The 72089-nt window shown below is 45.0% G+C and overlaps 3 protein-coding genes and 1 pseudogene across 3 annotated transcripts; all 4 read left to right on the top strand.

Annotated features, from left to right (window-relative positions):
• Positions 1-12251: 12251 nt before the first annotated feature.
• On the top strand, positions 12252-19145 carry LOC123426890 (endoplasmic reticulum-Golgi intermediate compartment protein 3-like). The gene is made up of 13 exons (XM_045110792.1): positions 12252-12601; positions 15187-15260; positions 15505-15588; positions 15745-15825; positions 15975-16055; positions 16837-16929; positions 17042-17221; positions 17353-17420; positions 17531-17582; positions 17755-17808; positions 17910-18002; positions 18222-18288; positions 18592-19145. Exons 1-13 carry the CDS (start codon positions 12460-12462, stop codon positions 18681-18683), a joined length of 1161 nt encoding a protein of 386 aa, XP_044966727.1. The 5' UTR covers positions 12252-12459; the 3' UTR covers positions 18684-19145.
• Positions 19146-20039: 894 nt separating this feature from the next.
• LOC123426889 (lipoyl synthase, mitochondrial) lies at positions 20040-25595 on the top strand. Its single transcript, XM_045110790.1, has 4 exons — positions 20040-20618; positions 23181-23392; positions 24205-24584; positions 25158-25595. Exons 1-4 carry the CDS (start codon positions 20080-20082, stop codon positions 25281-25283), a joined length of 1257 nt encoding a protein of 418 aa, XP_044966725.1. The 5' UTR covers positions 20040-20079; the 3' UTR covers positions 25284-25595.
• A 26220-nt stretch (positions 25596-51815) lies between these two features.
• On the top strand, positions 51816-52673 carry LOC123430362. The gene has a single exon (XM_045114226.1). It carries the CDS (start codon positions 51941-51943, stop codon positions 52547-52549), a length of 609 nt encoding a protein of 202 aa, XP_044970161.1. The 5' UTR covers positions 51816-51940; the 3' UTR covers positions 52550-52673.
• A 7568-nt stretch (positions 52674-60241) lies between these two features.
• LOC123430361 lies at positions 60242-61135 on the top strand (annotated as a pseudogene).
• Positions 61136-72089: the final 10954 nt, after the last annotated feature.

Here is a 72089-nt window from a genome sequence, read left to right as displayed (position 1 = left end):
GATAGGAACCTGCACGCTAGCAACCCTGTTGCTGCTACCCCTGAGAGTCCAAACGATGCCTCTATCTCTGATGCTGAAACACAATCTGGTGATGAACATAAGCCTAATGATAATATCAATAGTGATGTTCATGAAGATGCTCAACCTAGCAATGAAAAGGATGTGGATATTGAACCTGTTGATCTTGATAACCTACAGCCTAAGACCAAGAGATACGATTAGAATGACTTCGCTGCTAGGAAGCATGGTAAAGAAAGAGAACCATGAGTCCAGAAACCTATGCCCTTTCCTCCCAAACCATCCAAGAAAAAGGATGATGAGGATTTTGAGCGCTTCGTTGACATGATCAGACCTGTCTTTCTACAGATGCGTTTGACAGATATGCTCAAGATGTCTCCGTATGCTAAGTACATGAAAGATATTGTTACTAATAAGAGGAGGATACCTGATCTTGAGATCTCCGCCATGCTTGCCAATTACACTTTCAAGGGTGGAACTCCTATGAAACTAGGTGATCCCGGTGTGCCCACTATACCTTGCTCCATTAAAGGTAACTACATTAGAATTGCGTTATGCGACCTTGGAGCCGGTGTTAGCGTTATGCCTCTCTCTCTTTATCGTAGGCTTGAACTAGATAAGTTGACACCCACTGAGATCTCTCTGCAAATGGCCGACAAATCAACTGCTTTCCCTATCGGCATTTGCGAGGATGTGCGTGTTGTCGTTGCTAACACCACTATCTTAACAGACTTTGTTATCTTGGATATTCCTCAGGACGATGCCATGGCTGTCATCCTCGAAAGACCCTTTTTAAACACTGCAGGGGCTGTTATAGATTGCAACAAAGGCAATGTCACTTTCCATGTCAACAGTAATGAGCATACGGTGCACTTTTCGAAGAAACAATATCGAGTACATTGCATCAATGCTATCAAAAAAACTTCATCGATTCTTATCAGGAGCTTTGTATGCCCTATTCCTCATGTCAAGATGAAGTATGACTTGCTTGTTGGGGAGATACACATCCCCATTGAGGTGACCTAATGACTATTCAAAAATTCTCCGTCTTCTTTTGTGATTCAAGAAAGTTTTGTTGAGGGGATTTGATCAACCGATTTCTTCCGATGACCATGATATGGATGAATCGAGGAGTCACAAACCTCTGTTCCAAGCTTTCACTTTAGGTTGCTTAGAAGAAAAATGATAGATTTAGTTTAGTTTTCCCTGTTTTCTCTTTTAGCGCCCGGTCGAAACATACCCCGAAAATAAAAGTTCTCCGAATGCTATGAAAATCTAGTATGATTTTTTCTGGAATATTTGAAAAATACTGGGACAAAGTGTTTGTCTGGGGGCCACACCAGTGGGCCATAAGCCCTAGGGGCGCGGGTACCCCCCTGGCCGCGCCACCCAGGCTTGTGGGGGCCCACAGGCACCCCCTCCACTCATTCTTGCTCCCATCTCCTTCTCCTACCTCCAGAAAAAAATCGTTTCGCAGCTCAAACCCGTGTTCTTGCTCCTCTTGCTGGGATTTTCGATCTCTTTACTCAAATCACCGTTCTCCGAACTGTTTTGGGGAAATTACTCCTTGGTAAGAGACTCCTCCATTGGTCCAATTAGTTTTTGCTCTAGTGCCTTATACTCCGTGTATTTTTCATGCCTTGGTGACCATGTTCTTGAGCTGTGCATGCTGATTCTAGCTGGTCCCAAGTAGTTTTGATGTGTAATATGGTCTCTAGGCACTTGTGGGAGTAGTTGCTACAAGTTTCGTTGAGCCTTATTTACTTTTCCTTAGAATCACTAAAAATTTCAGAATTTTTCAGAGATAGAAAAGGGAAAAGATGAGGAGGTTCTTGAGAGGGTCGTCAAGCCGTGACCCCAAGGATGATGGGAGTGAAAATAAGCCCAAGTATCCGGTCCCTCGAGTCGCGGAAGTTCGAGCGTGCGAGTGGCCAAGCGACATGTTCTTACGCGCCGCTGGAATTTATGAGGACTTTTATCACTTGGTGGAGAATGCAGGCCTTACAGCCTTCGTTGAAGATAAGTGTCCGCAATACCTCCTTATCACTAATATCTTTGTACAAAGCTTTAACTTCAATCCGAGGAAGAATCCTCCTATGGTTGAGTTTAAACTTTATGATGTCCCCCAACGCATGTCACTCCAGGATTTTTGCAATGTTTGCAAATTACCTTACGTAGGGGATATTCATGAACCTCGTCCACGGGACTTGGAAGCTTTTATCGGTACAATTGTTGTAGGAGAGGAGAGAGGAGTGTCTTGCGCTAGAGCTGCTAGCATTCATTTTCCCGTGCTTCGGTACTTCTCACTATTTGTGGGAAAATGTTTGATTGGTCGTGGGAAAGTTGGGTCACTTAGTTCCCCAGATCTTGCGGTCTTGCGAGAAGCCCTTTATAACGATAAAACTTATAGCTTGGGCGCTATAGTAGCTCAACGGTTGAACCTTAACCGTTCTAAAGGTGTTGTTTATGGAGGTATCTATGCTACCCGTCTTGCCAGACACTTTGAGATACCCATTAGACTAGAGGAGGAAGAAGAGATGCTTCTTTCCGAGAGATATCTAGATTACGATAGGATGGTTCACCATGAATTTCTTGATAGAGATATACGTGGTAGGATGATTTATAACCTGGTATTTAGTCAGGGTACTCGTGAGACTATTACTTTGCCCGCTCCTTCTTTGTTCAATCTTCATGCAGGCAGGTACACTATTATGCCCTTGGACATCTATGCATATTGGGGCCTAGCACAACCACAGGTGCCCGTGCCCGAGCCACCAGTCGAGTACGAGACGCTAGTTTATCAGTGGGAGCCGGAGGAGCTCACACAGCAGTGGCATCCACAGTCCACTCCGGAGTATCCAGGAGCTGGTTATTTCCCTCCTTGGGAGTAGACCAAGTTAGGCCAAAAGCCTAAGCTTGGGGGAGTACGTGTTCTCACCGACTTTACATTCTTGCTTATGCTTTCACTTTGTTAGCCGGTGTTCACACTTTGCCACTGTATTGTCCATGCTAGTTTATTTTCTTTTTCTCATTTTCTTTTCGTGTGTCCGTCTAGTTTGAGAAAAAACCAAAAAGTTTTTCTTTTTCTTCTTTTGCTTGTTGGGAGCTTTCCCAAGTAGATAGTTTTCTTTTTCTTTGGGTCAAGTTAGAAGATATTGGTTACAATGTTTAGTGGCTCTTGCATGCATACCTGTTTAGCTTTCAAAGAGCCATATTACTTTGTCTTCTCCTTTGTGTTTGCCTGCAGATTCCAGCTTTAGTCCAATGCACGAGCACGCTTATTATTGTTCACATCGTTCGGTCGTGCAAGTGAAAGGCAATAATGACGATATATGATGAAGTGACTGAGCCTGGAAAAGCTGGTATGAACTCGATCTATTTTGTTTTTGTAAATATGACTAGCTCATCATGCCTGATTCAACTTTGTTGTGAGAGAAACATATTTGCAATGACAACTTAGAGATCATAGTTGCTTATGCCATGCTTACTTAGCTAGGAGCTTATAATGGTTTGTCTTGGTTGCCCACATGAATGTTGAGATGACTATGATGTAGTATGATAGGATGGTATCCTCCTTTGAAGGTTTCAAGTGGCTTGACTTGGCGCATGTCCACGCATGTAGTTGAAACAAAATCAACATAGCCTCTATGATGTTCATGTTCATGGTGATTTATGTCCTACTCATGCTTGCACTCAATGCTAGTTAATCTCAATGCATTTTGATGACTGTTGTCGCTCTCTAGTTGGTCGCTTCCCAGTCTTTTGCTAGCCTTCACTTGTACTAAGCGGGAATACTGCTTGTGCATCCACTTCCATAAACCCAAAGTTGTTCCATATGAGTCCACCATACCTACCTATGTGCGGTATCTACCTGCCGTTCCAAGTAAATTTTCATGTGCCATTCTCTAAATCTTTAAGAAATAATATGTTTTGCATGCCCGAACCGCTCATGTGGTGACAGGGGGCTATTGGTATCTTCCATGCTAGGCGTGTTATCCTCGATCTGTGTTTATTCACTATCATTCACGAGAAAGGGGCCAGTAATTGGAATTCCCAGTTCCATGCTCAAATCGAAAAGATAATTGCAAAAAAAACTCCCCCAGGATTGATGTTGGTATGGACGGTACACGAGAATTCGGCTAGCCGTGGAGTGTAATTGATTGGTGGTGGGGGAGTCAAAACTTTACTTTTCTGTTTGGGAACCGCCTATAGCATGTGTAGCGTGGAAGATATTGAGAACTCTTAGTCATTGTGTTGACAATGAAAGTATGCCACCCAAAATTATTATCTCTGTTTTCAAAGCTTGAGCTCTGGCACCTCTGCAAATCACTGCTTCCCTCTGCGGAGGGCCTGTCTATTTATGTTCGTGTTGAGTCATCCTCCTCTTACAAAAGCACCAATTAGAGAGCACCTCTGTCATTTTTATGCCTTGCTTTTAACTGTGTTGAGTGTGACTATGACTGGATCTTCATTGCCTTGAATTACAATGTTTAGTCAGCCCTTGGTCTTTTAAGGTGCTCTACATTTATGTTTTGCGGTCTCAGAAAGAGCTAGCGAGATAACATCTATTCGTGCTGCTTCATGTTGTTTTGATTGAAGTGTTGACACTTGAGGCTTATTATTATTTGCTCGCTAGTTGATTATGCCATTGATATGAGTTTACCGTGAGACCTAGATGTCATTTGCTTATGTGGTTTGCTTGTGATGTTGCTGAAATTCTGGTTGTGAGTTAGACATAGTTGCAACAACAAGATCAAACAGAGTTCGTCAAAGATTTTCTTTTGTCTCTCTCAGTTTGTCAACTGAGTTGCTTGAGGACAAGCAAGGCTTTAAGCTTGGGGGAGTTGATACGTCTCCGTCGTATCTACTTTTCTGAACTCTTTTGCCCTTGTTTTGGACTCTAATTTGCATGATTTGAATGGAACTAACCCGGAATGACACTATTTTCAGCATAATTGCCATGGTGTTGTTTTTGTGCAGAAATAAAAGTTCTCGGAACGTCCTGAAAATTTACGGAGATTTTTTCTGGAATAAAAGAAAAATACATGCGCAAAGATCCACGTCAGAGGGTCTGCCAGTGGGCCACAAGCCCACGGCGCGGCCACCCCCCTAGGCCGCGCCATGCAGGCTTGTGGGGCCCACGTGGCACCACCGCCCCCAATCTCAGTCCTATATCTTTCGTTTCGCCTGGAAAAAAAATCAGAGAGAAGGTTTCATCGCGTTTTGCGATATGGAGGCGCCGCCAAATCCTGTTCTTCATCTAGAGGGCTGATCTGGAGTCCTTTTGGGGTCCAGAAGGGGAAATCGTCGCCATCGTCATCATTAACCTTTCTCCATCGACAATTCCATGATGCTCTTCATCGTTCGTGAGTAATCTCATCGTAGGCTTGCTGGACGGTGATGAGTTGGATGAGATCTATCATGTAATCGAGTTAGTTCTTGACGAGGATTGATCCCTAGTATCCACTATGTTCTAGATTGATGTTGCTACTACTTGGCTATGCTTAATGCTTGTCACTAGGGCCCGAGTGCTATGATTTCAGATCTGAACCTATTATGTTGTCGCCAATATATGTGTGTTTTAGACCCTATCTTGCAAGTTGTAGTCACCTACTATGTGTTATGACTCGGCAATCCCGGAGTGACAATAGCCGGAACCACTCCCGGAGATGACCATAGTATGAGGAGTTCATGTATTCACCGCGTGTGAATGCGTTGGTCCGATTCTTTATTAAAAGGAGAACCTTATATCCCGTAGTTTCCATTAGGACCCCGTTGCCACGGGAGGGATGGACAATAGATGTCATGCAAGTTCTTTTCCCTAAGCACGTATGACTACATATGGAATACATGCCTACATTAGATTGATGAACGGGAGCTAGCCACATATCTCTCCGTGTTATAGCTGTTACATGATGAATCACATCCGTCACACTCATCCATCACCGATCCACTGCCTACGAGTTTTTTACTACTGGTTCTCGCTACGTTACTTTGCCTAGGCTTGTCCCTTGCTACAAGAGGGATTGGGCCACTTTGCTGCTGCTACTGTTGTTACTTGTTACTTTGCTGCTCCTACTACTACTGTTCCTTGCTACTCCGTTGTTACTTGTTGCAAGACTTTGTTGGCGCTAACATCCCGTCAACAAAGCCTTTTCTGGCGCCGTTGCTGGGAATTGCCAAAGCTTTTTCTGGTGCCGTTGCTATCGTACTACAGCTACTGATACTTTGCTTGCAGACACTAATCTTTCAGGTGTGGTTGAATTGATAACTCAGCTGCTAATACTTGAGAATATCCTTTAGCTTCCCCTTGTGAGCGAATCAATAAATTTGGGTTGAATACTCTACCCTCGAAAACTATTGCGATCCCATACGCTTGTGGGACATCAGGGCGTTCTTCTGAAAGATAAACTTCAACTCCTGGAACATCTCAAATGCTCCATGACGCTCAAAGTGACATTGAAGTCCCGGCTCTAAGCCATACAAGACTGCACACTGAACTACTGAGTAGTCCTCCTTACGTGTTAACCAGGCGTTCTTAACATCCTGGTCAGCCGTAGCGGGTGGTTCATGTCCTAGCGCAGCATTAAATACATAATCCTTCTTCCCAGCTTGCAGGAGCAACTTAAGATTACGAGCCCAGTCTACAAACTTGCTTCCATCATCTTTCAACTTAGCTTTCTCTAGGAACGTATTAAAATTCACGGTGACTATTGTGTGAGCCATTGATCTACAACACAAATATTGCAAAGTGGACTTAGACTATGTTTAAGATAATTAGAGTTTAACTAATCAAATTACTAGATAAACTCTCACTCAAAAGTACATCTCTCTAGTCATTTGAGTGGTACATGATCCAAATTCACTAACTCAAGTCCGATCATCACGTGAGTTGAGAATAATTTCAGTGGTAAGCATCTCTATGCTAATCATATCAACTATATGATTCATGCTCGACCTTTCGGTCTCATGTGTTCCGAGGCCATGTCTGCACATGCTAGGCTCGTCAAGTTTAACCCGAGTGTTCCGCGTGTGCAACTATTTTGCACCCGTTGTATGTGAACGTTTAGTCTATCACACCCGATCATCACGTGGTGTATCGAAACGACAAACTGTCGCAATGGTGCACAGTCGGGGAGAACATAATTTCATCTTGAAATTTTAGTGAGAGATCACCTTATAATGCTACCGTCGTTCTAAGCAAAATAAGGTGCATAAAAGGATTAACATCACATGCAATTCATAAGTGACATGATATGGCCATCATCTTGTGCTTCTTGATCTACATCACCAAAGCACCGGCATGATCTTCTTGTCACCGGCGCCACACCATGATCTCCATCAACGTGTCGCCATCGAGGTTGTCACGCTATCTATGCTATTACTACTAAAACTACGACCTAGCAATATAGTAAACGCATCTGCAAACACAAACGTTAGTTTAAAGACAACCTTATGGCTCTTGCCGGTTGCCGTAGCATCGACGTGCAAGTCGATATTAACTAGTACAACATGATCAGCTCATACATCCAATATATCACATCACGTCATTGGCCATATCATATCACAAGCATACCCTGCAAAAACAAGTTAGTGTTCGGGAACGTCGCATGGGAAACAAAAAAATTCCTACGCGCACGAAGACCTATCATGGTGATGTCCATCTACGAGGGGGATTTCAGATCTACGTACCCTTGTAGATCGCACAACAGAAGCGTTAATAAACGCGGTTGATGTAGTGGAACGTCCTCACGTCCCTCGATCCGCCCCGTGAACCGTCCCACGAACCGTCCCGCGATCCATCCCACGATCCGCTCCGATCTAGTGCCGAACGGACGACACCTCCGCGTTCAGCACACGTACAGCTCGACGATGATCTCGGCCTCCTTGATCCAGCAAGAGAGACTGAGAGGTAGATGAGTTCTCCAGCAGCGTGACGGCGCTCCGGAGGTTGGTGGTGATCTAATCTCAGCAGGGCTCCGCCCGAGCTCCGCAGAAACGCGATCTAGAGGAAAACCCGTGGAGGTATGTGGTCGGGCTGCCGTGGCAAAGTTTTCTCAAATCAGCCCTAATACCTCTGTATATATAGGTGGGAGGGGAGGGGCCTTGCCTTGAGGCTCAAGGAGCCCCAAGGGGGTCGGCCGAAGGGGGGGAGGAGGAATCCTCCTCCAATCCTAGTCCAACTAGGATTGGAAGGTGGAGTCCTTCCCTTCCTTCCCACTTCCCCTTTTTTTCTTTTCTCTTTGATTTTTTCTTATCCTACGCAGAGGCCTTCTTGGGCTTGCCCACCAGCCCACTAAGGGCTGGTGCGGCACCCCTAAAGCCTATGGGCTTCCCCGGGGTGAGATGCCCCCGCCCCCCCGGTGAACATCCGGAACCCATTCGTCAATCCCGGTACATTCCCGGTAATTCCGAAAACTTTCCGGTAATCAAATGAGGTCATCTTATACATCAATCTTCATCTCCGGACCATTCCAGAAACCCTCGTGACGTCCGTGATCTTATCCGGGACTCCGAACAACATTCAGTAACCAACCATATAACTCAAATACGCATAAAACAACGTCGAACCTTAAGTGTGCAGACCTTGCGGGTTCGAGAACTATGTAGACATGACCCGAGGGACTCCTCGGTCAATATCCAATAGCGGGACCTGGATGCCCATATCGGATCCTACATATTCTACGAATATCTTATCTTTTGAACCTCAGTGCCAAGGATTCATATAACCCCATATGTCATTCCCTTTGTCCTTCGGTATGTTACTTGCCCGAGATTCGATTGTCAGTATCCGCATACCTATTTCAATCTCGTTTACCGACAAGTCTCTTTACTCGTTCCGCAATACGAGATCCCGTGACTTACACTAAGTCACATTGCTTGCAAGGCTTGTGTGTGATGTTGTATTACCGAGTGGGCCCCGAGATACCTCTCCGTCATACGGAGTGACAAATCCCAGTCTTGTTCCATACTAACTCAACGGACACCTTCGGAGATACCTGTAGAGCATCTTTATAGTCACCCAGTTACGTTGCGACGTTTGATACACACAAAGTATTCCTCCGGCGTTAGTGAGTTATATGATCTCATGGTCATAGGAATAAATACTTGACACGCAGAAAAGAGTAGCAACAAAATGACACGATCAACATGCTACGTCTATTAGTTTGGGTCTAGTCCATCACAGGATTCTCCTAATGATGTGATCCAGTTATCAAGTGACAACACTTGCATATAGTTAGAAAACCTTGACTATCATTGATCAACTGGCTAGCCAACTAGAGGCTTGCTAGGGACATTGTTTTGTCTATGTATCCACACATGTATCTATGTTTTCATTCAATACAATTATAGCATGGATAATAAACGATTATCTTGTAACAGGAAATATAATAATAACTATTTTATCATTGCCTCTAGGGCATATTTCCAACATAACCTTTCTACAACCAAGCAACCCACTGATTGGCTATGTTACCGCTTGCTTAACCATGTGTTAGAGTTGCTAGTTGTAGGTGGAGTTGCTTCCATGGATAACATGGGTTCCTTGTTATATCATCATATTAATTGTTATTTAAATTAATGCACCTATATACTTGGTAAAAGGTGGAAGGCTCGGCTTTCTAGCCTGGTGTTTTGTTCCACCTTTGCCACCTTAGTTTCGGCTACCGGTATTATGTTCCATAAATGAGCGCTCCTAACATGCTTGGGGTTGTTATGGGGACCCCCTAGATTCTCGTTTCGGGATAAAGCTCGTCTGGCAGGGTCCAACATTGGTACTATATTTGCCCGACATAATAATTCTATTAATACTGAAAAACATCGGGCATCATAAACCTGAGGAGTACTTCAACATAATACAGGGGGCCCGGTGCTGATGGTGTTGGTCCCAAACAGAGCAGCTTATTAACGCTACCCTAGGCAACTCGGCGTTTGGTGTGGTAACCATAGCTCATCCGTCGTGTCCTCAGAATGAGATACGCAACTCCTATCGGGATTGTCGACACGCCTGGCAGCCTTGCTGGACTTGTTTTACCTTTCTCGAGCATCTTGTGCGAGGGATTCCGAGGATGCTTTGGGTTATCTCGAGGTTGAGGTTTTCCAATAGGAACCCGAGGAGATCACGGCTCTCCCTGATCGAGGTCATTCCGTCGTAGCGTGTGGTAGTTTGTGATGGACTAGTTGGAGCACCCCTGCAGGGTTAAATCTTTTGGAAAGCCATGCCCGCGGTTCTGTGGCAACCTGGAAACTTTGTTTAACATCCGATTCTAGATAACTTGAAGTAAGTTTAATTAAAAACTTGCCAACTGAGTGCGTAATCACGACTGTCTCTTTTGTGAGCTCCTTCTCCGATCGAGGACACGGTGGGGTTATGTCTGACATAAGTAGGTGTTCAAGATCATTCATTTGATCATTATTAGTTCACGTTCGCTATGCGTAGATCATCCCCTCTTTATTCTTGTACTCGTAAGTTAGTCATCAAATAAATGCTTAGTCGCTTGTTGCAGCCTCACCACTTAACCATACCTCACCCATTAAGCTTTGCTAGTCTTCATACCTTTGGAAGTAAGATTGCTGAGTCCTCTGTGGCTCACAGATTACTACAACACCAGTTGCAAGTACAAGTAAAGAGTTACTTGACGCGAGCACGTTGATTGTTCATTTGGAGTTTCTTCTTCTTCTTCCTCGATCTAGGATGGGTTTCAGGCCGACAGCTTGGGATAGCTTGGATGGACGTCGTTCTTTCATTGTTTGTTTTCGTCCGTAGACGAACCCTGCTCTTCTTCATGAGGATTGTATGTATTGTACTGATGTGAATCTGATGTAGCTTGTGGCGAGTGTAAGCCAACTCCTTATACTCATTTTTTAGTATATGTACTTGTAACGATATCCATTCTTGCGAAACGACGAGATGTGATTCTATCCCTGTCGAGGCCCTCGCACCAAAATAAGGATAGTACCGCATCTTGGGTGTTACATGTTCATCATCCTGACCAACACAATTATAACTAAGTAAGTACAAGCTATGTAAGCATGGATGTTTTTTGTTATCATTTCCAATCCGCATAACGACACACTGATTATGAGATTGCTCAAGGATGCACAAAAGGATTCAGTCAGCTAGGTCAGGATCACCATATATGGTGACAATAAGAACCACATGATTAGTAGGGAGGTCTTTTAAGGGTTTCTTTTACAAATTATTGCAAACACGATGGTTTTTCACCCGCGGTTTATGAAGGTTAGTGCTGGTCTAGGCTACTTAGGACCCAGTGGATAATTTAAATAATATTAGGACCTGGATTTGCAGTTTAAAGTTTTAAGTCTATTAGCACATATAAATAGTTATAAGAGGTATCTATGGATTTTATTCAAAGAATAAACACACATACTGTTTTTTTTTTTGAGAAATACAGTATGTCTAAAACTTAGAAGCTCACGTACAATCACTCTTCATAGATGCATGCACACACATCATATTCATGTGAACACATTTGAGAGATTGAGCCAACAAATTTTACAATGACGAAATCGTCATATGTTCCTCGTACTTAGCGGGCACGCTATACCATTGAAAGAGTAAGGCAAAAAGAAGAAGAATTAAGTCTAAAAAATTATGATCATATGTGTCAAGCCTAAACTTGAATCTAGATGGACATGTTGCACTACAAGGAACTTATTGATAGATTGCAAGTTTTTGTTGGTAGCTTACCAAGCTAGCTGCTTGGTAACTTATACTCCCTCCATTCCTAAATATAAATCTTTTTACAAATTCCACTAGGGGACTACATACGGAGCAAAATGAGTGAATCTATACTTCAATGTATGTCTATATACATCCGTATGTAGTATTTTAATAGAAATTCTTAAAAGATTTATATTTAGGAACGGAGGAAGTATATAGCTACTCCCTCCGTTCCTAAATATAAGTCTTTTAAGCGATTTTATTATGTGTCTACATACGGAGCAAAATGATTGAATGTACACTCTAAAATATGTCTATATACATCCGTATGTGGTCCACTAGTGAAATCTCTATAAAGACTTATATTTAGGAACGGAGGGAGTATCTAAACTACGTATAGTTGGCTATACTGTAATATTTTGATGAAATAAATACTTCTTTAAACGTTTTTATATTTCTTTACGAAGAGTACACGGGGCGCAAAACAACACTTAATTGAAACCCACTAGAAGAAGGGCGAAAGTGCAAAGCAGAAGAAAGCCGAGCCAGCCAGCGCCTGCCCGGCGGCTCGTCCCCCGTGCTCCATTCCCGTTCCGATCAGACAACTCCCCGGGCAAGGCTCCTCGGAAGGAAAAAAAAAAACTGAAACAGCCCTCGGTCGTCCGTCCGTCCCCAACGCCCCGGTCTCTCAAGCAAGACCGGAAATCCTCCCCGCGGCGTCGTCGCGGGGCAGCGCCGCCCCAGATCCTCCGGCCATGGACGGGCTACTGTCCAAACTCCGGAGCCTGGACGCGTACCCCAAGGTGAACGAGGACTTCTACAGCCGCACCCTCTCCGGCGGCGCCATCACGCTCGCCTCCTCCTTCATCATGCTCCTCCTCTTCGTCTCCGAGCTCCGTACGCACCTCCCTCGCTCGGATCTCAGACTCTCACTACACTCCTGCGGCCTCCGTAGGATTTAACCGTGCGAATTTCTAGATTCGGGTTTTGGCGCTAGCAAAGCAGTCGCCTATTGTCGCATTTGGTTTTGCCCGGCTTGTGCGGAGATCTCGTGGTCCGTTTACATGATTTATTGTGTACACCAGATGGGCGGACTTAGTGCGTTCATTTGGTCTGTGAGACTGGAATTGAGCCCTTAGTTCTCCTCCCAAATGTGCTGTTGTGCTGTGTTTTGCAACAGAGTCTAGCTTGGCCTGTTCCCTTTTTTTGTTCATGCGTACACCATTGGTGTCTACTTGTTTCATTCTGATGCATCTACCGAACAGTTGTACAGTTTCGGAGATTCTGGTGTTACTTTTGTGTTGTGCTTGGTTAATCATGTTGTCGTTTAATTCTACTATATCCACTGAACTGTGAAACCTTAGACAGCATGGAGAATCTAGTGTCATACTTTTTGTCATTCTTGGTTAATCAGGTGCGGAAAATAGTGTGCCACTTAGGTGATAAGACGATGATATGTTTACTTTAACATAGAGACAGTAGTGACCTGGAAGAACAGTTTTGCATACATAAGGTTCAGATCACAGAAATTTGATATTAGAAATCAGCTTTTCTTCTGCCCTGGTATACCTATATAGGTTAAAGTAGGATTCATGTTGATCAGTGTTAGACTATCTTCATAATGGTCATGTGTGGAAAAGACCATTTAGAGCATCTACAACCACAGTTGTCTGAGGCCCTATACGCCCGCGGAGGTGTCCGGATGCGCACGCTGGCACTGACCGGCCAGTCCCCATTCTCCACTGTCCACAACTGCAGTCCCCATATCCGAATACTCAATTCCACAAAATGCATGCAACAACGTAGATGAATATCACAATAGATTGAGCGAGAAATATAGATAGATTCGGGTATAGTTCATCGGACACAAAAGACATAGTTTGCCAGATTCTACCAGATACAAAATATTCATATAGCTAGCTAGACGATGAGGAGAGGCGGAGATCACCATTTCGGGCCCTTGCCCTTGCGGTCACTGGCGCGTCGGTCCATCTCCTCCATGTACGCGTCCGCGGCCAGAGGATCATCGTCGTTGTTGTGCTAGTGGTTTCGCTCTCCGACGCCGACGCGATGTAAGCGGAGAGGCGGCGGGTGGCGCGGGCCTGCTCCTTCGCTTGGCGGGCCGCCTTGGCCATGGCGATCTCTTTCTCCCTCGTGAGGCGCTTCGAATCTTCGAGCCCGAGCCGGAGTGCCATCGCATTTTTGCGCCAGGGGCGCCTAGTGTACGACTCCGCCATGGTCAGCACACGACGCATGACCTCGTGGAGGAGTGCCTCCTCAGAGTCGACGGGGACGGAGCAGGTGCGTTGGCGGGAAGAGCCGGCCTCCGCCGCGGCCCGTTGCCGCTCACGGCGTGCGGCCTTGGCCTCCGACTCCGGCATCCACATCCGCATGAGAGCTGCGGGCACGAGCACCCAACGCTGCCCGGGCGGAGCTGGCACAGGAGGGGAAGGGGAGGGGGCCGCTCTACTCCAGATCTGGAACGGGATGTGCGAGGAGGAGCTCTGCTGCAGTGGGATCCGGAGGAGCTGGCAGCGGATGCGACGGAGCTCGAGCTCCTGCCGGTGTCCATCCGTGACCGCTGGATGGCGATGCGGAGCGTGAGCTCCTCCTCGTCCGGCGTGTCGCTGTCGGAGCCGGAGGCCTCCTCCTTCATGATGCCATCCTAGTCCATGGGATCGGTCTCGCTGTCGGAGTCGTGGCCAGACCGGGCCATGGCGGAGAGAGATTGAGAGAGGAAGTGGAGGAGACGAGAGGGGTACGGAGAGGGCGAGAGGACTGAGAGACTGAGGGTTTGTCGGACTGGGTAGGGTTTTTGTGGGGACAGTGGTGGGGGCGGAGCGGGCCATAGTGGGCCGGTCCGATGTGGCGGCAATGCCCGGGTGCATCCGTGCCTCCCCATATCCGCCCCACATATGAGCTGGATATGGGGGTTGCCGGACAGCCCGAGCGTTTGGGCTGGTTCTGGGGAGCCCGGTTGGGTGCTGTTTTTCAGTCCGAACAGTGACAGGGTAGCCCGCCGGGGCGTTTGGGGCGGCTTTGAGAGCTCCGGTTGTAGATGCTCTTAATCATTAGTACACTAAGTTTACCTATAAAATTATCAGAGGAGGAAAATAAAGAGCTGTTTGATCTTGGCGTTTCAAGTTTCACATGACTACCATGTGAATATGCACATGTCTTAGTTTGTTATGTATTTTACTTCATAAAATGTCCAGGAATCGGAAGATTAGGAGAATTAATGTTAACCTAACCTATGATCTGTTTAGTATTCTATTACTCCCTCTGTTCCTAAATATAAGTCTTTCTAGGCATTCTACTAGAAGACTACATACGGATGTATATAGACATACTTTAGAGTATAGATTCATTCATTTTGCTTCGTATGTAGTCATCTAATGAAATCTCTTAAAAGACTTATATTTAGGAACGGAGGGAGTACCATTCATCATCCTATATTCAACTGTTGATGTTTCACCATGCAGGATTGTATCTTCATGCAGTTACAGAGACAACACTAAGGGTTGATACCTCAAGAGGAGAAAAACTTCGCATAAATGTAATAGCTGTTTCTTTTTCCCACTTCACCAATTACTAACAACCGCCCCGTTCCTAATTTTCTTTAGTTTGACTTGCCGACCGTTTTTTTCTTTTTCTTGCATATCATTTCTCCACACTGGGCCTTCTCTTTCAAGAATTAGTATCTTGTATGAATGTACGATGATTGTTAACCAATTATCTATACTACTTTCTGTTCAGACACTTGCTAACATCTACCTTTGGTCTGATGCTACAAAATGCAGTTTGATATCACCTTTCCAGCCCTTCAGTGTTCTATTATTAGTGTTGATGTGATGGACATCAGTGGACAAGAGCACCTTGATGTGGTATGTATTTTTGTATTGTTATTGTTGCTACCTATGCTGCTTCAGATGTTTCTGTCTCAGTATCTTGCTTTTTTTTTACCCAGTACAAGTTATGGTTGATCTATCTGGCTGCCAGGTTGTAGTAACTAGCTTGTTTCACTATAATGCTCTATGTAGAAACATGATGTATTCAAGCAGCGAATCGATGCACATGGCAATGTTATTGCAACTAAGCAAGATGCAGTTGGTGGGATGAAGGTCGGTGACTCATTTGTTCTATTAAACATTACACTTATAACTCCTATGTATTGTCGAGTAAATTACCAGCTAGGTGGCGTATTGTTCAATTCCTGATATTTGTTAGACCTGAAGACTTGTGCTTTCTTTTTATTGTTGACCTTTTATAGGTGGAAAAACCTTTACAACATCATGGTGGAAGGCTTGAACACAATGAGACCTATTGTGGCTCATGTTATGGTGCACAAGAAGTATGCTCATTTGTTATTATACGTAGTATTTCATTCCTTATCCGTAATATGCAAAAACTTATAGACTTCTCTTGGACTTGCAGCAATTTTTTAATAATCTATTGTTCACTATTTTGTTCTCATTACCTTCCAGAAACTGCTACATGAACTTCTTTGTTGTTGATAAGTTTTGAAATATTCAATTGTGGGCTGATTCCAACTCTTTTTTTTTTATCATGTTTTATGTTAAATGTTCCATTTGAAGTTCTGGATGTGAATTACGCCACCACTAGTTTCACTCTTATGAGTTATAGAGCAAAAGGCACAGCTGATAACTACATCATGGTTATGCACAACTCGTACTTGTTATGGAGCAAAAGGCACACCTGACAGCTAACATCAGGAGTTATTCATATATATTTGTGTGGCTTGGATCAGGCTCAGATCATTTTTTGTTTTCTAAGCATACTGTTCAATTATTCTCATTAGCAGTGTTCTTCATGTTGCTTACTGTACTATTAATTACATATCTTTCTGGCAATCTGTTGTGTTTCTCCTTTACATCGATGCTGCTTGAGAGTGTAATTTCTATGTTTCAACTCACTTATGTAATACTAATACCTAGTGTCAACTAGTGCTTTTTTCTCTGCTGAAAGAATTTCCAGCTTCTCTTCTATTTTGTTGTTGTTTTGTTATACTCAGATGAATAGGCTGTTAAATAGTCCTCCCACAATGCTACCTGCATTCAACGCATTTGCTATTCTTGGTGTGCACTTTAACTGAATATATTATTTGAATGCAGTCTCCTGAACAATGTTGTAACTCGTGTGAAGATGTCCGTGAAGCATACAGAAAGAAAGGTTGGGGCGTATCAAATCCAGATTCGATCGATCAGGTACACCAATGAATTTTGGGCTACGCATATGACATGTGATACACTTCATGTAACTTGTGTGTTTCCTTCACCTTCAAGGAAATTTGACTGTACGGTGTGCGCTGTTCTGTAGTGCAAAAGCGAGGGCTTCCTACAAACGATAAAGGATGAAGAAGGTGAAGGATGCAACATTTATGGCTTTCTGGAAATTAACAAGGTTGCTGGGAATTTCCACTTTGCTCCAGGGAAAAGCTTCCAGCAGTCAAATGTTCATGTTCACGATCTGCTTCCATTCCAAAAGGATAGCTTCAATGTAATCATACTTAAGGAAATCTGTAAATATTTCTTTGTACTTCACACACTGATGGGAACATTTAGATTTTTCTTGCCAATATGCTTGCTTTAAAATATCCAGACTTACCATTTTATCCTTTACAATGCCAGCTCAGCCATAAGATAAATAAATTGAGTTTTGGAGAACCCTTTCCTGGTGTGATCAATCCCCTTGACGGGTAAATTCTATTTTGTTTGTAATGTTGTTGATTTCCTCATCCTTTTCTGTGTTTGAGAAAAATAGTTATCCCCTAAGAAAAAAATATGTTCATACTTGGCCAATGTGTAGGGCGCAATGGATCCAGCATTCATCATATGGAATGGCTCAATACTTTGTTAAGGTTTGTCTTCTCGGTCCTTGCAAAGCCAGCTCAACTTGCTTACTTCATTTCTCATTTGCTCTTAATTTTGTTAGATCCTTATTCAGTTATTCCTGTTACTTCCAACATGATTGTAGTCCGAACACATGATTATAATATTACCATGCTCTCCTTTTGCCCTCTTGTTTTCCAGGTTGTTCCCACTGTATACTCTCACATAAATGAGCAAATTATTCTCTCCAATCAGGTATCTTGTGACTTCATCCCTTGTGTGCACAAGCGTACTAACTTATGTGGATGCATTTATATCATTAGCATTTCTCAAGATGCTGTTATTCTTTGCTGTAGTTTTCTGTGACAGAACATTCCAGAAGTGGCGATAGTGGTCGGGTACAAGCTCTTCCTGGCGTGTTTTTCTTTTATGACCTTTCACCAATTAAGGTACCTTCTTGAAGTACTTGAATTTGGCATGACTATGCTCCATTCTGTTCTTTTCCATTAGTTCAGTTATCTGTTACGACATTTACTTATTGTCTTTATTATTCAGATGACAGAGGGATTTTTTTCCCTCGAGACCTTTAGTCATGCATTTTATATTGATATTTTTACAAGGCATCAGTCGGTATATTTGTATAACTTTAGCATACATGCCTTTAACAGGTCACGTTTACGGAGCGCCATGTCTCGTTCTTACACTTCTTAACTAATGTATGCGCTATTGTTGGAGGTAATATTTCCCTTGGTGCCTTTTTTCTTTAAACTAATTAGCTATTTCTGTTGAATCATACTCCCTTCTTAAAGAAATATAAGAGCATTTACATCACAGTACACCTTTTATGTTCATATGTTTACTGAACTGTTATGCTTCAGTTGAATATTTAATTAAGGCCATTCCTGATTCACGAGTAAAATATATGACCCTTTGCTAGCCATGTCCTGGAATTGGAAAACTATGAACTCAATCAATATAGCCAACATCCTTTCAGCAGTTCAACCAATGACCAAAGGCACATGTCCTCTTGTTTTACAGGTGTGTTCACTGTTTCTGGAATCATAGATTCGTTTGTCTACCATGGCCAGAGGGCAATCACTAAGAAGAGGGAACTCGGCAAATTCACCTGAGTTTTCAATCAAGCCTTCCTATTGCTGCAGTACCTCCTTTTGAATGACTCTAGTCTGTAGCTGCAGTAGAAAGAGTCTTCTCCGAAGTCCGAAAAGTGTACAACTGAACCAACAGGCCGGTATCTTTGTCACAGCTTGTGCTCTGGAACTCCTGGTGCGCTGCCTGCTTTCCGGCTGAAGCTGCCAGCATACAAAATGGCTTGTCTGCGATGTTCGTATATCGCTCAGGCAAATGGAACATTTCGGAGGTGCTCAATTTTTGTACACTTAAGTCCACAAGGACAAAGGTTTTGTCGTTCTAAACTGCAAGTTTTTGTATTTTTGTAAATCTGTGTAAGAGTGATGTAGACTGTACAATACTCATGACAGGTATTTTTCTTAGACATTTCGTAGCTCTTACAGGCCAGGTTAAAAAAAAACAAAAAAAACGTAAAGACCATTTGAAGGAAACTAACTTCAGTTTGTCAGGGTGTTTTTCGTAACTTATCTTCCTGGTAACCTTTTGAAGGTATTACTGTTGAAGAATATTGCTTTAGTCGTAGGTGCTTATCGTCATGTTTTGTAGTCGTGGTCTTGTTGACAGAAGACAGTGGTTACTCCACGTGCTCTACTATGACTAGCATAATGCTCATGCATTGCAATGGAGCCAAAAAAGAAAGTTGATAAGTAAGGCTAGTGGCTTAGCAGATCGTCGAAATAGTTATGTCCTTCACGGTTAAAAGAGAACGAAATGAGGAGAAGCGGTTTGCACGCGGCATGTGTTGGAGAATTTCAAGTGACCGTGTAAGAAAAAATATTGGATAGAGAAACTAAAGCCAAGAGGAAGGTCTTAGCTCTGTATTTGCTATCTGTGTTTTTTCAAAAGTGCCGGTCTCACATGTAAGTATGGAAGTAATAGTTACTCCCTCCGTACACAAATCTAAGATGTTTGGGATATTTCTATATGAACTACATATGTACTGAAATGAGCGAAGAGTCAAACTAAAATATGTCTACATACACAAATCTAGATCAGAAGGTAGAACCATTACTTGGATTGTGTCTACATGTTTGATCTTTTTGAGTTTTAACCTACGCTTTCTATCATGGACGACGATTGTTGTTGTGCTACGCTGATCTTGTGGAGCCTTAGCCCAACGACTTTCCGACTGTCTACTAAATTAAAGTTTGCCTGACTACGACGACGAAGGGACGATGACTATGGCGTGCCTTTGGCCTGTTACAATGTTTGTAGTCGTTGCTATGTGGTGCTGTAATCTTTGTTAGTTGTGGTATTTTTTATATGACAGATAATGGATGGATTGAATGCTCTTTCCAAAAATAAACAAGCATAACATGGACAATTCTCCATGATGAGAAGGCGCCCTTTGCTACTGAAAACGGCTTCTGGATATCTATGCTTCATCGGATCTCTCCGCACCAAACAAACGCCACCGTCTTCCCCACCTCTCCCGTCCCCGGTCCGGTCCACCAACCGCCTCTAGCCGCAACCATGCGCGGCCGCCGCCATCTGGCGGCCTCCCTGGCGAGGACCCTGTCCCAGGCCCCCTCCCGCTCCATCTCCTCCACCCCGTCCCTCCTCCAAACCCTCGACCCGACCCCGCAGTCCCCTCCCCTCGCCGCACCCGCGGCGGGGCGGCTCGCGGAGATGCGGAGGCGGCTGCAGGCGGAGACGCCGTCGCTGGGGGACTTCGCGTACTCGGTGGAGGTGGGGACGCGGAAGAAGCCTCTGCCCAAGCCCAAGTGGATGAAGGAGACGATCCCCGGCGGGGCCAAGTACGCGGCCATCAAGGCCAAGCTGCGGGAGCTGAAGCTGCACACCGTCTGCGAGGAGGCGCGCTGCCCCAACCTCGGCGAGTGCTGGTCGGGCGGCGAGACCGGAACAGCCACTGCCACCATCATGATCCTCGGTGACACCTGCACGCGCGGATGCAGGTAAAGAGATCAATCCTTTTCGTCTATTGCCTTGCCTGTATTGGGCAGGTGCGGGCAGCTGCTTAGGTTGTTTAGGCTGTGTACAGGGAAGCCCTAGATAACTTTGTATTTTAGGAGTAACATGAGCTTTATAATGATCCATATGATATCCATTTCCATGATTTTTGTATGTGCATATAGTTTTCTGTATGCTACATTGTACCTTGAGCAGGTAGATTGTGAGGGCAAATAGTTTGATTTTTAGCTTCTGGTGTATTTAAGTTGCCTTTGCCAAATCATGTGGATGTTTTAACGCTGCTAGTAATTTAGGAAGTGTTCGATTTTAGCTGTTGTGCAAGAGTAGATGCTTAGTGTGAAGCAACTCTATGGAGAACTGTACTCAGAAACTGCTTGCTCAGTTGCAATCTGAAGATCGAGTTGGAGTTCATAGCTTTTCAAGTTAATCAATGTATAAATAACTTTCTGAAAATGGTAAAGTTCACATGTTACTGCTTTAACCAACTAGACTTGCCCAAGTACACAATCGAATACCAGCTCCAGGAGAGGTTGCCATTTTCTGTTCACGAAACAAATGAAGGTTTTGGATTCGGCTAGTCAGTCATTCCCATAATTGTGTTTGCACTGCCGTGGAGTTTCTACAGATATTACTAGAGTTACAATAGGCGAGCAGGAGGTTGCTAACCTGTTATGACAGCCTACAAGATCCCACTAGTTCCCCTTGCCAACATAAAACATCGGCATTGGTCCCTGCCAGGGTCTTGAAATTTGTTGAGAAAGGACCACAATGGAATTTGTCCAGGATGTATCATACTGCAAGCCAGTTACTACAAGCTACAGAGAGTTTGCAGAGGAAAGGGAGTTTGAAAAAACAAGCAACTATTTGATGTTCATCGTACCATTAAAAATATTCAGTAGTTGGGAGGACCTTAGTAACATTTATTTCTTACTTTGAATTTGAACTCTGGTAGCAGCGTGACATGCAATTTTATATCTTCTGCTTACCCGGAGCATTCTTATGCGTCCTGTCTTGGCTAGAAAATTACGTGCTTCTTTGCACTCGGCTTGAGTTTTGATTTCCTTCAAGCTAGTTTTTCTCCAGAATTGTTTGGATCCCAAACAAATTTCTCATTCTGTTGCCAATTGTCAGGGGTGCTCATAAATAAGTGTTTGTTTCACTCTGTATCCTTAGGGCTTTGTGTGTCTTCTCAATGTTTATGTGCTATGATTGTGAGACAATATCTCCAGATTTTAACTGTAATAATTAGCTTTCTTAATAACGATGTGCCATGCTTGATTTTATGCTAAATTAATAGTGGAGAAAGCTTATCTTCTTGTATTGTCTGGATTAAGTGCTATTAAGTATGCAATCTATATTGAAAACAGTGAGGGTTTTGGTTGTGTAGGCTGTGGGCAAAGCTATGAACCAGTTCTGTTGGAGTTTCCTTTGAGTACCAATTTCAGATATAAGAAGGGATTGTTCCTGTGATGTACATTTCAGGGAAACTGCTGGTTTTGTTTCTGTTTTGGCGATATATTTCGTTTTGGTGGTGGCTTAGTAGAACTAAAATTAAGTATATGAGATGCGGTTTCAGTACTACTAGGCATGAGGAGGAGTTAGCCTTGATGGGCAGGTGGTAACTCAAAAGGACATCTTTCGCTATTTGGGGTCAATGCTGCAGATGGATGGTGATATCGATGGAGATGTGAGCCATCAAATAAAAGCCGGATGGATGAAGTGGCGCCAAGCTTCTGGCATTCTCTGTGATAAGAGAGTGCCACAAAAGCTAAAAGGCAGGTTATATAGGACGGCGATTCAACCCACAATGTTGCATGATGCTGAGTGTTGGCAGGCTAAAAGGCGACATGTTCAACAGTTAGGTGTAGCGGAGATGCGCATGTTGAGATGGATGTGTGGCCACACAAGAAAGGATTGGGTCCAACGTCGATTGAAGAGAATGATGATATACGTGAGAGAGTTGGGGTAGCACTGATTGAAGAGAAGCTTGTACAACATCATCTGAGATGGTTTGGACATATACAACGCAGACATCCAGAAGCTGCAGTGCATAGCGGACGACTAAAGCGTGCTGATAATGTCAAGAGAGGTCGGGGTACACCAAACTTGACATGGGAGGAGTCCGTAAAGAGAGATCTGAAGGACTGGAATATCACCAGAAGAACTAGCCATGGACAGGGGCGCATGGAAGTTAGCTATCCACATGGCAGAAGCAGCAGCGGAGCTATGTTGAGGCAGGGGGGGGGGGGGGGCAGTAGTTTTTGTGTACCTCCGCCACTGGCCAGAAGCATGAGCTGGTTTCGAGATCTTATGAGTTTTAGCTCTAGCCTACCCCAACTTGTTTGGGACTAAGGCTTAGTTGTTGTTGTTGTTAGTTCGTTTTAGCTGTGTCCTCATATTTATGTGGCCCTGCCAGGAACAGAAGTCATTTGTTATTGTTTTGTTCGACAGTTTATTCCAGTTCTTTGCTCATATCACCTTTTAGAGATGAAGTGCAACTCGCATGTTCAGATTGTTTGGGAATTTGATAAGTCAATAATTTGTAGATTTTGCAATGTCAAGACATCACGAACCCCTCCTCCACCAGATCCTAATGAGCCTGCCAATGTTGCGCAAGCTATTGCATCGTGGGGCCTTGAATATATAGTCATCACAAGTGTGGACCGGGATGATTTACCTGATCAGGGGAGCGGCCATTTTGCTGAAACAGTACAGAGGTTGAAGACTTTAAAGCCAGATATGCTTATTGAAGCGCTCGGTAAGAGGCATACTCCTAGTTCTGTTGTCAGTTGTTCAGTATCCCCTCAGTTTAATTTTTGTAAGGTGTGATTTGACCTGGCATGGTCAGGTAGATTGAACTTTGGTTTTTCATTCCTTTTCTGATATATATCAATAATTATAAATTATTAAACATGAATGTAGTTTCAAATACTCCCTCTGTAACTTTTTGTGAGATGTTTTTACAGTCCATGGCAGTGTCAAAAAACGTCTTACATTATGTCATGGAGGGAGTATGAATTTAGATTTAATGGGTGACACTTTTTGTGTTACTACACCTATATACTCCCTCCGTTCCTAAATATAAGTCTTTTAAGCGATTTTACTAGGGGTCTACATACGGAGCAAAATGATTGAATCTACACTCTAAAGTATGTCTATATACAACCGTATGTAATCTACTAGTGAAACCTCTAAAAAGACTTATATTTAGGAACGGAGGGAGTAGTCAACTAATCATGTGCCAAGCATTGCATAATTCGAACCTTTCAACATGTGTGCCAAAAACCACAACAACAACAAAGCCTTTAGTCCCAAACAAGTTGGGGTAGGCTAGAGGTGAAACCCATAAGATCTCGCGACCAACTCATGGTTCTGGCACATGGATAGCAAGCTTCTACGCACCCCTGTCCATGGCTAGTTCTTTGGTGATACACCAGTCCTTCAGATCTCTCTTGCAACATGTGTGTGTATTATAAAAAACAAACATGAGTATTTTCTATTTTGACACACCGGCAATCCTTTACTATTAGGCATTCCATGTACTGTGCCCTTACACAAATAATTTTACAGTACCCGATTTCCGAGGAGATCCAAGTTGCGTAGAAAAGGTAGCAACTTCTGGGTTGCATGTTTTTGCACACAATATTGAAACGGTGGAAGAGCTTCAAAGAGATGTGCGAGACCACCGTGCAAATTTTAAGCAATCAATGGATGTTCTGAAAATGGCGAAGGAGTATGCCCCTCCTGGCACTCTCACAAAGACATCAGTCATGCTGGGTTGTGGGGAGACTCCCGATCAGGTTATCAGCACAATGGAAAAGGTGAGAGCTGCTGGTGTTGATGTCATTACATTTGGTCAGTACATGAGGCCGTCAAAGCGACATATGCCAGTGTCTGAGTATATTACTCCTGAAGCCTTTGAGAACTACCGAGCCCTTGGTGTTGAAATGGTATGCTCCGTCCACATCTTGTACTTGGAGTTCTTGTGATTTTCGATTACACAAAGATCTATATCATCACTATTTGTTATTATACATATTATTTGTGTCAAATGGAACATTAACCATTGATCTAATTTCACAACTTACCCACAATAAATCACTTTTCTCAGCCACAATGCATTGTCAAGTACGTCTCTAGCACAAGAAACCATCGTAGTTTACTAAACGGCAGAAGTGACAAGGATGCACTATCCATATTTGATTTATTCCTTGTGGATCATGATAATCGTTAACAGCCAATAAAAAAATACTCCCTCGCCATTATCATGATCCACAAAGAATAAATCAAATCTGGATAGTGTGCCCTTGTCACTTCTGCCGTTTAGTAAACCACGATGGTTTCTTGTCCTAGAGACGTGAAGATCTACGAACTTACTTTATCATAATAATCTATATCAGTGCTACTGTTATCCTTTTTGGTTCCCCAGAATCTTTCTTACTGTTCAGGACATGCAATACTCTTACTCTGCATTGTACGTATTTCTTGAATTGCTGCCAAAATGACATGTATTTAAATGGCAGGGATTCCGTTATGTTGCATCTGGTCCGATGGTTCGGTCCTCCTACAAAGCAGGCGAGTTCTACATCAAAGCCATGATCGAAGATGACCGAGCAAAATCAGGCGTTGTTGCAGAATCAAGTTCATAGTTGACACACCTCCAGCTCCAGTCATTGACATTGCTACGCTGCAAATAATATGTTCTAATTGGAGAAACATGTTTGTCTTTTTACATCCTGGTAATATTACTATTCTTTTCCAGAGAATAAATTCTTCTGCCCCCTTTATCCTTCAAAAATCATTTACATTTTCTTCATACTATCTCCTCCTTTGTACTACGTATATGGCTATAATCATCCATTGTAACAGTAGCAGGGATAGAGTCCGTCAATGTACCCACCGAATATTATTGAGGCCATCATTATGCCTCATGTGCTGCGCTTGTACAGAGTTTTGACGAAGATTGGCTGTGGACTTTCTGTGCTATTGGTAGTAGATCCGATCTGCTGCAGATCATGAGGAAGAGATGTAGACCGCCATTAATCCACGGATCGCAAAGCACTCTTCTTAGGTCAACTCGAACCCCCTGTTTTTTGGTCAACTCTGTGAGGTCCTCACCATAGGGTCATGAAAGGAATGTGTCAGATGTAAAGAACGCCACTAACGAGTATTATTGACGTGTCGCACTGGTGACTGGAGCTAAAAGCCGTGCAATAATGCCTAGTCGTCAACCGTCTCAACTATCATTTGCTTCGTCAACCGTCCATTGAAGGTTGCTTACATGCCCCACCATTTTCTCCTACCACTGAAGGACCACCGCGTTTGGATCAAATCCTTGGATGATTAGCTTCGATTCGCAAGCTTAAGGGCCACTTCGCCTCTTTGATTGCAGAGAAACATAGAAATTTATACCATGACATTTACACCCCTCCTAACTATTCCACCACATATTTGTTCTCGTACAAAGTTCCTTGATTGTATCACAAAAAGACACAATAATTTATTACTCCCTCCGTTCCTAAATATAAGACCTTTTAGAGATTGTATTATAAACTACATACGGATGTACATAGACATATTTTGAAGTATAAATTCACTCATTTTGCTTCGTATGTAGGCTTCTAGTAAAATACCTAAAAGGTCTTATATTTTGGAAGAGAGGGAGTAGTTTCTTGATTGTATCACAAAAAGACACAAGAATTTATTCCCCATAGTTGTTAAAGCATGGTTAATAGCACAACTAAAGCCGGCTATACAAAATTGCCATGTCATTTATAGACAATTTATAGCCCACTCATATAATTGTTAATCATATTAATAGTATGTTATAGCCATGTTGTACTATTAACATATGACCCAATTGTTTCTCTTGAGGTTGGCAACCTACACATGCTAGTCAACATATATGGCAGTGGAGAAGTAAAGACTTTGCACATGTAAAGGAGTAGAGTTTAGGAGATCAAACGCAAAGAGGTTGACACGACCATTTTTGGCATGGTTCCGGTAGGTGGCGCTATCGTACGTCCATGTTAGTGGAGACTTCAACCCACGGAGGGTAACGGTCGCGAGAGTCCACGGAGGGCTCCATCCACGAAGGGGCCACGAAGAAGCGGCCTTGTCTATTCCACCAGGCTTCCGTCCACGAAGGACTAGCCTCACTAACGGTAGATCTTTACGAAGTATGTGATCTCCTTGTCCTTACAAACATCTTGGTTCAACTCCACAACATGAAGTAGGAGGCTCTCAAGCGACACCTAACCAATCTAGGAGGCACCACCCTCCAAAAGGTAATAGATGGGGTATAACTATGAACTCCTTGCTCTTGTGCTTCTAAAGATAGTCTCCCCAACACAAAATCACTCTCTCACAGAATAGGCATGGGTGGGAGAGATTGATTTGGTGGAAAGCAGTTTGTGAAGGCTAGAGATCAAGTTTCAAATGATTGGAGTGAAATATCTTGGTCTCAACACACGAGTAGGTGGTTCTCTCTCAGAAAATGGATCTGGATATGAAGTGTGTGTTCTGAGTGCTTCTCCCACAAATGAGAGGTGGGTGAAGGGGTATATATAGGCAACACACAAAATCCAATCGTTACAGCAAAAGTGGCAAACTCGGTGACACCAATGTGGGAAACTCGATGGTACCGACATGCACTCACTAGTAGAAAAGATGGCTTTGGTCCAGGTCCTGAAATCCTATTAGTCCCGGTTCACATACGAACCGGGACCTATGGTGACATTGGTCCCGGTTCGTGAGGCCAGGGCGTCGGCCGGGCATCGTGGGACATTGGTCCCGGTTCGTCTCACCCCTTTTGTCTCGGTTCCAGTCAAGAACCGGGACTAATAGGCCGACAACCGTTCGTATCCCCTTTAGTCCCGGTTGGTGGATCAAACCAGGACTAAGGTGTGGTGGCGGGCGTTCGTGCAACCGTTCGTATGGACCTTTAGTCTCGGTTGGTGGATCAAACCGGGGTGGTGACCCTTCGAATCACCCCTTTAGTGCCGGTTTGTCGTCCAACCCGCCCTCCCGCTTCGTTTCCAGCGACGAAAACTGCAACCGAAGCAGAGTCTCTCACCAGTCTCTGTTCTTCTCCTCTCCTCTGTTCTTCTTCTTCATCTCTTCTTCCCCTCTCTTCTTCCATTCTTCTTCCACCATGACATATCTAGTCGAAGATGTGCGCGCAGATGGCACGACCTGGCCCACGTGCGTGTACACGAACAAGAGCAGGGTGGTACCAAATTTTCTGTCATGGTTCCGGGAGTGGCTTGACGCCGCGCCGGAGCATGAGCCGTTCTTGGGGTTTGATCTGGAGTTCACGCCCAACCATCAAGGTGTTGCCGTCATCCAGCTGTGTTTCAAACATGTCTTGATCTTCCAATGGGCGAGGTAAGTTTTGTGTCTTTCTTTGATCCAAGGTTATGAAAATTGCATGTATTGATCTTCTCTAGGTTCCATTTGATAGCAATATGGAGTTTCTTTATATGTTCCATTTGATAGCAATATGAAAATTGCATAGGATAGCAATATGTGTTACAACATTGGATATATTGATCTCCCTAGGTTCCATTGGATAACATATATTGATCTCCCTAGGTTCCATTGGATATACTACAACATAGGCTTTCTTTGATCCAAGGATATGAAAATTGCATGTATTGATCTTCACTAGGTTCCATTTGATAGCAATATGGAGTTTCTTTATATGTTCCATTTGATAGCAATATGAAAATTGCATAGGATAGCAATATGTGTTACAACATTGGATATATTGATCTCCCTAGGTTCCATTGGATAGCATATATTGATGTCCCTAGGTTCCATTGGATATATTACAACATAGGTTTTCTTTGATCCAAGGATATGAAAATTGCATCGGATAGCAATATGTTACAATATTGGAATCCTATAAAGATCAATTCATAGGATATGAAAATTGCATAGAATAGCAATACGTTCCATTTGAATCGTTATAATAAATTTCTCTTTAGTTGTATTGAAACATTTTTCCTTGTTGCAGCAATATGTAACATTTGTTTCATTTTAATTTGTTGATGTTGCAGTAGTGACAAGAAATGTCCAGAACTCATGGACTTCCTTCGCAGCGGCATACGTTTCACTAGCGTTGACATAACGAACCTCGAAGAACCAACTTTTGTACATTCTAATGCAGATTCAGATTCAGACGAGTAGTGTTCAGAACGGCGAACACTTGTATATATATGTATGCTAGCTATTATTATGTACTGCTTGCATGTATTATTATGTACTACATGGACCAATTTATATATATCTAGTTTCTGTTTGTGCCATTATATAGAGTTTCCAAATTTGAATGATTATTTAGCCCTTTCTTTATTCATCACCACTTTAGGTATTGTTATGAACTAATTCTTTATTCATATTGGTGTAATATTTACTGTATTCAAACTTCTCCATGGTTCATACCCCCCGATACAACCCATAGATACATTGATATAAGCAAACAACACAAAGAAAATAGAATCTGTCAAAAACAGAATAGTCAGAAGTAATCTGTATAATTCGAATACTTATGTAACTCCAAAAATTATGAAAAATTTAAGAATCTGGCTAAATTGTATATGAATCTTGTGTAAAAAATTGAGATCAAAAGCACGTTCCAGTGAATTTAAAAAATTCCTGGACTGAGGTCAAAAGTTTCTGTTTTTTTAGGAAAATTAAATTGCAAACACCGTAGACCATCCCAAAGGTCTTACTTGGCGCAAACATAAAATGCTATGTGAGTGAAATGATGATACCATGCCAACTTTCAACCTATTCAGAGTTCATTTGTAGTGCTTTTTAATTTCTGGGTCATTTAGCTAAAAAAATCAGTAAATGCATGAAAAATATCAAATGAAGTCATAAATAGTTGAAAATTGATTATGTGGCCTTGAATGGTGTATTTTGAACACACAAAAGGTCTGGAGTTCAAATAATTCCAAAAAATGAAATCCCTTTTGTAACAGATGAGTTTTCGTATGAAACCGTGATACTTCGAAAGAGATTGTCCGATTTGTACATGAAGTGCGTCCAGTTTTTTCCGCAACCCTTTCAACTTTTTAACACATGCTATGTGGGTGAAATGATGATACCATGCCAACTTTCAACCTATTCAGAGTTCATTTGTAGTGCTTTTCAATTTCTGGGTCATTTAGTTTAAAAAAAATCAACAAATGCATGAAAAATACCAAATGAAGTCAGAAATAGTTGAAAATTGATGATGTGGCTTTGAATGGTGCATTTTGAACACACAAAAGGTCTGGAGTTCAAATAATTCCAAAAAATGAAATCCCTTTTGTAAGAGATGAGTTTTCATATGAAACCCTGATACTTCGAAAGAGATTGTCCGATTTGTACACGAAGTGCGTCTAGTTTTTACCGCAACCCTCTCAACTTTTTAGCACATGCTATGTGGGTGAAACGATGATACCATGCCAACTTTCAACCTATTCAGAGTTTATTTGTAGTGCTTTTCAATTTCTGGGTCATTTAGCTCAAAAAAAAATCAATAAATGCATGAAAAATACCAAATGAAGTCAGAAATAGTTGAAAATTGATGATGTGGCTTTGAATGGTGCATTTTGAACGCACAAAAGGTTTGGAGTTCAAATAATTCCAAAAAAATGAAAGAATCACTGAAAAACAGTAAGTAGGAACAAAAAACTATATTCTTAAAAAGTTATCTACTAATGGGCCACCACGGCCTGAATACGACTAGAAACCAAACTAGAAAGTTGGGCCATGATTCACGCCCGCAGAAGGCCCAACAACTAGTGACAGTTTCGGCCCGGAAGCCTGCATATGAGAGGAGCTCGAGACAGTGTGCGCACAAACGCTTATAAACAACCAAACTTCTCGCTCGGCTAGCGAGGTGGGACCAAACATCTAACCACACCGCGGCTGTGCCACACACAGGCCTTTCGTGTCGGTTTGTGGCACAAACCGGGACTAGAGGCAGACTTTAGGGTCGGTTGGTGGCGCAAACTGGGACAAATGGCACCCTTTCGCCCCGGTTGTTTTCGCAAACCGGGAGTAAAGGTATCTTCTTCCCCGTCATTTGGTAACTGAAAATTGACCTTTAGTCCCGGTTTGCTGAGTCAACCGGGACGAAAGGGTGGTATTGGTGCCGGTTCTGGCCACCAACCGGGACAGAAGGTTTTCACATATAGGCGGGAGTTTTCGAAATTTGCCCCAAAACTCTCCCATTGCTCGCCGCCGCCCCCCGAGCTAGTCCTCGTTGTCGCCGCCCCGATCCAGTCCTCCTCGTCGTTGCCGCCGTCCCCGAGCCCGTCGCCGTCGCCCCGAGTATGTCGTCACCGCCGCCGCCCCCGAGCTAGTCCTCCTCACCGCCCTCGACGCCCCGAGCACGTCGCTGTCGCCGCCCCCGAGCCCGTCGCCGTCCCCCCGAGCCTGCACCGTCCCCCCGAGCCCGTCGTCGTCGCCGCCCCGAGTCCGTCATCGGCGCCGCCCCGAGCCCGTCGGCCCCGGTGAGCTCCTCCTCTGTGCGTGCTCTGCTTGTCGCCACCGCCGCCCCTGCATATTGCCGTTCATACAAATTTTGTTCATATATAGATTATACTAAAGATGTATTCGAGATTAAAGTATAAAGCAGGATTCGTCAGTTTGACAAAAGTTCCCAATGGTGCAGCCTCCAGACAGTGTCATCCGGCGCCAGGGAGGCACATGCCAGAGTCTAGAAAAAATACATATCAAATGGCATTTTTAAACAACATTTTTGTAGGTGAAAGAGAAAAAGTTATCTATTCTAGTCATGTAGCACTAAACGGATAATATAAGAAAGATACAAATTATCTATTTTAATGTAGCTCGCCAGATCGACTGGTGTTGTTTTATATGTGTATGTTGCTAGCTTTGAAATATTTGAGGTACATGAGATTTAACAAAATCTTAATATATAAAATTTCAGAAACCTATGAACTATTCAACATTTGAAAATGAAATATAAAAAAGTTGTCGGGGGAGATAATGCTCGGTGATTATTTGCAGAAACTATATATGGATCAAAGAGAATAGTTGTTGGGGGAGATAATGGTCGGTGATTATTTGTCGTATCTCAACGACACCGATGGTCTGGAAGGAGAGGATGGCGGCTCGTATGATCTAACAATGGAGGAGGAAGGACATGATCATGATGGCTCCGGTGACCGAAGGCCGGAGGAGGAAGGAGACCATGATGACGGATCCGATGACCGAACGGAGGAGAGAGATGTTGCAAAGTCCGGCGAGGTATATATATTAATTAAGCCCGAAGGTATGTACATATATTAACACTTCATTCTTTCTTATTTTATAGCCCTCCGGATCGAGACAAACTTCGGTAAAGAGATGAGTCCCGAAGAGAAGGTTGCGCATGGATGAAAAGTTCACGATCACAGCAATCGCGGCCGATGGCCTACCGATTGAACCCAGGCTGACCAAGGACGCATTTTATGCTCAGTGCGGAGCTATTGTTAGGGACAACATCCCAATGAGCGCCAAGCAATGGAAAAAGCCTAAGGGCGACGACGTCCCTGAAGGTGATTATGTCAGTGATAGGCAGAAAGATGAACTTTGGACAACGCTGAAGGCAAATTTCACCCTACCGCCAGAGGAAGATCGGAATAAGCCAGTTATAGAGCCACTTGTCAGGCCATGTGCTATTAAGAAGATGGAACATCTATTCGGGAAGTGGAAGAATGATTTGAAATCAATGTTTGTCGACAAAGGGAAGACTCCATAATTCGTCGGTTGATTTGAGAAGATAAGATATCATTGGCCCGCATTAGTGGCCTACAAGTCATCGGAGAAGAGTAAGAAAATGTCAGAGACAAACAAGAACAATGCCGCAAAGAAGCAGTATCACCATCACACGGGTTCAGGTGGCTACCTCAAAGCCCGGCTGTTCTGGGACAAAGCTGAGAATGACCTGATTGCTAAAGGGGTCCAACCACATACATTGAACTGGCCAGAGCGTTCAAGGACTTGGTTCTTCGGGGTTGGGGGAACTTTGGACCCTGAAACAGGGAAGTGTTGTTGGACGGACGAGCAACTTGCAATACCCATGATCAAGCTTCAGAAGTGTATCACCGCAGCGCGGGAAGGGACGTTCATTCCAAACAGAGAGAATGACGAGCTGACTGAGGCCCTAGGGAATGCTGAGCACCCTGGACGAACACGAGGCACACCAGGCTCTGTTTCGTGGAAGTTTGGGTTTCCTAACGCAAGCGGTTACAGAAGCCGGGAGAGAAAGAGGAAATCGGAGCTGAGCGACATGCAACACATCAAGGCAAGACTGCAAAAGCTAGAGGAACTCAAGAGCTAGCGAGCTGTCGGCCAACCATCTCAGCGGCACGAAGCTACCCTAGAACGTACCCCACCATCTCAGCGGAGAAGCAGCGTGGCTTCCACGGAGCCCGTTCAACATGACTTCACGGCTCCTAGCTACCCCGTGGATACTATCACGAAGGCTCACCGTTGCGAGCTTATGATGAAATGTCAGAACCTCACTTTCATGGCGGCTATCGGCTGTGTTGAACCTCCTCAACCCAAACTTTTCACTGCCTTCCGATTCCACATGTCTATGCTGTTGTGATGGTGGAGAAAGTAATGGAGAATTTTGAGCAGCTCGAGCTTGACCACCCTACAGGTGAAGGGGAGATTCAGCTGGTTCGTGCTGTGGGGAGTACATGTCTATGGCAGAAGAATTTCATCAAGCTTCCAAACTGGACGCCTTCGCCTCCTCCTCCGACGACGACGAGTCAGGGCACTCCTCCTCCTCCCCCTCCTCCTACGATGAGTGATTAGGGCACTCCGCCTCCTTATCCAGCTCCTCCGACGCGTGAGGGCACTTCGCCTCCTCCTTCGCCTACTCCGACGCGTCAGAGCAGTCTGCCTCCTCCTTCGCCTCGTCGGCAATGTCGGAAGACAAACGCCGCCGCTCCGGCTTGTCTACCGCGTCAGAGCAGTCCACCTCCTTCTCTCAAGCGGAAGAGATACACCTCCTTCTCTCCGGTGGCTAGCAGTACAAGAAGAGGCGGGAAATTCGGTCCATTTCTCAAGCCTCTGGAAAAGTTACCATATGAGGACCAAGGAGGAAAACGAGGAGACATGTCGTGCCGAATTGAGAGCCCATTTTACAAAGAAAACTCCACCTCCGAAGGAGAAGCTAGATCCGGTGAGAGTGGAGCGCACTATCAATCAACTGCAGCATCCACCACCGCCTCCGCCGGATTCCAACTATGACCGCATTCTTAAAAAGACATATGCACAAGTGGTGCGGTCGGGAACTACTTCTAGTGATGCAAGGTTAGAAGAATGAACAAGTGGGAAAACAATTCCCGTGCTCGATATCGTCGTCGCTAATCATTCGGAGATGGTGCCCCGTACCAATCCTGATAATTACTTGGGGGATGATGTAACAAAAGAACAATATAAATACGTGCACGGGAAGCGTCTCGTCAAACCTGATCATCCTGCTCTAACAACGATGATGCACAGATTGCATGAGTGGTACATGAAAACCTGAAGGGAGTGTGAAAAAAAGCTATGTATGTGACAGTGAAACCGAAGCACGAATTCATTGGACTTCCCATGATTACTATTCACTTTGAGGAGTTATTTCAGTTATACAATCAACTGGCCCTCGACAAACAACTCATGGCTTCCTACTGTTTGTAAGTATTACTTCTATAGTTAAGTCTCTAGCTCAGCTCGTTCATTGCATGTATATATAATTATCCTCACTATATATATTATGCAGATTGAAGATCGTCGAATTAAAAAAAGCAGGAATCGTCGACGTTGGGTTCATTAGCCCAGATGTCGTAAATGAATTGATGGTATGAAACTCAATTAAAGAGACCGAGGAGAACTTGCTAAACTCGTTCCTTATACATAAAAAAGTGGAAATAATCTTTCCTTACAACTTCAAGTGAGTGTTGTTGTCTTCTTTGTAAACTCGGTTCCGCTTACTCGAGGTTAATTAATTAATGTAATTGATGAATTATATATGCGTGCGAGAGACCACTTTATTCTGCTATCCATTAACGTTGGCAGGGCAGTAGTACATGTCTTAGACTCGAGACATAAAGCCGAAGAGGATTATGAGGACATTACTACAATGCTCAAGAAGTAAGTTCAGTCAATATACCGAGACCATATCAGCATGCAACTTTCGTTAATTTTGTGATACCAAGTAATCATTTTCTTTGCCTCGCAGGGTTTGATCAAATTTCGGGGTTCCCACTCTAAACAAAGAGTTGCGATTTATGCACCCCAAAGTAAGTAGTACTAGCTAGTTCCGCGCATCTCTAATTGATTCAAATTTTCATCAATATATCATTACCATGCTTGCTTATCAGTTTGATTGAACTCTATTCTCATAAAGTGTATATACCAGAAAGAAGGCACTGTTTTATGTGCATACTACGCATGCGAGTTCATTCGCCACTCGACCTCTGAGCGGGTCTTCTGTGAGAAACAATTTCAAGTACATAAATAATATTCACAATTGTGTTGAGTCTTATTCATATATATGCATGTATTGACCCCCTTCTTTAAATTAGATCCGTGAGATGCGGGATCAACTCCTACCATATGATCGCATACGAGCAATTCAAGAGGAATTGGTGGATTCTTTGTTGACCACGTCATACCTAAAGATGGAGAATGCCATGTGGATTTGTCATTGGATCTTAATTAGATGATGTTTTGGATTAATTTGTAAAAGATGTTATATTGTATATATGTAATAGCGTCGGATAGATATACGAAAACTTATTGTTCGACCTAGCATGGAGAAATAGAGGACACTTCTCTCTATTAGCTAGCGAACACAATATGAAACCACTAAATTAATGCTCCAACCCCCCCCCCCAAACCCACCCCCCTCCCCCCATTCAAAAAAAACCAGCTGCGGCGAGATGCTGACGTGTGGATGCCATGTTGTCCCGGTTGGTGTGACCAACCGAGACTAAAGAACCTCCTGCCCGGGCTCGCCGCAGTGGCCACGTGGAGAACATTCGGTCCCGGTTCGTAAGCGAACCGAGACTAAAGATTTTGGGCTTTAGTCCAGACCATTTAGTCCTGGTTCAAGAACTCGGGTTAATGGGCCTCTGGAACCGGGACAAATGGGCCATTTTCTACTAGTGAGTAAAGGCAACAACTTTTAAATCTCGGTGAGGCCGATATATGGAAGTCGATGGCACCGAGAAAGTGATTAATGGTCAGACGAGAAAACTCGGTGACACCATACATGTAGATGAGAGTTGAATGGTTCCAAGGAGATATGTAATGAAAAATGTGAACCATACAAGAATCTCCATATAGATGTGGGGCGGTGAGTAGGTCACCTATATTAGAGTATTTGGCTTGAGGAGTCAAGCAAGATTGCTTGATCATAGGTCATACTCATCGTTAAGCACAAAATAGGGTTACCATTTTCCAGTTAAGCATTTCAATGTCTTCATATCACTTGAGTTGCTTTACCTCATGAGTTGGTGTAAATCTTTATCAAGGATATGAGTACATATCTTCGAATGATGTCGATGGCGTGGCATGTAGGTGAACTTGTTGTGAATGCTCAAAGTTGATGAAGATCATCTTGAGTTGGGAGCTATCCATGTCGTTTTGGTTCACTTTTCACCTACAATGGTTAGTCATACAGGGAAGACCATAATATATCCAAATGACATGAGTGAATTTCGATATCATATAATTGTCAAGGATATGATTTTGTTGTCTTCTTCCTCCATCTCTGAAGAAGGGGTTGTTGATACTTGGCCATATCAAGATTACTTTTGATGTGAGTTGGTTGCAATCTTGTGAGGTGTATTTCTTCCAAGTACCTACAAAAGATTAGATGCAAAACAAGGGAGCACAATTTCCAAGATATAAGATGGTGTCATCTCTATGGCATCAAGGAATAGTCAATCAAGCTCATGCCCTTGCATGCATCCGAGTGAGTCTAGCTCAAGTTTGAAGCATCAATGATGTTCAACTCATTCCTCAAATGACAGAACACTTTCTCATCAAGTGGTTTGGCAAAGATATCAGCTAGCTGTTTATCAGTACGAACATGCTTGAGATTTATATCTCCTTTAGCAACATGATCACGAATGAAATGATGTCGCACTTGAATATGTTTTGTCTGAGAATGTTGCACAAGATTATAGGCAATCTTAATAGCACTTTCATCGTCACATAACAATGGAACTTTTCTAACATGAATGCCATAATCCTTAAGAGTTTGAGTCATCCAAAGTAATTGTGCACAACATGATCCACCAACAATGTATTCAGCTTCGACAGTTGATAAGGATACCGAGTTTTGTTTCTTGGATGACCAAGATGTTGGGGAACGTCACCTGGGAAACAAAAATTTTCCTACGCGGACGAAGACCTATCATGGTGATGTCCATCTATGAGAGGAGATTTGGATCTATGTACCCTTGTAGATTGCACAGCAGGAAGCGTTAAGAAACGTGGTTGATGTAGTGGAACGTCTTCACGTCCCTCGATCAGCCCCGCGAACCGTCCCACGATCCATTCCGATCTAGTGTCGAACGGACGGCACCTCCACGTTCAGCACACGTATAGCTCGACGGTGTGGTGGTGAGGATCTACTCCTGCAGGGCTCCGCCCGAGCTCCGCAGAAATACGATCTAGAGGTAAAACTATGGTGTCTAGATCTGAGTTGCACGTGGCAAAAGTTGTCTCAAATCAGCCCTAAATCACCACTATATATAGGAGGGAGGGGGAGTAGGCTTTCCTTGAGGGCCAAGCCCTCAAGGGTGCGCCGGCCAAGGGATAGGAGGAGTCCTACTCCAATCCTAGTCCAACTAGGATTGGAAAGTGGAGTCCTTCCCTTCCTTCCCACCTCCTTTTTTTTCTTTGGTTTTTTTTTCTTGGCGCATAGGCCCTCTTGGGATGTACCACCAGCCCACTAAGGGCTGGTGCACCACCCCTAGGGCCTTTGGGATTCCCCCGGGTGGGTTGCCCCGCTCCCAGTGAACTTCCGGAACCCATTCGTCACTCCCGGTACATTCCAGTAATGCCCGAAAACCTTCCGGTAACCAAATGAAGTCATCCTATATATCAATCTTTGTTTCCCGACCATTCCGGAAACCCTCGTGACGTCCGTGATCTCATTCAGGACTCCGAACAACATTTGGTAACCACACATATAACTCAACTATACTAAAACATCATCGAACCTTAAGTGTGCAGACCCTGCGGGTTAGAGAACTATGTAGACATGCCCCGAGGAACTCCTCGATCAATATCCAATAGCGGGACCTAGATGCCCATATTGGATCCTACATATTCTCCGAAGATCTTATCGGTTGAACCTCAGTGTCAAGGATTCATATAACCCCGTATGTCATTCCCTTTGTCCTTCGGTATGTTACTTGCCCGAGATTTGATCGTTGGTATCCGCATACCTATTTCAATCTCGTTACCGGTAAGTCTCTTTACTCGTTCCGTAATACAAGATCCCATGATTACACTTAGTCACATTGCTTGCAAGGCTTGTGTGTGATGTTGTATTACCAAGTGGGCCCCGAGATACCTCTCCATCACACGGAGTGACAAATCCCAGTCTTGATCCATACTAACTCAATAGACACCTTCGGAGATACCTGTAGAACATCTTTATAGTCACCCAGTTATGTTGTGACGTTTGATGCACACAAGGTGTTCCTCCCGTGCCAGTGAGTTATATGATCTCATGGTCATAGGAACAAATACTTGACACACAGAAAAAATAGCAATAAAATGACACGATCAATATGCTATGTTCATAGTTTGGGTCTAGTCCATCACATGATTCTCCTAATGATGTGATCCAGTTATCAAGTGACAACACTTGCACATAGTCAGAAAACCTTGACTATCATTGATCAACTGGCTAGCCAACTAGAGGCTTGCTAGGGACATTGTTTTGTCTATGTATCCACACATGTATCTATGTTTTCATTCAATACAATAATAGCATGGATAATAAACGATTATCTTTAAACAGGAAATATAATAATAACTATTTATCATTGCCTCTAGGGCATATTTCCAACACAAGACACAAGAGATCTCCCAAGAAATTGACATGTACCCGAGGTGGATTATATGTCAACCTTGTCTCCGGCATAGTCCGAGTTGGAATAGCCAACAAGATTAAAAGAAGATCCCTTGGGATACCATATGCCAAAGTTTGGTATATGTATGAGGGATCCCACTATCCTTTTCACGGCCAATAGATGACACGCTTTTGGTGTCGCTTGGTATCGGACACACATGCAAACACTCAATATGATGTCAGGACGGGAGGCACATAGATATAGCAATGAACCAATCATTGATCGATAAACCTTTTGATCAACGGGTTTGTCCTCCTTAGTGAGATCAAGATGTCCACTAGTAGGCATGGGGGTTCTCATACCTTTGCATTCTTGCATGTTGAACTTCCTAATTAAGTCCTTGGTGTACTTGGTTCGAGAGATAAACGTACTTTCTGTCGATTGTTTGATTTGCAATCCAAGAAAGAATTTCAGCTCACACATCATAGACATCTCATACTGCTATGACATCAACTTTCCAAAATTTTCACTAAAATGTGGGTTAGTAGTACCAAAGATAATATCATCCACATAAATTTGGCATACACACATTTCTCCATTGAATCTTTTAGTGAATAAGGTTGCATCAATTTTACCAATCTCAAAACCCTTTTCAATGAGAAACTTCGTTAGGCATTCGTACCAAGCTCTAGGGGCTTGTTTAAGACCATATAAAGCTTTACGAAGTTTGTAAACATGATTAGGTTTATTAGGGTTCACAAAGCCGGGAGGTTGTTTAACATAAACTTCCTCCTCAATTTCTCCATTGAGAAAGGCACTTTTGATGTCCATTGGTAAAGAGTAATATCATGGTGATTGGCATAACCGAGAAGAACACAAATGGATTCAATCTAGCGACAGGTGCATAAGTCTCACCATAGTCCATACCTTCGACTTGCGTGTAACCTTGGGCAACGAGACGTGCCTTTTTGCGTACAACTTGTCCATCTTCATCTTGCTTGTTTCGAAACACTCATCTTGTACCAATGATGTTCTGCTCGCCTTCGGGCTTTCCAATAAGTGTCCGCACTCCGTTCCTCTCGAAGTTGTGTAGCTCTTCGTGCATGGCATTCACCCAATCTGGGTCTTGAAGGGCTTCTTCAATCTTCAAAGGTTCAATGCTAGAGATGGAAGAATTATGCTCACAAAAGTTAGCTAAGCGAGATTTAGAGCGAGTGATTCTCCTGTTTTTTATATCACCGTAGATTTGATTCAACGGATGATTTCTGTTCACTCTTGCTCTAACTCTTGACAACTTCTTCTTGTTGGATGATGGAGCTTCTTCTTATTCATCATCATCTTGCACGTTGTCGTTGACATCATCATCTCCTTGAGGTGGCGGTGAGGAAGGTTGAGGTGGACCTTCACGATGTACTTCTTCCTCTTCTTCATCATGTCGTGTACCGCTTGTGGATGCTTTCATGTCATTCTGTGGTCTCCTTGACGCGAAGTAGGAGCTTCCACTTGAGTCGATGAAGTACTTTCCTTCACCTCCATGGGATGAATCTTGCCAATAGATAACTCTTTGATGGCTTCTGAAGGTTCCTTATCTCCTACATCATTTGGCAATTGTTTGACTTGCGGACCATTAGTCTTATCAAACTTCACATCTATCGTATCTTCAACTTTTCGAGTGAAGTTTTTGTAGACACGGTAAGTGTGAGAGTTCGATCCGTAACCGAGTAGTAAACCTTCATAAGATTTAGGAGAAAATTTAGAGCGATGATTCTTATCAGGAATGTAGCACTAAGAGTTGAATACCCTAAAGTATCCAACTTGGGGTTTGTTATCAGTGAGTAGATCGTACGTCGTTTTACCAAGAAGCTTGTATAGGTAAAGTCGATTTATGGCATGGCGAGCTATTTCCACGGCTTCTGTCTGAAAGTGTCTTGGAGTGTTGTATTCGTCAAGCATCGTTCTTGCCATCTCTATGAGAGTCTGGTTCTTCCTCTCAACAACTCCATTTTGTTGAGGTGTGTACGTCGCTGAGAACTCTTGTGAGATACCTTCTTAGTCAAGTAAAGTATCTACATTAATGTTCTTGAAATCCGTTCCATTGTCGCTCCGAACTTTCTTGATCTGATTTTGAGATTTCCGAGCGAAGTTCTTGAAGATCTTTTGTACCTGCGACTTATCATCAAGAAAGAATACCCACATAAATCTGGAAAAAATCATCAACAATGACTAGACGATAAGAATTTCCACCGAGGCTCTTGTAAGCATTGGGACCAAAGAGATCCATGTGAAGTAGCTCGAGTGGTCTTCTTGTAGTCATGCTGTTCTTTACGGGATGACTTCCACCAACTTGCTTGACAAGTGCTACAAAGTCTATCTTTGTCAAGATAACATCTTTAACACCAAGAATATGATCACCTTTGATAAGTTTGTCAAGATTACACATACCTACATGTCCTAACCTTCTATGCCATAACTAACCTTTAGAAGGTTTAGCAATAAGACATGTACGGGTTTTGGATATTTTAGAGAAATCGACAATGTATAGATCACCTCTATGGAAACCTGTAAAGATAGTTTTATGGTTGTCGCTACAAAACACTCGGCAGTCAACTTTCATAAATAGCACATCGAAACCAAAGTCTGCTAGTCTAGATAGGGAAAGAAGATTTTAGCCAAGGGATTCAACAAGCATGACATTTTGAATGGAACTGTCATGAGATACGACCACCTTACCAAGACCAAGTACTTTACCTTTGGAGTTATCTCCAAAAGTCACATACTTCCGAGGTCCATGGTTCATTGTAATCTCATGAAACATGTCTTTATCTCCGGTCATGTGATCGGTGCATCCACTGTCGAGAACCCACTCCTTTCCACCGGCCATGTAGTCTCCAAGGTTAGCCATAAGACTAAGGTTCCTCATGGTCTTCTCATACTCGATGCCATACTCTTCATCTTCATTGTAGTAGCCATGCTCCACATTGTCATCATCGGATGAAGTTCCCTCATCATAAGGAACAAGAATTTCATCAAAATTTTGACTATCACAATTTTCATATTTATGCATGTGAATGGCTTCAACAATGATATTGTTAATAGTAATGACATCTCCTTTAGCATGCATGAGGTCACTGATACGTCTCAAACGTATCTATAATTTTTGATGGTTTCATGCTGTTATCTTGTCATCTTTGGATGTTTTATGTACCTTTTATATCTTTTTTGGGACTAACTTATTAATTCAGGGCCAAGTGCCAGTTCCTGTTTTTTCTGTGTTTTTGACTCTTTTCAGATCTGATTTTGGAACGGAGTCCAAACGGAATAAAATCCCCAAAATAATTTTTTCCAGAACGGAAGAAGATCAGGGGACTTGAGGGCCAAGGCAGGAGAGCCACAGGGGGCCCACAAGCCCTGTAGCTGCCACCAGGGGGGCGGCGGCTACCAGGCTTGTGGCCTCCCTGGCGCCCCCCTGACCTAGCTCCTTCGCCCATATATTCCCTAAAATACAGAAAAAATAGGGGAATCCACGAAAACACTTTTCCGCTACCTCAAGCTTCCGTTTCCGCGAGATCTCATCTGGAGACCCTTACCGGTGCCCTGCCGAAGGGGACTTTGGAGTTGGAGGGCTTCTACATCAACATCATCGCCCCTCCAATGACTCGTGAGTAGTTCACTTCAGACCTATGGGTCCGTAGTTAGTAGCTAGATGGCTTCTTCTCTCTCTTGGATCTTCAATACAAAGTTCTCCATGATCTTCATGGAGATCTATCCGATGTAATCCTCTTGGGCGGTGTGTTTGTCGAGATCCGATGAATTGTGGATTTGTGATGAGATTATCTATGATATATATTTGAGTCTTTGCTGATTTCTTATATGCATGATTTGATATCCTTGTAAGTCTCTCTGAGTCTTGGGTTTTGTTTGGCCAACTAGATCTATGATTCTTGCAATGGGAGAAGTGCTTGGTTTTGGGTTCATACCGTGTGGTGACCTTTCCCAGTGACAGAAGGGGCAGTAAGGCACGCATCGTGTTGTTGCCATCAAGGGTAACAAGATGGGATTTTATCGTAGATATGAGATTGTCCATCTACGTCATGTCATCTTGCTTAAGGCGTTACTCTGTTCTCATGAACTTAATACACTAGATGCATGCTGGATAGCGGTCGACGTGTGGAGTAATAGTAGTAGATGCAGAAAGTATCGGTCTACTTGTTTTGGACGTGATGCCTATAGATATAATCATTGACTTAGATAATCTCACGACTTTGCACGGTTCTATCAATTGCTCGACAGTAATTCGTTCACCCACCGTCTACTTGCTTATATGAGAGAAGCCACTAGTGAACACTACACCCCCCGGGTCTATTTACACCTATCGTTTCCACTTTCGCTTTTAGTTTGCTTTGTTTCTTTTTTGCTTTCAGTTCTCACTTGGCAAACAATCTATAAGGGATTGACAACCCCTTCATAGCGTTGGGTGCAAGCTCTTTGTGTTTGTGCAGGTACTTGTGACAATCCTTCACTGGATCGATACCTTGGTTCTCAAAACTGAGGGAAATACTTACCGCCGCTGTGCTACATCACCCTTTCGGCTTCGAGGGAACACCAACGCAAGGCTCCAAGGCCACGGGGGAATCCTTTGCATATTTGGCAAGGAAGTCCCTAAAGGCGTAGCCGTAGCAGAAAGATTCCTGGTGTCGTTGTTGAGGAGTATCAAGACAAGAATAGTCTCCCATCAGCACGCTTGTTTCTGGCGCCGTTGGAAGGTCTTTTGTTGCAGTAGCAGTCACGAAACTCAAATAGACATTTATAAAAATTAGGATCATTTGGATTCATTTTGTGAAAGGCAATGCTTTTGTGGACAATGATATCAAGATTTTTCAAAGAATAATTTGGATATCTTTCCTCTAAGTCTTTCCACAAGGTATGAGCACACTAGAAATTTTGCATATGTTTGAGCACACTTCTTGGTAATCCTCTAATGATTACATCGACATTGTTAAGATTACCAAGCATATCAACTTCATCATCATGAGAAGCATGTATTGGATCAATGGGAGGTGCATAAGGATATTCAACATACTTGTGCAAATGGAACTCATCAAATATATCAAGCATTTCATATTTCCATTGTCTATAATATTAACCATTGAGAATGGGCACTCTACAACTAAAAATCCCTGAACTAGTCACATTCATATTCCTCCAATGGTGATTAAACCAAGGTTTTGGAGACCTTGTTGTGATACCAATTGAGGGATCAAAAGAAGGTGTGTCTAGAGGGGGGAGGGTGAATAGACTACTTGTCAAGATAAAAATCCTAGCCTTACCAACTTTGATAGAGGGCATAATTTCAGCAATACTAACAAGTCTAGTACACCCTACACATGATAGTCAACATATACGGCAGTGGAAAAGTAAATACTTTGAACATGTAAAGGAGTAGAGTTTAGGAGATCAAACGCAAAGAGGTTGACACGCCGATTTTTGGCATGGTTTTGATAGGTGGCGCTATCGTACGTCCATGTTAGTGGAGACTTCAACCCACAAAGGGTAATGTCCGCGAGAGTCCACGGAGGGCTCCACCCATGGAGGGTCCATAAAGAAGCGACCTTGTCTATCCCACCACGGCTTCCGTCTACGGAGGACTAGCCTTACTCACGGTAGATCTTCACGAAGTAGGCGATCTCCTTGCCCTTACAAACATCTTGGTTCAACTCCACAACACGAAGTAGGAGGCTCCCAAGCGACACCTAACCAATCTAGAAGGCACCACCCTTCAAAAGATAATAGATGGGGTGGATCAATGAACTCCTTGCTATTGTGCTTCTAAAGATAGTCTCCTCAACACCAAATCAGTCTCTCTTAGAATAGGCATGGGTGGGAGAGATTGATTTGGTGGAAAGAAGTTTGGGGAGGCTAGAGATAAGGTTTCAAATGATTGGAGTGAAATATCTTGGTCTCAACACATGAGTAGGTGGTTCTCTCCGAGAAAATGGATCTGGATATGAAGTGTGTGTTATGAGTGCTTCTCCCACGAATGAGAGATGGGTGAAGGGGTATATATAGGCAGAACACAAAATCCAACCGTTACACCAAAAGTGGCAAACTCGGTGACACCGAAGTGGGAAACTCGGTGGTACCGACATGCACTAAAGGCAAATACTTTTGAATCTCGGTGAGACCGACATATGAATCTCGGTGGCACCAAAAAAGTGACGAACGGTCAGATGAGCAAACTCGATGACACCAATACTCAAACTCGAAGATTCCGATTTTGTGTATCGAGGCAACCGAAAGTTGGTCAACCAAACTCAATAGCACCGATATGGTTTTGGTTGCACCGATTTGGTGGACGTGGCTAGGGTTTCTAAAAGATTGTGGATGTCGCCTAGAGGGGAGGGGTGAATAGGCGCTTTAAAATAATTATGATTTAGGCTTGAAAAAACGCAGAATAAAACTAACGTTCAATTTTTCAAGCACAAAACCTAAAACAATTAGCCTCACCTATGTGCACCAACAACTTATGCTAAGCAAGATAAACAACTAAGTGATAGCAAGATATATAACAAGAAATAATATGTCTATCACAAAGTAAAGTGCATAAGTAAAGGGCTTGGGTAAGAGATAACCGAGGCATGCGGAGACGACGATGTATTTTGATATTCACACCCTTGCGGATGCTAATCTCCATTCCTAGCGGTGTGGAGGCACAATGCTCCCCAAGATGCCACTAAGGCCACCGTAATCTCCTCACGCCCTCGCACAATGCAAGATCCCGTGATTCCAGTAAGGGACCCTTGAGGGCGGTCACCGAACCCGTACGAACAAGGTTGGGGCAATCTCCACAACTTAATTGGAGGCTCCCAACAACACCACGAAGATTCACCAGAATGGAACATGGCTTCGAGGTATCCTCAAATGCTCGGGGCAATCTCCACAACCTAATTGGAGAACCTGACGCTTGCCCGGATCTTTACACCACAATGATTGAGCTCCGAGGCACCACCAAGATTCTAGGACGCCAAAGCACCCAAGAAGAACAAGCTCTAAGGTACCAAGCACCCAAGAGTAATAAGCTTCTCAGCTTTCCACTTCCACGTATCATCATGGAGAACTCATACCGATGCAAATAATGCAATGCCAAGAACACATGAAGTGGTCAATTCCCTCACACCCAAATCCCTCCACAACAACAAAAGCTATGGAGGAATATGAGAGGAAGAACAAGGAGCTCACAAAGAACTCCAAGATCAAGATACAAGGGGTTCCCCTCACATAGAGGAGAAAGTGATTGGTGGAGATGTGGATCTAGATCTCCTCTCTCTTTTCCTCAAGAACTAGCAAGAATCATTGAAGGGATTGAGAGTTAGCAAGCTCGAAGAAGATCAACAATGGGGGAAGAACGCGAGCTTAACTGATAGAAAACCATTGGGGAAGAAGACCCCCTTTTATAGGCCTCCCCAAATCGAACCGTTATGAACTCAGTCAGTGCACAAGCGGTAGTACCACTCAGGCGAGCGGTACTGCCGCTGGAACGGAAGTTTCAAGAAAAACATGCAAACGACAAAGATCTCGGGGCGGTAGTGCTACCGGAGCGGTACTACCGTTAGCCCGAGTGGTATTACCACTGGAGCGATACTACCTCTCCCCCAAGCAGTACTACCGCTCAAAATGGAAAAAGACCCCGCAGAAGCTAGACAAAAATTAAGCGGAAGGGAGGCCGACAGGGGAGGGCGGAAGTACCGCCATAGCGGTACTACCGCTCTCCCGAGCGGTACTTCCGCTTGAGAGTGAAAGCCTGCCCTGAACTGCCATAACTTTCGCATACGAGCTCCGAGTTGAGCAAACTCAAGCTTTTTGGATTCAGGACGACAAGGGCTATCTTAAGAAGAGGAATTTAAGAAAAATGCCAATGATATAGAGATTTGAACCTCTATGAATGAAGAACTAGAAAAAACTCCAACATCAAAAACATCATAGAAGATGCACATGAACTCCGTTTTCGATGAACTCGAGCTTGTCATAAAGATGACCATAAGATCTAAAACTCACAAAGAGAAAATGTTAAATAAAAAATGTGAAACCACTATGAATGAAGAACTAGCAAAAACTCACAAAGAGAAAACTCACTTGAGAGCCCCCCTTGATAGTACAACAATCTATCCTAAAATAGAAAACCTATCAAGGACAAACCTATACCTTGCACATAGTCCACCTGAACTAGATGATGATGCTCTTGACTTCCTAAAGATGGACCACCTTTCTTGATTGCGCTCGCTCGATGAAGACTTGTAAATTTCCCCCCCCATACTCCACTATGGGTGAGCCACTCTTCAGCACATCTTCACAAGTCCATTGCCACCACAATGGACGACAAGCTTCAAGCATGATATATTCATGATGCTCCACTTGAACTTGCACACTGCAATCTTGATGATGATCACCACTTGACGTCATCCTCCATGGGTTGTATGAGATCTTCCTCTTGACGCAAGCCCATGAAAACACAACTAACCCCACATAGAACTCTCACGAAGACATGGGTTAGTATAAAAAAGTGCAATGGACAATGCTTACCATACCATGGGATCACTTGATCCCTCTCGGTACATCTTGTATGATTTGTGTGTTGATCAACTCGATTTACTCTTTGTCTTATTCTTGATCAACCTTGTGTCTTTATGGCCACTCTTAGGATAATACCTTGAATACTACCTTGCTCATCATATAAACTTCTTGAAACCAACAGATGGACTTCAAGAAGTGACTATGGACAAATCCTTCAAATATACCTTAAGGCAACCATTAGTCCATAGGGATTTCCATCAATTACCAAAACCACATACGGAGAAATATGCTCTAACAATTTCTGTGTGGGGGTCAAACTCGGTGGGTCCAAAATATGAAAGTTGGTGGCACCAAATTTGAGTATGTGGAATTGGACAGAATGGTTATGTGGGAAAAATGACTGAGTATTTTGGTGGCTAACTTTGAGCACATGAGCAACCAGCTCATTTTAATACCTCACCCCTTTTAATAGTATTGGCTTTCCTACGAACTCAAAAATGATTTCTCACAAATAGAAAATGAAGAGTCTTCTAGCTTGAAGCTTGAGCCGATCCTAATCCTTTCTTGCATCAAGGGGCATCTCCACATAATCCTTAGCCAAAGCATCTCCATGGACTATTTTGAAATATCTAGGTAAAAGTGTTAGTCCAAGAGACAATGTATGTTGTCATGAATTATCAATATCACCAAGGGAGCATATGTGCTTTCACTATGACACGACGCCACCGATGGTGCTCCGACTAGTTCTATGAGTTGCAACTAGTGGCGTCTGCTGCTCCGGTCTGGTGGTGGTATGTTGGAGACATCGTCCCCGGCATAGGTGCTCGGTTCCTCGACGAAAGTCATGCTTAGCTTCGGTCTGAGCGGATGGCGAATGATGCCCTCGGGTATGATTTTTCCTTGTTGGAGGCACCATTGAGGGGTGCCGACACCTCTCTTTGCTCCATGTTCTCGTCTCCTGATGAAAATCGTATGCAATGGTGGCGCCCGTGGTGTCATTACTTCGTTGGAAGCATTGCTTTGGAGCAAAATATGGCGACGTAGCACTTGGTTGGTGGTGGTGCGGTGGTTTTTGGAGCACACAACGTTTTGGAGTGCGTGGAGTCTTTGGTGGTGCTTTCATTTTGATCAGGTTGCTTTGGTCGACGAGGAGAGCAACATGAGCATCCGTCACGCAATTAGCGTCAAGCAAGCTATGTCGGCTTGGCTCGTGGGATTGGTGGGGCATATGTTTTTGCTCTTTCGGACCTATAGTTCCTCTTCGATGTCCTCGAGGTTTGCGGATAGGCTCGTGGCTACCTGGTACAATACGTCGGTTGTCGGTGTGCACTCTCGTAGCAACGAAGGCGCTCGGGTGCTCGACCGGCTGTGTTGTGGGGTTTTTGCCTTCCGACGTCTTGTATGTTTCGTGGTGCTTTAGGTCTAGTCTAGCTAAACGTTGCTATGGTTTTTGTCTGGTTTTCCGTGATAAACTGACCAGTCCGTTTGTTCTTTCTTCTTTTTTAGCACTTGCCTTTTTGCGGTGCATTCCTCCTTTGAAGGTGTTTTTGTAATGCCTTCTTCTGATCAATGAATTTAGCAGTTCTCCTGTCGACATTCAAAAAAGGCAAAGTAAACATGCTAAGTAAAAGCAACACCATTATTGTAAAGTTTGTTGGCCTTCGTGTGAAAGTGCCGACTCTTCGACCATGGCTTAGTTTGTGATTGATCTCACACCACGATCACCCCTACAGAAACAATGAAAATAGTGACACCGAAGGGCCTCTTTGATTTGTAGTATACAAAAAACATGGGAATAGGAAAAACATAGGATTGGCATGACATGCCCATCCAATCCTACAGGGTTTTTTTTTCATTGCATCACAGAAAAACAAAGAATTATTTAGCAAAGGTTTGAGTGGATGTCACAAATCATATGGAAAATAGTACAAAGAAATTCTTAGAAAAAAATCATATAGGATTCAATCCTATGAATTAGACAACTAAGATAGAAAAAATTTCTAAGGATTTTAATTCTTCAAAGTTCCTACGGAAATTCTTTGAATCAAAGAAGCCCTACCATTGGTGTGGCAAATTCCACGTCTGGTTACTATCTTCTATTGCTGACTATAGCATACATCAGAAGGACAGTACACGCTTTGCTACGCTGCTTATCTTTGTAGGGTTGTGCATGTTTTATTTTTACTCAGTAATTTTTTTAAAGTTATGAAAATTATTTACCTTCTAGTTGGTTTTACGGGTGGGAAAAACAATGAAGTGTATTCTTTTTATTAAATATGCTACACCTACGGACAAACTTTACATAATCATGGTTACAACTTACAAATGGATGTGTTGTAAAATCTCAAGATGATGTCCTGGCTTAGTACCTTGAAGATGCTCATAAGGATATGACGTACGGGTGTGCGTCATAGGATGACTGTATGCTCATGTATGTGAGAAACTTTATTGCTTTGTGTTAAACAGAACATGAGAACGTTACCTATGTTATTGGCCACATGTGATATGCTGGATGTTATCTCTTTTTTATCAATGAAGGCCCACACCCAAACCAGGCACTTACCAAGGGATGCATTTACCTAAAGATCCAACCGTGAAGCCGAGGTCAACGATCCAATTAATTATGTACCCAATCTAAATTGAAGACATCAATTGAATGAGTGAGCTTTAAAGTTAAGAAGCTTAATGAAGTTAGAGATTTCATTGCCACAACCAAGAACTGATGGAGTCAAAATCAAAGCTTTAAATTTTTATACCTCAATCGAATGAGAGAGCTCCAAAACTAAATCACATAGGGCGTGTTTGGTTGCCTGGGTGGCTCTAGCCTGCATCGTATGGGGCATCCTGGGTGAGCCTGGCCTGTTTGAGTGGATGCAGGGATGGGGTGAGATGAGGGTTTGGTTGATTGCATGATACGGATGCACCAAAGATGCTATACATGACAGATGTTGTTTGGTAGGCTGAATTGGGCTTAATTATTTCGAGTAAAAATTGAGCTTAATTATGTAATGGGGGGAGGGAGGGAGGGGGTGGCCGCGGGATGGCTCGGCGCGGGGAGGGAGGAGGTGGCCGCGGGCTGGCTGTGGCGGGGGGCTCGCCACGGGGACGGAGGGGGTGGCCGCGGGATGGCTCTAGCAAGTGGCTCGCCGCGGGGAGGGGCGCCGCGGGGTGGGGGAGAGGGGTGGCGTCGGTGTTGGGGAAGGAGGGTGGCCGCGGGCTGGCTGAGGCGGGAGGGCTCGCCGCAGGGAGGGAGGGGGTGGCCGCGGGCTGGCTCTGGCCGTGGGGCTCGCCGCAGGGAGGGGGCGTTGCGGTGGGGGAGAGGGGTGGCGCCGGTGGTGGGGAAGGGGCTGGCATGGCGGTGCGTAGACTCGTGGCCCAGTGAAAGGCATGGAGGAGCGACATCATCCTCCGGCGAGGACGACGATGGCGGAGTGGTGGGCTGCATCGCGGGTGCAGGCAAAAGGCAAGAACGAGCCTGCATGAAAGAAACGCTCCGATCCTGCGTTTCCCTCAGCCTGGCTGGGAGGCCTCTTTTTGCATCGACTGGGCCAGGCTGAGAAGACCATGCAGCCAACCAAACATGGACCATTTTGCATCTCGGATGCAAGCCAGGTGCGAGCCACCCAACCAAACACGCCCATAGTGTATTGAAAAAATGAATATGAGAGCTCCTTGTAAAATTGTTGACCTGGTCAAAATCAATGTCTCAATTTTAAATTAAAAACCTCAATTGATTGTGAGGCGTTAAAAATAAAAAGCCTACAGTCTTCTAGAGAATGTGAATATGTAGGCGGTTGATCAATCGAAACAAGGGTTAGAAGAACGACACTAGAGCTAAAGCTTCCTGTTCTTTAACCCCAACAATCCTTTACATTAACCGCACAGTAAATGACACATGCAGAATTAACAATCTGATCTGCATCACAGGATCCTAATCCTAATCTAGTTATCTGAATCCGATTCAGACTACGGAGGCTTTACCTTTTAGTCAATATAAAAAACTCGAGTGCGCCTCAAGAACTACGAAGCCAGAATCTGAGTGCAGCGCGGCTGGTAGCTATCAGCAATCTACGCATGGGCCGCGCCAACTGGAGAGAAGAAAGGCGCGAGGGTTGCTGCGTCGGATTGTTCCAAGTTCCAACACACTTTGTTTAACCAATGAATACCAACGTGATCACCATGCCCATCCCCGTCAGCCCGACGCCCGCCACTCTTGCGCCGTGCCTACGGCCAGGCAGCCCTTGACGTACCCAAGGGTAACTCGAGATATCTACCCTTGATTCACCGCCCACCAGCACTGGCACGCGCGGCTCGCTCCCCTCGGGAAAGCGAGGGCCGTTTCATTTTCAGCCATGTGGTTTTGCACGGCTGCCATGCATGGCGACTTAAAGCGACTGCTCCCATGCGGCATCCTCTACGCACTATGCGTGCATATCTCCTTGACCCCTTCCTTTGATGGCCACTGAGCACTCGGATATGCATAAGTAGTTCCACTTGCGGCCTCCCAACAAAGCCCTATATAAGCGCCTCCTTCTAAGAAGGATTCAGTTCAAGCTCAGTTACCCCACTGCTCGCCCAGCAACCAGCATACAACGCATAGTTTACTTCGACACTTGTCGAGACTCGAGAGAGAGGATAAGAGCATGGCGACCTTGTGGAGGCAGCCGAGTATGGAGTTCCACGTCAAGGTCGTGAGGGTGGCCGGCGTCGAGGCGCGGCTCGAGGGCAGCCTCTTCGTCAGGTACTACGTCCCGGCCGGCGACGGGAGGCGGCGGATCCGTGTGGACACGCGCGAGGTTCCGTGCGGCGCCGGGGGCGACGACGTGCTCTGGGGCGAGCGCGCTAGCTTCCAGCTGGCGGGCAACGGCGGGGCCGTCGACGCGCCGGGCAAGGTCGCGTTCGAGCTGCGGTGGAGGCCGCGCCCGTCGTCGTCCGGGCTCGCGGCGTTTCTGGGGTCGGGCAGGCCGTCGTCGCGCGTGCTGGCGCGGGCCGAGCTCGCCTTGTCGGCGTCGGCGGACAGCTGGCTGAGACTCTCGCCGGCGAGCCGTGAGCTGGGCGGCGGGTGCAAGGCGCCCAAGTTGCTCGTCGAGGTCAAGGTCGTCCACGCCGTAGCGGCTGCCGATCGCGTGGCCGTGCAAGCGAGGAAGTTGGGCGGCGTGAACGAGTGCTGCCGTGGCGGCGAGCGCTGCGGTAGCTGTGGGTGGGTCGGGACCGAGGAGGACATGTTCCTCGCGGCGACGTTTACTCAATAGCAGTACGTACCAATGTTGTTGTGATGGTAGGTGAGCAGTGAGCTTCGTAGGAGAGCTTTTCCAGCAAGCTGTTGTCGATTTCAGTCAAACTCGGGCGTGAAATATGAACAAAATTTGAACAAGAGATCTACTAGCTTTTTGAATGCATCAGGCGCTTCCTCTCGTCGCCCTTGGATGTGTGGCGCCATGCACGTGACGTGTGCACATCAGAAACGCGGCGCGAAGCGGTGAACATTCAACGGAAATTATGATGGGGCCGAACTAAGTGGGTTATGCACTAGCCCTTTTTTTGGTTAAGAAGCCTACGGCACTAAAGTAGGGTTTGGCATTATGGTAGATCAGTAAAGATCCCGTTTTCCTAGTTAATTTTTGTTTACTCTAGCGTCCATTTGAATTTAACCTTGCAACGATAGGCGCCGGCGCGTCGGTTCAAATTTAGGTGAGTCGCACGGCAATCACACGATTCATCCGTCCCAGGCTGCACGATTCAACGCCCCTTCCCTACCCGCGTCGTCCTCTCCTTCTTCCTCCTCTATTCTTTCTTTTCCCGCACCGAGAGCAGCTCCAGCGCACCGGGGAGGGGGAGGGGGAGGCTGCAACGAGTGTTGGTGATCCTGGCCGAACACCGAAGCACCACCCGTCGTCCCGCCTGCAACTCCACCATGAAACAAAGGATGTAACAAAAATCCTCCACCACTTGATCTCCACATGTTAGCCTCCTGTGTGCTTGCCCTTGGCCGTCCCGTCGTAGCTCGTTGGGTGCGCTCACCGAGGCTGCTTGTCGGATGCACTTTCCCATGCCTTTTGCATCTTGATGTCTCCCCCTCCCCGGTTGCAGCACTGCCGAACGAGGTTTCCAGCATCGCCACTAGCCGTCGTCAGAACTCGCCACGCTCTCGTCGCAGCACCGCCGGGCAACTCCGTCATCCTCGCTCGCCATTGTTGGCTAGTCATTCTCTGTTTGAAGCTTTTTTTAGAAGCGGGTTGTAGCTTTTCTCAATGGTGGTTGCAATTTTTTGCGGCACGATGGTGCGACCTCTAGCACCCCATATCTCATTGAAGCTTTTTTCAAAGCCGGTTGTAGCTTTCTTGGTTGCCGGATGTAGCATTTTACAGCACTGGGTGCAACTCTGGCGCACGTCCGTCGAAGCCCCTCCTTTCTCGGGCTTTATCAAAAACTGCCACCGGTCATAGCATTTGGCATTGATGGTTGTAGCAATTTTGATCATTGGTTCCAGCAAATCCAAATGACGGGTGCAACAAAAACAAGAAAATTTGCTGGTTGTAGCCCCAAACCAGCATGGAGAAAAGCTACAACATTGGCTTGTCCAAATTTAGCAAAATGAGACACCCGTTATAAAAAAAAATTGACACCGGTTGTAGCAAAAATTGCTGGATGACCATGGCTACAACTCCGACGAATTCGGTTTGCAACTCTCACAAACATGTTTGTAGCTTTTTTGGTGAACGGTTGTAGCTTTTGTGGTATGTGGTTGTAGCATTCACGACACCGTCTCGACAGGTGCTCGAATAGCAACTTCACCTGTCGGTCGTGGTTCACCCACCCCGCTGCCTTGCCGTTTGCAACTCCTCTGTCTGCCGGTTGCAACTCCGGCATAAGCGGATGTAGCCTCTCTGTCCACCGTTTTCAGCTCCCCTGGCATGCTTCTCCTCACTATAGGCCGCACGTTTCGACCGATGCACTGATGGGAACCGCCGGTGGTGGCCTCGCTGAAGAAGCCGCAACACCGCCAGCGGCGCGTGAGGTCGTTGGGCGGTGGTGCTCGCCTTGGAGAAGAGGGGGGTGGATGGATGAAAGGAGGAGGAAGGTCAAGTGGTGAAATGAAGAAGATAAGGCAAAAAAAAAAAACTGCAGGAGGGCGTATGACGAACGTAGGATCATTGTGAATCCAACACGCAAGGGTGTCCGACGTAATGGTTCGGACGACGGCCCGGCCACAAAAGATTCCCTAACCTTCTTACAGTAGCACAGTACATTATAGAAACAAGAGGAAACAATCACAGTGCAACTTTAGTCTGCTTGCATACAGACCTAATGAGTCCCTGAATAGCTTCATTTTCTGCATTTGTGATCTCTCTTCCCTAAATCTTTTAATCCTATCCGAGCCTAAACACTCTGGGCTATACAGCAAAACTACAAGTTGAACTTTTTATTTTGTGCATTGTGCGTCATATAAAAAATAGATGCATGGCTGCTTGAGCAATGTGGGCCTATATCATGTCATTATCTGCTTTGCCAACGTTGGTGCATAGCTTGGTGGAAAGTAGCCCAGAGTACAGTATGACATCCGCGCATACTTTGTCCAAAACTTATATTCAATTCGACGAACACGATCGAAGCGAAAGCATAATGACAAGTCTTTAACAGAAGACGTCCTTCACGACCACACCCGCACTTGTTGATATTATAATGTACTCCGTCGTAAATCTATATCTATATCTATGGTCTTGTTTGAATCCATGGGCTAGAGTTAGTTTGAGCTAGTTGGGCTCAAATAGCACTAAAGTATTCAAACATGAAGATTAGATTGGAGCTAGTTGCATCTAATTCACCAAAAAAACTAGCCCACCCAAGAGGTGCTAATTGGAGCTAGTTTTCATGGGACCCACTAAAAAGTCACTTTTCTCTCTCTATCCACAAGATAATAGGTGTTAATTGGAGCTAGTTCTCATGGGACCCACTAAAAAATAACTTTCCTCTCTTCATCAAGTACAACTATTGTCAATCTAACCCTATCATCCAAACACCTCTTTGGCTAGAGTTAGTTTAAGGTTAGTCATGAACTAGAAACTAACTCTAACCTCTAGCTAAGTTAGAGTATCCAAACAGGGCCTATATCTATACCTACTAATAAAGCACATATTGTTTCTGTGGTACGTCATTAAATTTGCCCCTAAAGTTCGCCAAAATTACCCATCAATGCCACCCGTAAGTGACAAAAACGATTCGGTTTTGAACTTCGATTCGGCTCTTTGTGTCTCATTCTAAAAGTTGACGTTCCCGTAATTTATCACAACAACAGGCTAGTCCAACTGGTTGGGTGCGCCCCGCCCCACCCACGAGACCCAGGTTCAATCCTGACTGCAACCCTTTTATTAAAGAAATGTCAAATTTGTAGACACAAAAGTTTCCACACATACAAATAAATGTACAGTGCGTATGGACAATAAAAAATATACAACCCTTTTTGTTCTTCTATTTCACACTTTTTCTATTTTTTTTCTCTTTTGCCATTATTTTGATAAACTTTGCACACATATTAATCATGAATTAAAGAAATGTCAAATTTGTAGACACAAAAGTTTCCACACATACAAATAAATGTACAGTGCGTATGGACAATAAAAAATATACAACCCTTTTTGTTCTTCTATTTCACACTTTTTCTATTTTTTTTCTCTTTTGCCATTATTTTGATAAACTTTGCACACATATTAATCATGAATTAAAGAAATGTCAAATTTGTAGACACAAAAGTTTCCACACATACAAATAAATGTACAGTGCGTATGGACAATAAAAAAATATACAACCCTTTTTGTTCTTCTATTTCACACTTTTTCTATTTTTTTTCTCTTTTGCCATTATTTTGATAAACTTCGCACACATGTTAATCATGGATTACAGAAATGTTAAATTTATAGACAAAACAGTGTACAATGCGTATGGACAATAAATAATATATTTTCCTTTTATTTTGAAAAATATTGATCGTGTATTTAAAAGACTTTAAATGTGCATAGGAAAATGTTTTTGGTGTATAAGAAAACATATAGAAAAATATATAATGAGTATACAACCCTTTTTGTTCTTCTATTTCACACTTTTTCTATTTTTTTCTCTTTTGCCTTTATTTCGATAAACTTTGCACACATATTAATCATGAATTAAAGAAATGTCAAATTTTAGACAAAAAAGTGTACAATGCGTATGGACAATAAATAATATATTTTTCTTTTGTTTAAAAAAATATTGATCGTGTAATTAAAAGACTTTAAATGTGCATAGGAAAATGTTTCCGGTGTATAAGAAAACATATACAAAAATATATAATGAGTAAGGAACAAAGTAGACATAGAAAATAGAACTTTTCAAAAATGCTAATCGTGTATTTTAATAATGTAAAACATGTATATAAAAATATTCATGATGTATACAAAATATGTAAAATGCATATTAAAAAAGTTAGACATCAAAACTCAATAATGTTTGTGATGTCACACGCAAAAAAATGTTTCTAATGTATAAAAAATATACAATGTTGTTTATACAAGCTTTACGTAAAAAAGGGCTGAGCTTTGATTTTTCATATATATATAAACTGTTTTGCTAATTATTATTTTAAGAATATCAATATTGATACGCAACTTGGAACATTTGGTACGCATGTACTTACAAATTGGTTGTTTTCGATGTAGCTGTCTAATATATTTGCAACCAAATTAAGACTCACTTACATTACAAGTACAAACACATATATCAGCAAGATAAAAATAATGTTCTAATGCATATGCTATCATTAATTAACAAAATAAAATTGCAAATGAAACTGTTAGTCATAGAAATTAATTAATTATAAAAAATTACAAGGACCAACTTTTATTAAATTTATAGCCCGTTGCAACGCACGGGCATTCTTACTAGTTAATATAAAAGGGATCACTACTTTACTGATCTAAACACTTCTATATTAATTTACAAAGAAAGTATTTGAATTTTTAGGGAAAAAACACCGGCATAAGTTTTTGGAAAAGTCTATCCTTCAACCGGCTGATCTGCGCGATCCATCCACCACCTGCTCGTCCGTTCGATCCCGCCATCGCAATCGTTTCTTAACGTTTTCTGAAACTGGATCGTTGTTTCCGCAACTGGAGCGTTGTTTCGGAAAACTGCCCAGTCCATGTCTCCGCCTCCGCCTCGGCCCCGACAACCTCGCCGCCGCCGGCCTGCTACGGCTCGCCGCCCTCCGTCGTCGGCCTCCGGCGTCGGCCTGCCCGCGGCCTCGCGTGCCCTCCGTTGCCGCCCCTGCTCGTCGCTCGCTCGCGGCCCCGCCGGCCTGCCACAAGGCCCGCCACCCCTGATCGGCGGCGCCGCCGGCCTGCGTGTGGCCCCGCCGCACTCCGTCGCCGGTCTGCGCGCGGCACCGCCAGCCTGCCCGCGGCCTCGCGTGCCCCTCCGTCGCCGCCCCGCCGCCCCTGCTTCTGCAACGTGATTTTCGTTGCAAAATTTTCTGAAACTCGACCGTTGTTGCAAAAAATTCTTCCGTAAAAATACTTATGTTACAGAAAGACGAAGAAAAAAAATTCTGCAACAAGCAAATTGTTTCTGAAACTCGACCGTTGTTTCAGGAATTAACGGATCCAAAGTTTATTTCTTGCAACAAAGCGAAAGTTTCTACAACTCGAGCGTCGTTTCAGGAATTAAGTACAGGAGCGGATCGGACGGAGCGGATCGGACGCTACGCGCGAGATCTAACGGCTGTCGAGGCGGTGGATGTTTAATAAATATCCACCGATAGATGCGTAGCAGCCCCCTAAGTTTTTTTTGGTTAATCATGAAAATCTGACGTAAGATTTTCGGACTTTGCGGGCGAACATTCCCTGGACCGTTGGATTGAGGCACAAAATGAAGGAGGGGAGATCAACCATGCCATTGTAGGAATTCGTTTGGAAGAAGAAAAAAAACAAGGTCGCCAACACTATCCTTTTTCCCGCCGCATGTCTCTTATCCACTCTAATCTAGAGCATCTCCACTTTACGTGCAACCGCGCGCCGCGCTAAAATAATTTTACAACAAGAAAATAGCAATTTTTTACGTGCTATAGAGTCCTGGCTCTAACGATCGTTGAAAGAAAAATATGCACACGTCGCTTCAACGGAAACGTTAAAATTTAGAGCACAATATACACATTCTATGGAAAAACAACATGATATGCATAGATAAAAACGATAAAAAAGATAGTATATATAGTTTATCATAGGGGGCTGCTACGCATCTATCGGTGGATATTTATTAAACATCCACCGCCTCGACAACCGTTAGATCTCGCACGTAGCGTCCGATCCATTCCGTCCGATCCGCTCCTGTACTTAATTCCTGAAACGACGCTCGAGTTGCAGAAACTTTCGCTTTGTTGCAAGAAATAAACTTTGGATCCGTTAATTCCTGAAACAACGGTCGAGTTTCAGAAACAATTTGCTTGTTGCAAAAAAAAATTTCTTCGTCTTTCTGTAACATAAGTATTTTTACGAAAGAATTTTTTGCAACAACGGTCGAGTTTCAGAAAAAATTGCAATGAAAGTCACGTTGCAGAAGCAGGGGCGGCGGGGCGGCGATGGAGGGGCACGCGAGGCCGCGGGCAGGCTGGCGGTGCCGCGCGCAGGCCGGCGGCGGAGTGCGGCGGGGCCACACGCAGGCCGGCGGCGCCGCCGATCAGGGGTGGCGGGCCTTGTGGCAGGCCGGCGGGGCCGCGGGCGGGCGACGAGCAGGGGCGGCAACGCAGGGCACGCGAGGCCGCGGGCAGGCCGACGCCGGAGGCCGATGGCGGAGAGCGGCGAGCCGTAGCAGGCCGGCGGCAGCGAGGTTGTCGGGGCCGAGGCGAAGGCGGAGACATGGAGTGGGCAGTTTTCCGAAACAACGCTCCAGTTGCGGAAACAACGACCCAGTTTCAGAAAACGTCAAGAAACGATTGCGATGGCGGGATCGAACGGACGAGCAGGTGGTGGATGGATCGCGCAGATCAGCCGGTTGAAGGATAGACTTTTCCTTATCATAGATATAAACTACTCATCGTTGATAGTTATTAAAAACATAGGTAATAAAAAAATAAAAAACTACTCCCCGCCGTCTTCCTCCGACGCGCTGGTGTCCAACTCCTCCGTCGTGATGAAGACGTCAGCCCATCGTTCATTGTCGGAGTCCCAAGTCGACGCTTCCTTGAGCTCTATGTTGAAGAGTGCGGCTTGCTTCCGCGCACCTCTGTCCTCACGATAGACAGCTCGCTCCGCCCTCATGTACACCCCCCTTTACGTAAAGAATGCGCGCTCCTTGAGGACGTCCTGCGGGAATTATTGGCGCCACGCTGCCATGGCATGTTCGTGGAGGCGGCACTCCCGCCTTTGGTTCTGGGGACGGTCCTCTTCGATGACAATCTGCGGGGGAGGCGCGAGCCGCTGCACCCATTCCCGCTTATCACCTCGGGGAAATTCATGTCACTATGAGGCCGGCTGAGGCGTCACGCCACCGCGTCCTACGCGCAGGCGGCCTCGTCGGCGTTGTCGAACGTGGCGAGGCCGAGACGCATGTCGCCGGAGCGGATCTCAGCGTAGAAGGTGCCGGAGGGGCACTCACGGACACCGCGGTAAACCGAACTTCCCCGGTGGCGTGGCGACGGTGAGGCGACCAGAGACGAGAAAGAGCGGCGGAGAGAGAGGCGGGAGGGTGCGTGGCGAGGCACATAGTAGTGGGAGGGCGTGTGGAGAGGCGTTGAATTTATAAAACGCGTCGAACGCCACGCGTTATAGCTAGCGCGGGTCGGACCACTTTTTCGCACGTGCGAATTTTTCCGTGTCTGCTGGAACACGTAAAACCGGTCCGCGCATGATAAAATCAACTTTTCCTATATAAGCGCCTCCTTCCAAGAAAGAGATTCAGTTCAAGCCCAGCTACCCCACTGCTCACTCAACAATCAGCATACATACATAGTTTAGTTGGACACTTGTTGCGAGAGGAGACACGAGCATGGCGACCCCCCTGGGGAGGCAACCGAGTCTCGAGTTCGACGTGAAGGTTGTGCGGGTCGCCGGCGTTGAAGCGCAGCTCGAGGGCGAGTTGTTTGTGAGATACTACGTCCCGGCCGGCGATGGGAGGCGTCGGATCCGCGTGGACACGCGCGAGGTCCCATGCGGCACCGGGGGCGACGACGTGTTCTGGGGCGAATGCGTGCGCTTCCAGCTGGCGGGCAACGGCGGGGCCGTCGCCGCGCCGGGCAAGGTCGCGTTCGAGCTCCGATGGAGGCCGCGCCCGTGGTCGTCCGGACTGGCGACGTTCCTAAGGTCGGGGAGGCCGTCACTGCGCGTGCTGGCGCGAGCCGTGCTCGCCTTGTCGGTGGACGCGAAATCGGCGTCGGCGGAGAACTCGCTAAGACTCTCGCCGGCGAGTCGGGAGCTGGGTGGAGAGTGCAGGGCGCCCAAGTTGCTCGTCGAGGTCAAGGTCGTCCACCTGACGCTGTAGCGGCTGCCGCTCACATGGCCGTGCAAGCGAGGAAGTTCGGCGGCGTGAAAGAGTGCTGCCGTGGCAGCGAGCGCTGCGGTAGCTGTCGGTGGCTCGGGGATCGAGGAGGACACGTTCCTTGCAGCAACGTTTACTCAATAGCACTACCAAATTGTAATGGCGAGCCAACGGTTCGAAACCGTGGTGGGTGAATTCGTAGGAGGGGAATACATGTTACATATTGTTTTTGTTTGGGAAATGGTTCCTTTCAACCGATCAATTTTATGCGAACGTCCACCGCATCCATGTCTGTTGGATGGGCTTTGTCAAATAGTTACCAGCCAATCCCTTCATATCCACGTTCTGCAACTAGTTTATTGTTTCTGCAACTAGTCTTTTGTTACAAACCGATGAAGAGTTAGATCACCCAACACCCATGTCCGTTGGATAGGATCCGTCAAATAGTTAGAAGCCAACCCTTCGTATCCACGTTCTCCAACTAGTCCATTATTTCTGCAACTAGTCATTTGTTACAAACCGATCAAGAGTTAGATCCGCAACATGACCTATGTTGCAAAAACAATCTCGTAACACGAACCATGTTGCAAAAACAAATTTGACAACACAACCTGTTGGGATATTACCCCGCCGCATAACCCGCCTTATGGAGCCGGGTCATGATTATGGCGGCTTACGATTATACTCAAGATGGGCCTGGGCGTACAAGACCAAAGGTGCAAGGCGACCTGTTTTCAGTAAGCCGCCTGACTGTTCTCTATTACGAAGATGGCGGAACAAGGCCCATGAGGTAGAAGGTTGGCACAAGATATCCTTGCTTAAGGAGCAAGGCGAGTTAGAGACATAACGGCTCACGAATCATAATGTGATCCGGACCTTCGTAAACCTAGGGGCTCGACCTGTATATAAAGTTGAGTCTCCAGAGCCAATAGACTTAAGTTACAATCTATCGAGAGCTAGGCCAAGCAAATCTGCACCCTTGTAATTGATTTCATCATCAATACACACAAAGCAGGATGTAGACTTTTACCTTCATCGGAGGGGCCGAACCTGGGTAACTCGTCTCTCGTTCCTGATCAACCCCTTTGAGTCACCACATAGTTGCGATGGTCTCTTCAATAAGTCCTTTCACGAGGACATCTCTCGTGACAAAACCACGACAGTTGGCGCCCACCGTGGGGCCAACGTACGATGGAGTTGAGTTCTCAAAGGGAGCCCATTCAGGGCAGTACCAAGAGCCACCGTGGAAAGCGCTACATCGACAATTCGAACTGGGGTCCCAAGGCCGATTCAATCGAGTCTGGTTACCGGGTCCCCTTCGGCAAGATTCACGTCTTCATTGGCAAAATCGGCACGTCTATCCCCGAGCCGGACATCTGCACTGACATCATCGAGCCGGCTCGGCTCACTCAATCCGCCCAGCGTCAGATCGGGCGGTGTCGCGTCTTCGTCAGCTTCACGCAAGGGATAAGCCTCCCGGATGAGCCGGCGGACGGTAAAAATACCCATGTTAACTCTGATGGCGAGTCATCCATGGGAGACACAGAGTCGATCTGCCCTCTCTATGATGGGAGGCTTGGGGGCTTCCCTGAGGTGGAAATATCCAAAGAACTACAAGAGCCGCCTCGCCAGGTCACCATCTACATGGCAGGGGCCGCGTCGGCTCAGGATCTGCCAGGAGCAGCCGCCGCAAATGGAGCCAGTGGGTCTGGCAAGACGCGAGCTCAAGCCATGATGGATTTGATAGGGGATATGACAAAAGTCATGACAACCCCAGTTACCGCCGAAAATCAGGAGGAGATCAACACAGAGTTAACAAAGCTTCGTGAGGAGATGGCTAAAGTACAACGGGAGATTGACGCCGAGAACACCCGGATGGCAGAACTGCATGCTCGAATCAATGATGAGTCGGAGCGTTTGAAGGCTGGGGCTTGGCAGCTAGAACATCATCGAAGCGCCTCCGATGCGGTACACCAAAGGAGACATCAGAGTCGGCTTCCGGCCAATCTTGACCCGGGTCGCTTGTTTGACAGCCCACGCACGCCAGGCATGGAGTGGGACCCCCCCCCCCCCCCCCGACAGACTGACCGACAGGTTGAGCCAGCTCAACCTCCACCGGCCGAGTCGCCGACTCAACGGTTCCGGACACCGCAGGGCCACTTCTCCAACCTTGTTAATAATATGTTGGCAGCCACACGTAACCTGGAGTCGCTCCCCATCCATGGAAACACCCCGATCGAGGTCGAGGCCAGGAACGCCATCGAGATGCTGAAGACTGTTGTGGTTCAACAAGCGCAATTTTCTTACAGCCGTGATCGTTTGCATTCCACGCTGCATGCCAGCCGCACCAAGAGTCACCATGAGGAGTCTCCGGCAGTTTCCAGCAGCGGTCGCCAACAACAACCTCAAGTTAACCCGCCCGGGACCCCGATGTCGAATGTCGAGGCGCTTGTGAACGTGGCTTGTGCCACTCGTCAGGCGGAAGCAGATGCGGCAGTGGCGCTGGCGGCTCAGGTGGTTCTGACTTACCCTCAGCCAACGCCCGCGCATGGCGAGTCAAGTGGTAGGACTGTTGGGGTCCCCTATTTATATTTTGCTCTTTGCAATGAGCGCATGCCAAAGGACTTCAAGGGCCCTCGCAAGGTGCCTAATTACACAACGGATCTTGAGCCGACCGCGTGGATTGAGAGTTACGAGCTCGCTATGGACATGCTTGATGCTATTGATGCGGTGTGTGCCAAGTACCTTACGATGATGCTGGAAGGGCCTGTTGGGGAACGTCGCATGGGAAACAAAAAATTTCGTACGCGCACAAAGACCTATCATGGTGATGTCCATCTACAAGAGGGGATTTCCGATCTACGTACCCTTGTAGATCACACAACAGAAGCGTTAAGAAACGCGGTTGATGTAGTGGAACGTCCTCACGTTCCTCGATCCGCCCCGCGAACCGTCCCACGAACCATCCCGCGATCCGTCCCACGATCCGCTCCGATCTAGTGCCGAACGGACGGCACCTCCGCGTTCAGCACACGTACAGCTCGACGATGATCTCGGCCTTCTTGATCCAGCAAGAGAGACGGAGAGGTAGATGAGTTCTCCGGCAGCGTGACGGCGCTCCGGAGTATTTTAGCTCACTGTTTCTTGTGAAACAATTTCTGTTTCACCTCTTTTAGGATTTCGGCTAATTCCTTTTCTATCTTTGTTTTAAAATATTTTCTTTATTATTTCAGAAACATTATCGTTTTGTTTATGTTAGTTAACAGTAGTTTTGCAACAAGTGTTGATTTTATTTTTATTTGTTTTCACGAAATCAATTCTAGTTCCTTAGTAACTTGCAATTGGTTTCCCCACTGTTTCAAATCCCGTTTGGAAATACTTTCAAATAGTTTTGTCAAAAATACTCTATTTTATCTTAGTTAAATTTATATCTTAGTTCCTTGTTAATATTTTCTTTTAGACAAAAAATCATTTAGTGTTCGATGTAGTAGAGGACTCCCTAATCTTATTTGAAGTTTCTTTCGAATTCCTATTCGCTCTCTCTTTTGTTTTGATTGCTAGAATGATTGCTAGTATATGTGCTTATGTGAATGATATGTTTGTTATATAGATTTCACCGGAGAGTGACGAGTAGTCTATCAAGTTATTTCTCGAGAAATTCTTCTTCGTCAACATCACCAGGCAAGTCACTTTGATCATACTATCACCTATGTTTTATGCATCATAGTTCTACCATCCTATGTCCAATTGCATCCTGCTTAGGTACTTGGAAATTTTAGTATAGATTGTAGTATCATGTGGTAGGCACACAACAACCCCGATACTTGGCCCCGGGACGACAAATTTCATATTGCTATGCTTGAGTAGGCGGGATTTCGGTTGAGTGCATAACACGAGTGATGCGAGGTTGATTAAATAATCAAGACCGGTTAAGACAAGATTTTCAAGACCTCGGACGCAATGCAACTCTGGGTGAAGGACGGTTGATCGGCTCCCTGGAGAACCCAGTGGATGACCCGGGATGCTCGGGACGGCCATGACATCCCGCGGAAAGCTTCACCCAGGCTCAAAGAGACGGACGGATATTTTCAAGACCCAAGGCTTACCTGCACAGCCACAAGTCATTATGGGCTCTGGCTTGGTTGGACAACGCGGCGACTCTGGACAGGCAGTGCTAGCAGATGTAGAAGAACGGTAGGAATGGATGGGCACCGACAGGGATTCAGAGGGACCCATTGAAAGACCATGTTTTGATCATCCGGTCTTCAAACACCCTGAAGTGCGAGGACATACTCGGAGGCGATCAAATCTTGTGGGGAACGTGTGCAAAACTCTGCAGAGTACTCAAACCTAATCGATTAGCCGTGTCCACGGTCATGGACAACTTGAGCCAAAGGAACTGAAGTTATCTGGATTTCTCAACACCATTAAATATATTTGATGAGGGTAATTATTGACAACTCGGGTACGAGAACTGGTTGGCGGAACCATCTCGTTAACAACCAACAATATAGTAACATTTTGCTTTTAGCCCTCTCTTGTTGTAGGAGAAAAATTTGCTTTACGCTAAAACTTACAACCCCACCTGCCATTCTTAGTCAACATAGTCAACATATGCTGACCTATGCGGCTGCAACGTCTTATGTTGCAGATATTTTTCTTCGACGAGTAAGAGTACGATTCAGGGTTACGGTCTACACTCAACTTGCCGTTGGTGTTTATTGGGACTCCACTCCCTTGACCGCTTCCGCTGAGATATTTAAGGTATATATCAGTTTGACGCTATTTTACATGTGATTGCACTTTGATATATACATTGATGTACTGTGTGTGCCAGCATACTGATCCAGGGATGGTACAGAAACACAGAGGCTTGACTCGTCTTGAGTCGGGTCGCTACAGAAATGGTATCAGAGCAACATTCGTGATCTCACCCGGGACTCCGAACAACATTCGGTAACCAACCATATAACTCAAATACGCATAAAACAACGTCGAACCTTAAGTGTGCAGACCCTGCGGGTTCGAGAACTATGTAGACGTGACCCGAGAGACTCCTCGGTCAATATCCAATGGCGGGACCTGGATGCCCATATTGGATCCTACATATTCTACAAAGATCCCGTATGTCATTCCCTTTGTCCTTCGGTATGTTACTTGCCCGAGATTCGATCGTCAGTATCCGCATACCTATTTCAATCTCGTTTACCGGCAAGTCTCTTTACTCGTTCCGTAATACAAGATCCCGCAACTTACACTAAGTCACATTGCTTGCAAGGCTTGTGTGTGATGTTGTATTACCGAGTGGGCCCCGAGATACCTCTCCGTCACACGGAGTGACAAATCCCAGTCTCGATCCATACTAACTCAACGAACACCTTCGGAGATACCTGTAGAGCATCTTTATAGTCACCCAGTTACGTTACGACGTTTGATACACACAAAGCATTCCTCCGGTGTCAGTGAGTTATATGATCTCATGGTCATAGGAACAAATACTTTGACACGCATAAAACAGTAGCAACAAAATGACACGATCAACATGCTACGTCTATTAGTTTGGGTCTAGTCCATCACATGATTCTCCTAATGATGTGAGCCCATTATCAAGTAACAACACTTGCCTATGGCCAGGAAACCTTGACCATCTTTGATCAACGAGCTAGTCAACTAGAGGCTTACTGGGGACAGTGTTTTGTCTATGTATCCACACAAGTATTGTGTTTCCAATCAATACAATTATAGCATGGATAATAAACGGTTATCATGAACAAAGAAATATAATAATAACTAATTATTATTGCCTCTAGGGCATATTTCCAACAGTCTCCCACTTGCACTAGAGTCAATAATCTAGTTCACAGCACCATGTGATTTCAACGAATCCAACACCCATATAGTTCTGGGGTCTGATCACGTCTTGCTCGTGAGAGACGTTTCAGTCAACGGTTCTGAAACTTTCAGATCCGTGTGTTCTTTACAAATCTTTATGTCATCGTATAGATGCTCCTACTATGTGCTATTCGGAAATACTCCAAACATCTACTCTACTATACGAATCCGTTTCACTACGCATAGTTATTCAGATTAGTGTCGAAGAGAGGAGTCGTGTCGTCTTGTGCCGTTGACGAATGTTGCCTGAAACCTTGACACACACGATTAGTCCTGTATGGTACTGTCATCAATCACCAAAATTACTTACGCATAAATTATGCCTCAACAATCTCCCCCTTTTTGGTGGATTGATGACAATACCGGATTTGCATGGATAATAAAATGAGAATAAAAAGGATGGAGATATATGACATATGACTCACATCATATGATGGAAATAAATCTAAACTCACATAGGGTAGATCATGTCATCATGTCTCACACACGATAGCAGACAAAGCAAACCAAGTTCAAAGCAAATCAGCAAAGCAATGCAAAGTTCGAAAGAAATCAAATCCCTAGACTCTCTCCCCCTTTGGCACAAGACACCAAAAAGGGGCACACCTAATGTCACAGGTAGCTACTCCTCGTCCTCCGGATCACCAGACTTGTCGGTCCCCTCCTGGTCAGTCTCCTCCTCATCTTCCGCCTCATCACCCGACCACTGGTACCCCTGAGCCTGCATCCAGGTGGCCTCCGGCGTGATGTCGTCCTCTGAGCCACTGGAGATGTCCACATCCAAGGTCCTGAGAACACGCTTATGCCTCTGGCGGCTCTGCTTCTCAGCCACGTGTGACTGATACTGACCCTTGGCCTGCATACAGAAGAGAGTCTTCATCTTGTCCTGCAACTTGATAGCCCAAGATGGCATGGCAGACGAGCGGGGCTGAGAGGCAGGTCCTCTACCAGTAGCGGTCTCTGTATCTGTGTCCATTTGCTGAGAGGAGGAAGATGGGTTGGTCCACTTATCCTTGATGCGCAGCTTGATTGGGTCATGCACAATATAGTCAGACTGTGCGTAGAGCACCTCACCTGGAAATGCCTGTTGCCACTTGTGGCAGATGTAAGCAAACAGGTAAGGCCCGTAGATAGGGACCTCACGGTTGATAATGCAGTTCCATAGTTCTGTGAACATCACATCTGCAATATCCAATTGAGCAGAATCCACAGACATAGCCTCCTCACATAGTAACAACATCTCAGCCAAGACGCCATGGACCTCATCGAAGTTACCGCTCCGAGGGAAGAGGGTGTTCCGAAAGATGCGGTGCATAATGTCCAGGTGCTTGGGAAGCACCCCCTTCCTCAGATATAGTTGCTGCAGCCTGTCCTTTGCAAGGCCCTTATCAGCGGGGACTGGAGCGTGAGGACGCAGCCCAAGAGGGGTGTCAGCACCCTGAAAATCAATGTGCAAGAACTGCATGAACTCTGACCAGGAACCAGTCATCTTCTGTGACCCAGTCATCCAAATCATGGAGCGATGTTCATCATGGGAGAAATGAACAGTGACGTAGAACTGAGCAACTGCCGTGGGATCAAAATCTGTCTTGAAGGTGATGATGTTTTTGAGCCCCATCTTGTCAATCAAAGCAAGAGCATCACCAAAGTAATCTGTATGCCGCTGAAGATGTGCCAAATCAATCCACTGGACAGAGATGTAGTTCTTCTTGAAGTTTCCAATGACATCTCGATATATCCTGCAATGGTCCTTAACCCAGACATTTTCAACTCCCTCGATCGTCTCCCTCTCCTGGAGATAGTGGTTCTTGGTGCGAAACTGCAGAAACTCTTTAGGAGACATTGCTCGGATGTTCACCCTCTTGTCCTTGTGGGCAACCTTCTTGAAGGACTTCTTCTTAGGGGGGAGACCAGACGTGGCAGACCCCTCGGGCGCCTCTGTGTTGCGAAACTGTTTGGATGCCGTGTCCCGTGGGGGGTTCGAACGGCGAGCAGAGCCACCTGTGACACAGACCACAAAGCGAAAAAGAGGCAACACGAAAAGTCAAGGCAATGGATCTTGAAAGTGCAGAGAAAAGAAACAAAAGAAAAACATGCATTGCTAAGCCCAAGAAGAAAACACCGTGAATGCTCCTGGCGGTAGTACCGCCAGCTCTGGCGGTAGTACCGCTGGGAGTCCTGGCGGTAGTACCGCCAAACCTGGCGGTAGTACCATTGGGGTCATAGCGGTAGTACCGCTACCCCTGGCGGTAGTACCGCTGGGTCCTGGCGGTAGTACCGCTGGGGGTTTGACTGTCAGATCTTGACATATAAAACTCGTATTCTAGGGCATGGACTGAATATATAATCATTAATACGTATACATCAGCCCTATTGTCAAACGGAACACATGGTAACACGAGGTACAAACATGCATAGGCAAGAGAGAGCACGTTTTAGATCTAATCAAAAAGGTTCAAATATCCGATCTAAGACGATGAAGCCCTAAATCACGGCAGCAATCTTAGCAACAAGCCATTGGATCAACAAGATGAATGCAATCCCCAATGCTCCTAACCCTAGAACACGAAAAACAACCAAATAAAAGAGGGGAGGAGCTTTTGTTACCGGGATTCATGGCTTTGGAGGAGGAAGAAGAAGTAAATCAGCCCGTCCACACCAACGGGAAGAGAGGGCTGCTCCAAGAAAGATCCAAACAGCGGGTTTTCGGGGTAGGGGAGGGAGGAGTCGCGAGGAAGAAGAAACAGATTGAAAATCGGGCTCCCCCTCCCTTTATATAGCCCAAGGGGTATGGGCAGCGGTAGTACCGCTGGGTCCAGCGGTAGTACCGCTGACCTGGCGGTAGTACCGCTGGAGTACAGCGGCAGTACAGCGGCAGTACCGCTACATAGCGGTAGTACCGCTGGAGTGCAGCGGTAGTACCGCTTGAGGTCCTGGCGGTAGTACCGCTCCCCCTGGCGGTAGTACCGCTCCCCTCGAAACCCTAGAAATATTCCGGCCGGCCGAGTTAGATTTTGAACTCTGGCGGTAGTACCGCTAACCATGGCGGTAGTACCGCTTGGGTCCTGGCGGTAGTACCGCTACCCCTGGCGGTAGTACCGCTGGGGTCCTGGCGGTAGTACCGCTACCCTGGCGGTAGTACCGCTGTACATGTTTCAACACGGCTAGGGAAGGCGGGAAAACTTGGGCATATGACAAGTGAGAAAAAGGGATGACTTCTAAGAAGAGGTATCGACTTGTCATAGTATATCCTCTCCTTTATATGTAAGAGAGGATGGAGGGGCGGTGGCCGAGGCCACCTATGTTTGAGACAATGGTATGACACCGCGAAGAATTATCCTTGGGTTCATGACCAATGCTCGTCTTTGAGGCACAAGTGCCATTTGAAAATGGCTAAAGTGAAAGACTAGATTGATTTACGCATAATGGGGGGAGGGAGAGTTCATTGAGAGAACAACACTCCCCCTATGTCCATGCCTACATCTAGACCAAGATGAAATGTGAAGTGAGGTGCAATATGCCTAGTTTCAATCCACATTACTCGAATCAATGATATTTAGCTCGTGCCTTAACTCCCGGAACCTTGCTTCATCAAGTGACTTGGTGAAAATATCTGCAAGTTGCTCTTTAGTGTGAATGAAGTGAACCTCAATATCACCTAGCTTGATATGTTCACGGATGAAGTGATGACGAATATCAATATGTTTGGTTTTGCTATGTTGCACTGGGTTGAGGGAGATCTTGATGGCGCTTTGATTGTCACATAGAAGAGGCACTTTGTCACAAGTGACACCATAATCCTTTAAAGTTTGCCTCATCCATAGCAATTGTGCACAACAACTTGCAGCTGCCACATACTCAGCTTCGGTGGATGATAAGGAGACACAGTTCTGCTTCTTTGACGACCAACTTACCAAAGAGCGACCAAGGAATTGGCACCCTCCAGATGTTGACTTCCTCTCCACACAATCTCCAGCCCAGTCTGAGTCAGAATAGCCAACTAGATTGAAGTTTGCTCCTTTGGGATACCAGAGGCCAAAGTTTGGGGTATGAGCCAAATATCGAAAGATTCGTTTGACAGCCATGTAATGACTTTCTTTTGGTGCGGATTGAAACCGTGCACATATCCCTACACTCAACATAATATCCGGTCTAGATGCACAAAGGTAAAGGAGGGATCCAATCATGGAGCGGTATACCTTTTGATCCACTGCTTTACCATTGGGATCACTGTCAAGCTTGCATCTGGTTGGCATGGGAAACTTGACCGGTTTGACATCTTCGAGCTCGAACCGTTTGAGCATGTCTTGAGTGTACTTGGCTTGTTTGATGAATGTCCCTTCTAGACCTTGCTTAATCTCGAATCCGAGGAAAAACTTCAACTCTCCCATCATGGACATCTCAAACTTCTCAGTCATTAGCGCGGCAAAATCTTCATTGAATGAAATGTTAGGAGAGCCAAAGATAATATCATCAACATATAGTTGGCATATGAATAAATCCCCTTTAACCCTCTTAGTAAAAAGAGTGGGATCAATCTTCCCAATTTCAAACCCACGATCTTGTAACAACTCAGTAAGGTACTCATACCACGCGCGTGGGGCTTGTTTAAGACCATAGAGTGCCTTATTGAGTTTGTACACATGATTTGGGAGCTTGGGATGTTCGAATCCCGGGGGTTGTTTGACATATACCAACTCATTTAAAGGACCATTAAGAAATGCACTTTTCACATCCATTTGCTGTAATTTGAAGTTATGATGAGAGGCAAAAGCAAGTAGCATGCGAATAGATTCAAGCCGAGCGACAGGGGCAAAGGTTTCACCGTAGTCGATACCCTCGACTTGGGAGTAGCCTTGAGCCACCAATCTTGCCTTGTTTCGAATCACAATTCCATTTGCATCTTGCTTGTTCTTGAATATCCATTTGGTCCCGATGACATTATGTTCCTTCGTTGGTCGTGGCACTAGATCCCATACTTGGTTGCGCTCAAAGTTGTTAAGTTCTTCGTGCATGGCCATAAGCCAATCCTCATCATCGAGCGCTTCCTGTACCTGTTGAGGTTCACAATACGAGACAAACGCGTGATGCTCACAATAATTCCAAAGTTGTTGACGGGTAGATACTCCCCTTTTTAAACTACCAAGAACATTCTTCATAAGATGTGACTTGACTTTCAGCTTGTTCGCATTCTTGGCTGCTCGACGCTCCAAGAGTTCTTCATTAGATAACAGAGGAGCATCGACTTGTATCTTTTGTTTGCCCTTGCGTCTTGAGCCGGTTGTTTGAGCTCCAGAAGGGAATTGTGAGACAGTCTCCTGATCACTTTGTCCTTCGACTTGAGCAGGTTCACTAGTTTGATCTTGTATTAGTGGTTGCTCTTGATCTTGATCTCGT

Source organism: Hordeum vulgare, chromosome 2H (assembly GCF_904849725.1).
Source record: "Hordeum vulgare subsp. vulgare chromosome 2H, MorexV3_pseudomolecules_assembly, whole genome shotgun sequence".
Taxonomy (NCBI): Eukaryota; Viridiplantae; Streptophyta; class Magnoliopsida; order Poales; family Poaceae; genus Hordeum; species Hordeum vulgare.
This window is presented reverse-complemented; position numbering and strand designations above follow the sequence as displayed.

Excerpts from the sequence above, each read along its gene's own strand:
- LOC123426890 (XM_045110792.1), top strand. The coding sequence starts at position 12,460 with ATGGACGGGCTACTGTCCAAACTCCGGAGCCTGGACGCGTACCCCAAG. Across the intron at positions 17,222-17,352 it reads TCCAAAAGGATAGCTTCAAT|CTCAGCCATAAGATAAATAA; the intron begins GTAATCATACTT and ends TTACAATGCCAG. Across the intron at positions 17,809-17,909 it reads AAATTATTCTCTCCAATCAG|TTTTCTGTGACAGAACATTC; the intron begins GTATCTTGTGAC and ends TCTTTGCTGTAG.
- LOC123426889 (XM_045110790.1), top strand. The coding sequence starts at position 20,080 with ATGCTTCATCGGATCTCTCCGCACCAAACAAACGCCACCGTCTTCCCC. Across the intron at positions 20,619-23,180 it reads ACCTGCACGCGCGGATGCAG|ATTTTGCAATGTCAAGACAT; the intron begins GTAAAGAGATCA and ends AATAATTTGTAG. Across the intron at positions 24,585-25,157 it reads GAGCCCTTGGTGTTGAAATG|GGATTCCGTTATGTTGCATC; the intron begins GTATGCTCCGTC and ends TTTAAATGGCAG.
- LOC123430362 (XM_045114226.1), top strand. The coding sequence starts at position 51,941 with ATGGCGACCTTGTGGAGGCAGCCGAGTATGGAGTTCCACGTCAAGGTC.